Raw genomic sequence first — 72,089 nt, 5'->3', positions numbered from 1 at the left:
TGGATTTCATTACCAAATTACCCAAATCTTCGAGTAGGTACGATACCATTTGGGTAATTGTCGACCATTTGACAAAATCCGCTCACTTCCTTTCGATCAAAGAAACGTTCAAGATGGAAAGACTCATGCGAATCTACACTCAAGAGATAGTCCGACTGCATGGTGTACCTGGGTCCATTATCTCCGATCGAGATAATAGGTTTACCTCAAGATTTTGGCAGCCCCTTCAGAAAGCTCTTGGAACTAAGCTAGACATGAGCACAACTTATGATCCTCAGACAGCTGGGCAGAGTGAGAGAACAATTCAGACCTTGGAAGACATGTTGAGAGCATGTGTCATCGATTTCAGAAAGTCGTGGGACACCCATTTACCCTTGATCGAGTTCTCGTATAACAACAGTTACCACACCAGTATCAAGGCTACCCCGTTCGAAGCCCCCTACGTTCGAAAGTGCATATCCCCTATGTGCTGGGCCGAGGTAGGGGCCACGCAGCTAGCTAAGAGGTGAGTCCCCGACAGTGCTCTCACTGGTCCTGAAATCATCAGTGAAACCACCAAAAAGATCATCCAAATCCGAGAACGACTGAAAGCTTCACGAGACAAACAAAAGAGTTACGCCGATAAACGACAAAAACCCCTGGAATTCCAGGTTGGAGATTGTGTCCTGTTGAAGGTCTCGCCCTGGAAAGGCATGATACGCTTCGGAAAGCACGGAAAACTTAACCAGAGGTATATAGGACCTTTCGAGATTCTTGCTAAGATCGGTCCCGTAGCCTACAAACTCCGACTACCTCAAGAGCTTAGCAAAATCCATCCTGTCTTCCACGTCTCAAATCTTAAAAAGTGTCTATCCGATGAAACCCTCGTGATCCCTCTTGATGAGATCGAGATCAACGAAATCTTGAACTTCGTGGAAGAACCAATCGAAATCATGGATCGAGAGATCAAACGTACGAAACAGAGTCGCATTCCGATAGTGAAGGTTTGTTGGAATGCCAAGCGGGGACCCGAAATCACTTGGGAGCACGAGGACTCAATGAAATAGAAATATCCGCATCTCTTTCCAAATCCATGATTAGTGTTTTCATTCTAAATTTCAGGACGAAATTTCCTTTAACGGCGGGATGATGTGACAACCCGAAATTTATTCTGTCACTATAACTCAATTCTGTTAATGAAATTCATTTTTATTGACATTTTCCGTTAACTTTTGGGTTAGGCAAATCAGTTAAGATTTTTATTATGACTTCTTAAGTGTCGGAATGAAATAAAAACATGTGAAACACCTTCGATATCCCTTGAAACGTTTTTAGATACGATCAGGACGAAATACGAACATTTAATCGGGTACGACCATAAGCTCCATTTAACGTCGGTATTGGGTAGATCCCCACCTGGCCACAAACTCAAACCCAATATAAGAGATTGAGTATTCACCATTTGAAGCTTTTTTCACACCTGTCATAGCTCTCTCTCTCTCTCTCTACAAGTCGATTTTGATCCAAAAACGCCCATTTCAAGCTCCAAAATCGTAAGTAATCCATCCTAGCTTATTGTTTAGCTTGGTATTCATGCAAATTCGTGTTTAAATCATTCAAAAGCCTCAAAATCATGTGTTTATGGCCAAGGAATGCCCCTCAAACCGTAAACACCCATAAGTGGGTTTTGAAGCCCCAAAACCCCTCCAAAACCTTTCTAGTGCTTAGCTATGAATTAGGAACTTGCATGAATGAGCTTAGAACACCCAAAACATGTCATTTAGGGGGTACACATGAGTTTACGGCCCATGAACATTCATGGACCATAAACACCCTTTCATAGACCGTAAACAACTTTTTTAAGGTGTTAAAATGCCCTTAAACACCTCCTATGGCTTGGATTAATGTCTAGAACCTTCTATCCCTTCATGTGATTAACAAAATCATGCAAGAATGTGCCAAGCATGAGGTTACGGCCGTAAACCCATGTGTTTATGGCAGTAAACTCACCAAGGATCATTCATGAGCTGTAAACCCCATTTCCAAGACCATTTCAAGTCCCGATCACTTCCTAAGCCCTTGAATCAACCCTAGAAACTTATATGCTTAACCTAGAACTCCAAAGCATGAAATGAAGGGGCCAATATGAGTTTACGACCATAAACTCTATGTTTACAGCGATGAACTCCCCTAAAGGGTCCATTTGAAACCCTAGTCACTTCCTATGCCCTAGAATTGAACCTAGCTTAATTCCCTAAGTGATATAAGACCTTGAGCAACCAGAAACATCACACCCATGATTTTACGGCCGTAAACTCATGGGGATATGGTCTTTGGGCTGTAATCACCCCTAAGGGTTTACTCTTGAAGAGTAAACTCTTTATCGAGGCCCTACACCCCTTAGATGCAACCCGTATCACTTCTAACACATGAAATAAAGTGTTTCCGTGCATTAAAGTGTATTTACTTACTTAATTAGTGATTAAATAGCTAATTAGATACAATTATGTATCACTTCATGTTACATAGGACCCTCACGTGTGTTCACGTCCTAAATTGACACCTAGCGTCCTACTCGGCACATCCTCGTCTGGTGAGTTCATACCCCTACACCTTTTTCCATGTTTTTCATGTTTTCAAGGGGGATACAAGCAAAAGTACAAGGGTACTTGTACTCAAAACCTTTTATTTCGTATGAAATGTTTACATGTTCAGCATGCTTTTAACACAGGAAATCGTATTACCAACCGTTTAACTTATAGAGTTTGTTTTCAAAACTAAAATAGAGAAACTTTTGAAACTCGTTATAAAATGATATATTTTATATTTCACAAAGGATTTCATGCCATTCATAAAACATGATTTTCTGTATTATTACTTGTAAATTCGTTATTCTTAAGATTGGAGACACATCCTCAGTAACACTCCACAGAGATATGCGAGTGGAGGACCGACCCTGTAACCAGAATCTCTCGGTGGGAGAACGTGACTTGAGTGTATAGATCTATACGGGGCTGACTACCCCACACCTTGCTGCTAGCTACAGTGGGACCAGCAGGTCTACGGGTGACAAAAGTCATAAAGTGATACTGGCCTTCTTACTTGCCTTATCTAGTTTATAGTATGGTTATAGAACTCGCAACTTAAATAATGGAGGTTTACTCTTAAGTAATAATGAACTTAGTGAACTAACCTCAAAGTAATAATCGTTTTGATTGCTAGAAGGTATCAGTAGTACCCTTAGGTATTAGTTCACAACCTACTGATTAGTTTTATATACGTGTTAAAACTAAAGTACATTTCAAGGATAACCAAACTTTCAGAGAAACTTCACTTAACGATGCAAGTATGGTAGATACTTGTACACTTCATTACGGATCGATAACCAACCACCAACTTTTAAAGAAAATAAGGGTTTTTCATGGGATAACATGACTTTTCATAAACAGGCTGTTAAACATATGGGTAACCAAACTTCTTTTATAAGAAAATATGGGATTTTCATGGGAAACAACTTTTCGTAAACTTAAAGGAACATTTTCTTTCACTAGAAACAAACCGCTTAAGAACTCACCAGCTTTATGCTGATATTTCTAAAACTGCTTGTATTCTCAGGTTCACGTTAGACAGGTATCCCGCTTTCTTTTGGAGAAGATGGTGCGTATAGATGTCTCGTCTTTACTTTTTTTATACTGATGTATATATAAACATGTAGTACTTTACTTTCAAACAAATGTAAATCTTCCTATGTAATGTAATGGTTTTGTTTACTATGCTTGCCATGTACATTGGCTGTGATACTTTTCATGACGTCCTCCGCCCCGGAACATTTCCGCCATCGGTTTCGGGGTGTGACACTTACCCTGGGGTGATAGCTAATATCGTGCTCTCCCAACTGTATGGCCCATTTTGCATGTCGTCCCGATGTTTCTGGCTTCAGAAGCACTTGCTTGATCGGGTAGCTAGTTAACACCTCTATTTGATGGGCCTAAAAATACCGACGGAGCCTTCGTACTGCATAGATTAAAGCGAGCACCAACTTCTCGATGATTGGATAATTGATTTCGGTTCCTTGTGGGGCCCGACTCACAAAGTAAATCGGAAGCTGCCACTCAATTACTAGCACCGATTAAATGGCGTCTTTCGATGCGGATAGGTAGACCTACATCGTTTCTCTGGGTATTAGACTAGCCAGAGTAGGGAGTGTGTTTAGCGCCTTTTCTATTTTTTGTAGTGCGGACTCGACTTTCGGTGTCCACTGGAAGTTATTCTTTTCTATGCACCCTTTGAGTGTATGGAACATGGGCATGGCTTTCAAGGCTGACTTGGAGATGAATCGGTTTAGCGCCATTAGTTTTCCATTCAACCCCTGAGCGTCTCTTAGCGTATTTGGCGAAGGCGTCCCCTCGAACTCGCTTATCTTGGTTGATCTTGGTTGGATCCCCTCCTTTGTCACATAATACCCCTGGAATTGTCCTTCTTCGACCCCGAAGGTACATTTGGCAGGGTTTAACTTCATCTTAGCTCTTTCAAACATTTTCAACGTCTCCTCCACGTCACGTAGTAGCCTCTGCTCATCCTGGATTTTAATGACCATGTCGTCAACATAGACTTCAATGTTCCTGCCAATTTGGTTGCCAAACATGGAGTCGACCAATCGCTGGTAGGTTGCCCCGACGTTCTTTAATCTAAACGAAATTTTTATGTAGCAAAAGGCGCTATGATCTGTGTAGAAGGTTGTTTTCTCTTCGTCATTTTTGCTCATTAGGATTTGGTGATACCCCTTGTACACATCTAGGAAGCATTTCTACTGGAAACCTTGTAAGGACTCCACCTTTTGGTCTATCTCCGGTAACGGGTAGCAATCCTTGGTGCATAATTTGTTGGGATATGAGTAATCAATATACATGCGCCAACTGTCGTCGTGTTTCTTTACCATTACCGGGTTGTCGATCTATGTGGGGAAAATTGCTTCCCTAAGGATTCCAACACTGGTCAGTTTGGCCACTTCTGTGTTGATTGCCTTGTTTCGGTCTCCTCCTTGGACCCGCTTCTTCTGATTTATTTCCTTGGCTCCTGGTTTTATCATTATCTTGTGTTCTGTGATTCCTCGGTCGACCCCTACCATGTCTATGGGCGTCCAAGCGAACACATGTTTATACTTCTGCAATAGTTGAACCAACGCTTGTCTCGTTTTCATAGGGAGTGTCGTCCCCACGTTCACCCGCTGGTCTGGGTATTCCCTGTTAATTACCTCTCCCCCGTTCAATGAGTCCGACCTTGGTCTCTTGGCTTCGGTTGAGATGTCTCTTGGTTGCATGATCTCGTAGCATTGGAGCTCCTTTGGGGGAGTGGCTAGGATTGTTACCGATCCCTGGCTTGTGTTGAATTTGACTATCCCATGAATTGTTGTCGAGATTGCTCCGAACTTTAGTAGGGTCGTCTGTCCCAATATGATATTGTGTTCTGACGGGTGATGTATGACCACAAAATCCACCAGGGCGGTCTGTCACTTGGTTTTGTCTTGACTGGTTAACGTAAACGGTAAGTGAATCATACCTAAGGGTCACAATTTGTGTCCTATGAATCCTATGAGTTGGCATGCAGCTGGTCTCAGACCTTCCTTCCATTCGTTCAGTAGCAGCCGGAAACAATGTTCGTAGATGATGTTCGCCGAACTTCCCACGTCGACGTATACTCGATGAACGATGACATCTTGAATGGATCCTTGGAAGACGAGGGGTTGTCTCCGCTCCAGCCGTTCGGGCTTCGGTCGTTTATGGAGAACGTCAACCCCTGCATTGCTTCTGTGATGCTTCGTGTGTCCACTGTGCATTCCGCTCTTCCCCTTTTATGGTGAATCGCAAGGATTTCCAACCTACGATCTGCCCTTCTAGTGGCATCTTTGGGGTTTTCTGCATCAAACTTGGCTTGTAGGCACTTGGCAATTTCTACCACGTTTCCCTTTATTTTCTTTTCCTCGATTTCCCTTTTTAGGACTGAACAATTGATCGTATCGTGTGTCCTGCTCTTGTGGTATTCACAATACCGCATCTTAGTGCCTTTTGTTGTCGGTTTCTCATGGACCGTGTAGACTTTTGCTCATCTTCCCCGCCTCTCATCTTTAACGAAAGGTCTGAAACGATCTATCTCGCCCCCCCCCCCCAAGGATCGGGATGGGGAGTAGGGTGGTGGCTTCGCCTTCCAACGGAGGATGTCATGGCATTGAGGTATGCCTGCTTCAATGCTTCACCCTCTTCTTGGCGTAGGAATCGATCCACTCGCTCCTTTAGTTCTGCCCTTGTTTGGGGTTGTTTGCTTATGAGTTTCTGGGAAAGCGATCCAGGCAACAATCCCCAGATGAATGCTCCTGCGATCAAACCCTCATCGTGTCCTGGAACGTCTAGTGTTGCTTTAGTGAGCCTGGCAAAATAGTCCTTGACTGTCTCCCCCTCCCGTTGTTTGCACCCAATGATCGAGTGGCAATCGCCCTTGTACTTCCGGAGTTGCATGAAGTTGGTTAGGAAAATGTACTTCAGCTGGCTAAAGTTGCTGATTCTGCCTGGGCGCAGTGTCTTAAACTATGTCCCTGCGTTGCTGTCTAAGGTAGTGGGGAAGTATGTGCACCAGAACCGTTCGTCTAGCTTGAGGGACGATATGACACTTCATGATAGACAATCTTGGTTTGGGGTTCGCTGAGTGAAGGGATACCCTAGCTGTTGTATTGCCAAAAAGGGCTATACCAACATGTTGTTATATAGGCTGTAAGGTCTGGCGTTACTGAGCCATAGAAGCTTGACGGCTGAAATGGAGTAGGGAAGGTGTGAGTCATGGGTATTTGTTGTTGGGCTATAGATATTTGTTGTTGGGCCATGGGTATTTGCTATTGGACCATGGGTATCTGCTGTTGGGCCATGGGTATCTGCTGGTGGGCCATGCGTATCTGCTGTTGGGCCATGGGTATCTGCTGGTGGGCCATGGGTATCTGTTGGTGGGCCATGAGTATTTGCTGGTAAAGCGCGAGTGGTGATGTTGACGCGGTGCCCGCCATCAATGATGGGTGGTTCTGCGGTTGTTGTGTAACATGTGGGCTAGTTTTAGTGTTGTTCACATGTAAGCTGTTCATGAAAGGTGTTATGGGTGTTGTTTGAGGATTGTTAGGACCGGTGGTGTGAGGGAAAAATGGCGGCAAAGGGGTTACAATGTATTGGTTAGGCACATCGCTATTTGGGAGTGGTGGGGGTGTAACGTGTGTTAGGGTGGATGACGGCGTTTGAGTCTGGGTTAAGACCGATTAGATGATTGTTGCAACGGAGGGTGATGACTCATCTGGTGATGGTGCCGTCGTGGGGTATGGTGGCAGACCTCCGGATGACGGTGTTGGGACAAGAGGTGATGGCAGGCCACCAGATGATGGTGTCGGCTTAAAAGACAGTGGTAGGCCATCGGATGATAGCGATGCTTCAAGAGACGGTGGCGGGCCGCCGGAGGGTGGCGCTGCTTCAAGAGACGGTGGCTCTGTTGGAGTGTTGGTTGCTTCCAAAGACGCCATCGGGTGTATCGGGCTATGCGGTGGTTCTGATGGCTCATCCGTCGTCTTCTTCGTCATGCGTGGTTAGTTTCAAAGAGAAAAAGAAAAAGGGGTTTGCGTATCTATTGTCACACAAACAGATGACGCCAAATGATATGACCTGGCTCCGAACCACCTTGGTTGATGAGAGATGGTGGTCAAAATAGAACCTGAGAGGTCACAAAGAAAGAAGAAACGCCAGCTGCTCTCCGAGAGGAGGTCCCCAAAAGACGCTCTGACGGTCAAGTTAGTGGGATGAATCTGAAGTGTGAAGGTGAATGATCGGGGAAGAGAATAGCTTACCTCTCAAGGCAGAGTGACTGGCCTTTTATACTGAGGATCTTCCTCGATCCGTACGAGGGACAAGGACTACGACCCCAACAGGATCCGCCGTCCTTATTGGAGGGCCATGCTCAACGCTCGTGTCCGGTCCAACGATTGGTCTAGACGATAATGCTCTGGCCATGCTCTTTGTCGCCTGGAGCCGTTATCGTTGGACTGTAGCTGAGGAAAACCCTTGGCGAGGGCGGACTTCTCACGTGGTTGCCTCACAGGGGTCTAGGGTTGCCAGAGCGGCCGAGTCGCCAGCCCGGGCTTCGCTGGGAACTCCTCGCTGAGGGGTTCGCTTGTTTCTGGCCCGCTCTGAGGGGCGCATCATCAATTATTATATATAATATTTATTATTTATTTTATGATAATACATAATAGAGCAACTAAAAGGAAAATTTTAGTATCTTTAGTATCTTTATATCTTATTGATTTTTATGTTGTTATTAATTTTATATCATTACAAGTTATTTTCTTATCTCTAAATATTATTAAAAGAGAACCTTTAATTCATCAATGAAACAATCAGGGCCCTTGATTATATTTCAATCCTATGATTTCCACAATTAGATCAATTTGCTGACATCATCTTCCCAAAATATAATCCAAACATTTAATTATAGAATCTTTAAATTTAACAATTATATTTCAAACATAATTACATTTAATTATAGAATCTATAAATACTTTCTAAAATATATTTCACAATTCGAACACAATTACATTTAATTATAAAATTTTTAAAATCAACAATTATGTTATCGATTAAAGCATATTATTCTATTTATATATGAGATATCAGTTTCTCCATAAATCGGGCCAAAAAACATGAATAGTCACACCATCTTTGTCCTCTATTTTTCTCTCTTAAACCATAATTCCCTAATACTCTTTGTCCTCATGTCAATTGTCGTGCTTCAATTGATGTTTTGTTTGTTCATAATAGAATGTAACACCATAAGTTGGTTCCTTTTTGCTCATGTATTCTTAAAATTTGCGTATTGCCTCTTCCTAGCATCTCCAATTATCACACCTCTATTTTGCTTCACACAAATCTCTACAAATTGAAGCATGCATCTCCTTCAAGACATCTTTTGACGAATCTATGTCATCATTAACCCTAATTAGTATTGTTCATAATTTAACTCCATTATTTAGAACTTTTCGCTTCAAAATTCAAATCCGTTTAGTTTTTTCTTTTTTTAAAAAGTCATTAAATGAACATATTAATAATTTTGTTATCTTTAGTATATATTAAAACAAAAAAAATTATGACATCATCTTAAACAATTTGGGCCTTGATTGTATTTTAATCATATGTTTTCCACCCTTACATCAAATTGTTGATGCCATCCACCCCAAATGGAATGTATTTAATTCCAATAAGAGCTTTCCACAAAATTAACTTAAATCCATTGAAATGAAATGTATTTAATTCTAATAAAATATTCCTAAATTTTAAATTTTGAATTTTTGGTTATCAAGGTTTTAAAATGGTCAACTTTAAAAAGATATTACTAAAAACAATTTCAATTAAATATCAACCATTAATATAAATCCATTTATATTAGTAAACCATTAATATAAAAACCATTTTTATTAGGAAACCATTAATACCAAAAAATCATATTTAAATTAACACATACATATATGATTCATCTCTGAATCTGCGGCTCACACTTATTTTCAATCGTTGCTTTTCTTCAAGTTTTCTCCTACAACATCATTTTTATTGCTTATAACTTTCATCGTCATTCTCTGCTTCAAACATTCGTTGTTATACACTAGAAGGTTAGTACCTTCTTTCGTTTTTTTATATTTGTTTCGATTATTTTTTTGTTCATGTATCAAATATATGTATTCATATATTTCGATTTTCTTTGTCACAAATTACATGAAATCGGTTAACTACATTTCTGATACTTTTCAAATAAATAGAAAAATATATTACATAACTTTAATCTATAAAAAATAATAATGTACTTTGATGGAAAACAGTTAAAACATAATATAGCAAATTACTTTGATGGAATGACAAATGCACCTTACCCGTTTTCTTGTTCATTGTAATACAAAAATTTATGTATTTGTTTAGCATGATACTTTCGTTTTTTATCCGAAGGGTAAATTATTATTTTCGTATGTACAATGTTCATTAGAATGGTAAATCAGTAATTTAATTTAAACATTGATCAAATCATGAGTTGCTACTATTTCTGTTTGTTTGATTATCTCAACTTGATATGACCACTAGGGTCGGAATAACAACCATCTTACTAGTCACTACCGAAACAATAGATATTGAGATGACACGTGTACTAAAATGATTTTTTTTACATGATACTTCCATTTTTTATCCGAAGGCTAAATAAAAAATTTAGTATGGACAATGTTGATCAGAAGGGTAAATCAGTAATTTAATTTAAAAATGGATCAAATCGGTTGTTGCTACTATTTCTGTTTGTTTGATTATCTCTGCTTGGTTACTATTTATAACCTTATTGTTGAATATAATAATATCATATTATACCATTTTTAGGAATGTACTTTTAAAGTACATTGTTATACCATTTTTAACAGTAACCTGTTGTGATTTTTTCATGTTTTAGATGTCTCTTTTAATTTCTCTTTTATTCACTATGAAGGGGATGAATTTTATAAACAGTTTAATCTAGAAAAGGTTAAACTATAATTATTCAAATATTATATATTTTTGTACAGTAGATACAACCATTCAAAGATTGCTTTCTATGACTAACAAAATTATGTTTCTGTTTTTCAAATCTCATAAAACATTACATAAGGTTTTTTTTTGGCTTAACATATTACATCATTCAGTCTAGATTAAGTTAAACAAAACAACAATGTATAACTTTTCATATTAAATGTTTAACCTATTATCTTGGACTCGATCCTTAACAACCTCTACAAACTGCAATAGCTATGTGATTTTTTTTACAAATTATAGCAACATACTTACCATGAAAAAAAAATAACTTTAAAATAAAACTTAGTTTTTTACCAGTAACAACAAATATACAACACTTAATATCAACATTCTTGCCTACCGGTTTCTCTAAATATTAATACATGAACCACATCAAAAGTATGCTAAGAAGTTAGAATCTAAATTATGAATGATCTTATTTCCTTGAATATCATATTTACTGTATTATAAACAAAAATTTTTATTTGATTCTTAAATTTTCTATATGGTCATATTTATATGGTAGAATCAAATTTTATAATTACAATTAACATTTTTTTTTATTAAACTTTGTATGTAGGTATGAAACAATAATAAGTATATTTTTGAAGGGGCATTACTCAAAATAATTTGCATAATCTAAATACATGTTAGTTTAGTTCATTCTCTACACTTTCCTGTGACATTGGATTTTTTTTGTCATGTTACATTCAAAAGATAGGTTATTCGAACATGCATCTTAGATGTTTGACAAAATGTCTCAAAGAATCTGATACAAGTTCTCGACGCTCACCTCACAACCTGTTATAAAGTTTGGTTTTTTTTTCTAGATTTTTTGTAACGCCTGTGTTTCCGGGCTTGCCGTTTTTAGCAATGTGATAGTCTAGGTTAACCTTTGTAACCCGGTTTGAAATAATAAGAATGTATTATTTGAGTATTATGTGTTTTGTGCTTAATTGCTTAATTATGTGGTCTGATTAATTAAGAATAAAAATAAGCGTCAAAATTTAAGTGTAAAATAAACTTAATATCTTTGGTTAATGTTGTAGTAGTTGAAACGAGGTTTTCGAATATATATATATATAACGCCCAAATCTGACTTCGTATGAGGAAGTTATGATTTATCGAAGTTTCGACTTAGCGGTGTGCAGCCTGAAATACTCGAGTTGAGATCGAGCGGTTTTTAGCCGAAGCAATCTAAATGAGAATCGAAGATCTCATTGTTGGTATCGAAGCGATAAAAAGTTAGGCGAGAACGGACGTCAAACGAAGAAGTTATGAATTTATAACGAAGTTTTTCTGTCGCGGCCTATTAAAAATAAATAATAAAAATAAAGTCAAAATTAGCCGACGGAGTCTAAACGAAAGTTGTAGAGCGTAGTCTCACCTTTCCGTGGATATAAAGAACGTCGAAAACGGAGTTCGTATGAAGAAGATATGAATTTCCGAAGTTTGATAAATAAATTCTAATTATTTTTAAATCAAAAATCCGGCATTATCCGAAGGCCGAGTCACCAGTCCGATCCGACGTACGCCCCGCGTACTCCGAGAGTGTCGACACTTCGGATGACGCATGCAGTGACGATTTCGGAAGCAGTACGCGCTGCATACTGCAGTACGCCCCGCGTACTCCGAGGTTCCAGCCTCTATAAAAGGGATCCGAAGGCAGCCGGCAATTTTGCCAATTTCTTCTCTTTTCTCTCCCGTTTTGCATCGTTTTGCGTGCCAGAAATACCCCGAAGCCCCGGTATTATTCTCTAGCCCCGAGGCAAGTCCCGAGATCCCGAAGATCCCGAGAAGTGCGGCTCCCGAGCCGAAGCTCTGCCCGCGAGAAGTTCGATTTTTGTGGAGATCTTCCAGATCTGCTGTGGATTACTACTTCTACAAGTCGTAGTACTGTCCGATCATCTTCTGATCAAGTGAGTGTATACTACCTTTCATAAACACGATAATAATACAAGTGCGGTTTGAGTGTATTAAGTAAATTGTGGCTTATATGTGTGAGGGTATAGTTACTTTCTTCTAACGAGTAACTATGAAGTATTTTATATGATATACTTGTTATGTGTATATTTTGTGATTGTATGCGTGAATGGATATTCACTTTATTCTATCTCATAGATCTGAATTGTTTTCTATGGAATACATGTTATGTGGTATGCCTCATCTGTTATGTGGAATATATATTGAATGAAAATGATATACAGGTTTTAAACTATGTATGAAAATATATATTTTTATCTACTAATATGTTGGGTAGAACATGGGTAGATAGTTGGTGTGTAATAAACAGATGAGAGGCCTCGATGTTGTTGTTGTTGTTGATCTAGTTATTCAGCGGAGTATGGATAACGACCACGGACTCCTTCTAGACAGTCCAGTGGAATGCTAGCAGGTTCATAACCTGTAGGTGTTGTGAACGATGTGTTCACCGGTGTACTTTATCCCCCTCATGGTTGCCTTTAGGATATCTATTGTTGAGGAAACCCCTTCGCAGTGATGTCCGTCCCGATGAAAATCCTAGATTAGGTCCCTTGAGATAGTTGTCGTTTTAAGGACGTAAAGTGAGGATAACGGGAATGGGTAATCGGGATAGTGATTGGTTGGTGAAATTAAATATAACTTATTTATTGTGGGTTGAAAACTCAATATGCTCACCAGGCTCCCAAGCCTGACCCACTCAGTTTTATTTGTATTATAGGAAGTGGCACAAGGGTGTAAGATGGATAGATCATCTTGTTGTTTTGTTTACAAGTCTGTATATGTATATATTTGTTGAAGGACTTGTAATGTTTATCGTTTATGCTTTATGGTCTGTATCGGAACATGACATCCCGAATTTTGATTATATAATGAAAATGCATCTCTTGATGAAATGCTTTGATAAATGTTATTTTATCATGTTTTGTTTTGGGAACAAATTCCGCAACTCTTTCAAATCAAAAGGATTTACTCTGAAATTATTTAAAAGCATAAATGAAAATCGGTCTTTTCTGGCCGAGATTTTGGGGATGTCACAGTTGGTATCAGAGCATTAGTTTAAGCGAACTAGGAATTTGTAGGATTTCTAGACTTAAACTTAGAATGCTAAGTGGAATTTTAAGATGTGTGTCTGTTGGATTTTAGACACGAGCACTAGTTTATTTTAGGAAAGTTGCCTACAAATGCTTTATGTGCTAAATGTTATATGTTGCCATATATGATATTATTTGTTCGGATCTACGGTCTGTTGCCGACCGGATCTGGAAACCTTATGTGTGTAGGATTCTAAGCGTATGTCTACGTTATTAGAACTAGCATGTAAACGTTTCGGAGTAATAAGGATGATTTGAATATCTATCGTGAATGAGGATCAAATTTCACCTTATTCGGTGTGTAGATCAAAATGGTGAGAACAAGGAGTGGCGTTGGAAATGTGGATGAAAACAGGAATCAACCGCCAGTGATTGAGCAGATACCTGTTGTAGCAGCAGCACCAGAACCAATAACAATGGCTGCGGTGCAAGCCATGATTCGGGCTATGCTAGCCGAACAAAGGGAGGAGATGCGACAAATGTTGCACAATAATAGGGGTGAACCTATCATACCTATTGAGGAACCTGAATTGATTCCCGAGCAATCGGAGGAGGGAAACAATAGTCGCATGATGAGTCAAGTTGGGACTCAAGGGGAACGAAGGAACGATCCAGAAAGGAGAAACAACAAGGATGGGCGTATGTACAAGAACTTCTTGGGCGCCAAACCGCCAAGTCTTTCTGGGAGCCCAAAGCCTGTTGAGATAATGGATTGGATCTCTGAGATGGAGATGGTATTTGAAAGTTGCGACTGTAGCAACAAACAGAAGACCGTCTTTGCGGTTAGACAACTGAAGACTGGAGTCTTGAGTTGGTGGAAGTTGTTGGCAGATACTATGCCACGAGGAGAAGCCCTGAAAATGTCATGGGAGGAGTTCTTGGAACAGTTAAGGGTGCAGTATTGTTCAGAGATAGATCTGATTGATCTGAACAATGAGTTTCAAAACTTAAAGAAGGGGAAGATGAGCATAGATGACTATGCTACTGCATTTACTGAGAAGATGAAGTTGTTTCCGTACCTAGTGCCAACGGAACTCTCCAAGATTGAGAGGTTTGCTAATGGACTGCCTGCCGACTTTGGTCCGACAGTCAAGATGGCAACTACTCTAAAAACGGTTGTTCGTGCAGCTAAGAATGTGGAGGCCCAGCAGAACGAAAAGGGTCTGGAAAGAATAGATGTTGGTGAAAAGAGGAAGTTCGATGGAACTTCAGGGTCCAACAAGAAAAACAAGTTCTCGAAGTCTGGTTCGAGGGGAAGTGGAGGTGAAGCGAAATGGTGCGACAAATGTAAGAAGAAGCATCATGGAAAATGTGAGGTGGCGAACACATGCTACAAGTGTGGAAAGCCAGGGCACTATGCCAATGAGTGTACCCTCACAAAGAAAGTTTGCTATGGTTGTGGTGAGGAGGGTCATATGTCGAGGGACTGCCCGAAGAAGAAGGAGGCAGCTAGACCCAACATTCCGCCAAAGCCAAAGGCGAGAGCATTCCAGATGACACTGGAAGCTGCTAAAGATGAAGCTGATGTCGCTTCAGGTACCTTTCTCGTTAATGAATTTCCTGCCCAAGTTTTATTTGATTCTGGAGCCAATTACTCCTTTATATCACATGAATTTGGTAGAAAGCTAGCTTTGCCTGTTATTAGACTAGATAACGCCTTATTAGTCGAAGTTGCTAGTGGCAAGTTTGTACCTGTTAGCTATCGCATGAAAAATATCTTAATTGATCTAAATGGGAATAAGTTCCACGAGGAATTATTGCCTATCGAACTAAATGGTTTCAACATCGTATTGGGAATGGATTGGCTTAGCGCCAACGACGCCGAAATTTTATGCAAGAAGAAAATAGTCAAAGTAAACCCGCCTGGGAAAGATTCGTTTATGGTGTATGGAGACAAACGCAGAGTGAATTCTTGAATCATTTCATTGATGAAAGCCAGAAAATGTTTGACCAAGGGGTGTACATCATATTTAGCATTCGTGATCGATGCTAAGAAGGAAAAGAAAGTGATGCAGAATATTCCAGTGGTGTGTGATTATCCGGAAGTATTTCCCGAAGATCTTCCTGGATTACCGCCTGATCGACAAGTGGAATTCTGTATTGACTTGTTGCCAGGAACGACGCCAATTGCAAAAGCACCTTATCGATTAGCACCGACGGAGAAGAAGGAGCTAATGATGCAACTTCAGGAGTTATTGGACAAAGGTTTCATTAGACCTAGTTCATCACCCTGGGGAGCTCCGGTGCTATTGGTAAAGAAGAAAGATGGAAGTATGAGAATGTGCATTGATTACCGAGAGCTGAACAAGGCAACAATAAAGAATAAATATCCATTGCCAAGGATTGATGACATGTTTGATCAATTGCAAGGTTCGAGCTATTTCTCGAAGATCGATCTAAGGTCAGGATATCATCAGCTGAAAGTAAGAGAGCAGGATATAGAGAAGACTGCATTCAGAACTAGATATGGACACTACGAGTTCTTGGTTATGTCGTTTGGACTAACCAATGCTCCTGCAGCATTCATGGATTTAATGAATAGGGTTTGTAATCCTTTCCTTGATAAATCAGTGATAGTGTTCATAGACGACATTCTGATTTACTCGAAAAGCCAGGAGGAGCATGGCAGACACTTGCGAGAAGTGTTAGAAGTCTTGAAGAAGGAGAAGCTGTATGCTAACTTCTCCAAATGTGATTTTTGGATTCGTGAAGTCCAATTCTTGGGTCACGTGGTCAACCAAGAAAGGATAATGGTTGATCCAGCAAAGATTGAAGCTGTGATGAAGTGGGAACAACCGAAAAGTCCCACGGAGATTCGAAGCTTTTTAGGATTAGCCGGATATTACCGAAGGTTTATCCAAGGCTTTTCTTCGATTGCTACTCCGTTGACGGCTTTGACCCACAAAGGAGCTACTTATGCTTGGAGTGAGAAGCATAATGAAGCATTCGAGAAGCTAAAGAAGAAGCTATGCGAGGCACCGATACTTTCTCTACCCGATGGAGTTGAAGACTTCGCTGTCTATAGCGATGTGTCTGGGGTTGGATTGGGTTGTGTTTTGACCCAAAGAGAAAAGGTGATAGCATATGCGTCTCGACAACTGAAAGAGCATGAAAAGAACTACCCAACTCATGATTTGGAGTTGGCAACGGTAGTTTTCGCTCTGAAAATATGGAGGCATTACCTCTATGGCACGAAGTGCAAACTTTTCACTGATCATAAGAGTCTCCAATATCTCTTTAATCAGAAAGAATTGAATATGAGGCAACGACGCTGGCTAGAATTACTTAAAGACTACGACTGCGAGATACTTTACCACCCCGGTAAAGCTAATGTTGTTGCTGATGCTCTCAGTCGGAAAGTCAATCTTGAAAGGAAAAGGCCAAGAGCGTTGAAAAAATTGAAGTTGTCTCGACTATTTTGGAAAGTATAAAGAAAGCTCAGAGCGAAGCTTCTGAGAAGAATGACAGAAAGGAGGAACGTTTGGGCAAAACGTTGGTGTTCGGTGTAAACAGTCATGGACTGAAGGTGTTCCAAGATCGGATTTGGATACCTAAGACAGGAGGAGTCAGAGATCTTCTGATGGAAGAAGCTCACAAGACCATGTACTCGATTCACCCGGGTAGCACTAAAATGTATAGGGACCTGAAACCCTACTACTGGTGGCCGACGATGAAGCTTGATGTTGCAAAGTATGTGGCCGAGTGTGTGACTTGTGCGAGAGTCAAGACACAACATCAGAAACCGTACGGGAGTTTAGAACCTTTGCCTGTGCCTATGGGTAAGTGGGAAGACATTGCTATGGATTTTGTCACTAAACTGCCCAGAACAAAGAATGGTCACGACATGATTTGGGTGGTCGTTGATCGATTCACTAAGAGTGCGCATTTCATAGCGGCCAAGGAGAAATGGTCTATGGAGAAGCTTGCGAATTCTTACGTGAAGGAAATTATGAGGCTTCACGGTGTTCCGTTAACGATTGTGTCAGATCGTGATAGCCGTTTCATATCGAGATTTTGGAAAAGTCTACAAGAGGAATTGGGTACCAAGTTGTGTTTAAGTACAGCTTACCATCCGCAGACTGATGGTCAGAGTGAAAGAACGATACGAACACTTGAAGATATGCTGAGAGCATGTACTCTGGAATTCCTAGGTAATTGGGATGAACATTTACCGTTGGTAGAATTTTCCTATAATAATAGTTTCCACTCGAGCATTAAGATGGCACCGTACCAAGCTTTGTATGGACAGAAGTGTCGTACGCCGTCTTGTTGGCTTGAGGCTGGGGAAAAGCAGTTTATGGGACCGGAGATGGTTCATCAAACTGTTGAAAAGTTGAAAATAATTAGGGAAAGAATGTTAGCGGCTCAGGATCGTCAAAAGAGCTATGCTGACAAGAAGCGAAGACCGATAACTTTTGAGGTTGGGAATTCGGTTTTGCTTAAAGTCTCGCCGTGGAAGGGACTTATAAGATTTGGTAAAAGGGGAAAGTTGAGTCCAAGGTTTATTGGACCGTTTAAAGTTCTTCAGAGGATTGGGAACCAAGCTTACAAGCTCGAATTACCAAAAGAACTAATGGAATTCATAACACTTTTCATGTGTGTTATTTGAGGAAGTTCACGGGAGAAGTTCCCGACATAATTCCAATCTCTGAATTGAGAATTGATGAGAACAAAAGGTTGGTTGAAGAACCAGAGGCAATTGTTGACCGAAAGACTAAGAAATTGCGACACAAGATGGTTGGGTTAGTGCTTGTCCGATGGAAACACACAAATGGGCCGAATCTTACCTGGGAGACGGAGAGTGACATGATGGGTCGCTATCCGCATTTGTTTGTTGATGTGTGATTCCGGGGACAGAATCATTCTAAGGTGGAGAGAATTGTAACGCCTGTGTTTCCGGGCTTGCCGTTTTTAGCAATGTGATACTCTAGGTTAACCTTTGTAACCCGTTTTGAAATAATAAGAATGTATTATTTGAGTATTATGTGTTTTGTGCTTAATTGCTTAACTATGTGGTCTGATTAATTAAGAATAAAAATAAGCGTCAAAATTTAAGTGTAAAATAAACTTAATATCTTTGGTTAATGTTGTAGTAGTTGAAACGAGGTTTTCGAATATATATATAACACCCAAATCTGACTTCGTATGAGGAAGTTATGATTTATCGAAGTTTCGACTTAGCGGTGTGCAGCCTGAAATACTCGAGTTGAGATCGAGCGGTTTTTAGCCGAAGCAATCTAAATGAGAATCGAAGATCTCATTGTTGGTATCGAAGCGATAAAAAGTTAGGCGAGAACGGACGTCAAACGAAGAAGTTATGAATTTATAACGAAGTTTTTCTGTCGCGACCTATTAAAAATAAATAATAAAAATAATGTCAAAATTAGCCGACGGAGTCTAAACGAAAGTTGTAGAGCGTAGTCTCACCTTTCCGTGGATATAAAGAACGTCGAAAACGGATTTTGTATGAAGAATATATGAATTTCTGAAGTTTGATAAATAAATTGTAATTATGTTTAAATCAAAAATCCGGCATCCGAAGGCCGAGTCACCAGTCTGATCCGACGTACACCCCGCGTACTCCGAGAGTGTCGACACTTCGGATGATGCATGCAGTGACGATTTCGGAAGCAGTACGCGCTGCGTACTGCAGTACGCCTCGCGTACTCCGAGGTTCCAGCCTCTATAAAAGGGATCCGAAGGCAGCCGGCTATTTTGCCAATTTCTTCTCTTTTGTCTCCCGTTTTGCATCGTTTTGCGTGCTAGAAATACCCCGAAGCCCCGGTATTATTCTCTAGCCCCGAGGCAAGTCCCGAGATCCCGAAGATCCCGAGAAGTGCGGTTCCCGAGTCGAAGCTCTGCCCGCGAGAAGTTCGATTTTTGTGGAGATCTTCCAGATCTGCTGTGGATTACTACTTCTACAAGTCGTAGTACTGTCCGATCATCTTCTGATCAAGTGAGTGTATACTACCTTTCATAAACACGATAATAATACAAGTGCGGTTTGAGTGTATTAAGTAAATTGTGGCTTATATGTGTGAGGGTATAGTTACTTTCTTCTAACGAGTAACTATGAAGTATTTTATATGATATACTTGTTATGTGTATATTTTGTGATTGTATGCGTGAATGGATATTCACTTTATTCTATCTCATAGATCTGAATTGTTTTCTATGGAATACATGTTATGTGGTATGCCTCATCTGTTATGTGGAATATATATTGAATGAAAATGATATACAGGTTTTAAACTATGTATGAAAATATATATTTTTATCTACTAATATGTTGGGTAGAACATGGGTAGATAGTTGGTGTGTAATAAACAGATGAGAGGCCTCGATGTTGTTGTTGTTGTTGATCTAGTTATTCAGCGGAGTATGGATAACGACCACGGACTCCTTCTAGACAGTCCAGTGGAATGCTAGCAGGTTCATAACCTGTAGGTGTTGTGAACGATGTGTTCACCGGTGTACTTTATCCCCCTCATGGTTGCCTTTAGGATATCTATTGTTGAGGAAACCCCTTCGCAGTGATGTCCGTCCCGATGAAAATCCTAGATTAGGTCCCTTGAGATAGTTGTCGTTTTAAGGACGTAAAGTGAGGATAACGGGAATGGGTAATCGGGATAGTGATTGGTTGGTGAAATTAAATATAACTTATTTATTGTGGGTTGAAAACTCAATATGCTCACCAGGCTCCCAAGCCTGACCCACTCAGTTTTATTTGTATTATAGGAAGTGGCACAAGGGTGTAAGATGGATAGATCATCTTGTTGTTTTGTTTACAAGTCTGTATATGTATATATTTGTTGAATGACTTGTAATGTTTATCGTTTATGCTTTATGGTCTGTATCGGAACATGACATCCCGAATTTTGATTATATAATGAAAATGCATCTCTTGATGAAATGCTTTGATAAATGTTATTTTATCATGTTTTGTTTTGGGAACAAATTCCGCAACTCTTTCAAATCAAAAGGATTTACTCTGAAATTATTTAAAAGCATAAATGAAAATCGGTTTTTTCTGGCCGAGATTTTGGGGATGTCACATTTTTAGCATCATTTGTTTTTTTTTTTTTTTTGCAACTTTTTAGTGTTACATGTTTTTCTTTTGTCTTGTCCTCAGGTTTTTCTATCTCTGATAGGGCTTCATTTTTTATATTTATTGTAAACTATCAATTTAATCTATTGCACTTTGTTATGACTTTTATCAATGTGATAGGATTCTAATAAACTATCTATTTCTTGATCTTTTAGAAAAAGATGTTCTAACTGTATTACCATCTACGACTGTGGTATTCTATTTTATTGATTAAGCGATCTATTATTTGGCTAAGATGGTTTTTACGGATTATGTTTGACCTGATAATTGTTCCTATCATCAAAAAATACATCCAACAAAAAGTGAAATACGATTTTTTAAATTAATACCCTCATCTAACTATAAAGGATATTTTTTTCAACTTTGATGGCATGTAACCGAGTTTTGACAGAAATTTTTAATTTTTTGGCATATAACAGATTATGAATTAAATAATGATATTATATATTTTGGCAATATGGTTTTCTTCGGTACTTAAATTATTTTGCAGAAAGTGGTCAAATTTGGTATTATTGATCTCACAAAAGGCAAGTCTCATGTTTTTTTAGCGTATCCATTGCGTTTAAAAGGTTTTTTTTGTCTATACTTGTTTTTAAAAAATGTTAAATCTTGATGATCATGGAATGATCATGGTTATGTCAAGACAAAATAAAATTCTAAAGTAACAAATACTAAATTCAAAAGGTAAACACTTGTAATGCAGAATACATGTTATGATTCCCAAATAAATAACCAAAAACTAACATCTTCCACAAATAAATTACATTTGAACTAACATCAATAAATTATGATTACATTATCTTAATTTTTAATTATACATTATAGAGAGTCGGTTAATATATAGTCACTATTTTTGTATTTGTATCGGTTATGAACTACAAAAACTATATTCAAATAATAAAAATGAAATGGAACAATGATGGTAATAATGCGAAAATAACCTTCAAATTTGGTTTGATAAAAAAATTTGTCTAAAACTTATTTCTAAAAGCAACAAATAACAACGAACTTTCAAGAAGAAATGAGAAATTGCAACAAACTTTTCAAAACTACCAAGAATGTATAATACAGGATGATAATAATGCTAAAAAACACCGACTTTGGTCTAGTGCGAAAAAAATAATTTTATATGATAGTAGGATTGTAGTAATACTAAAAAAACATATATATGTTTTTTATCTTATGCAAAGTCGAAACATACTTCTAAACCGGCAAGAAATAACAGCGAACTTCTAATTCATCTTGAATAACCATTTAATAGCTATATGTAAAACATATGAATACTCAGCAGTTAAGACCATAGACCTTACTCAAATGTCTGCAAGTGTCTTGAAGTAAGCATTCTTTTTTCCATTATTTTATCATTATCATAAAAAAAGACATTCTATGTGTTTGAGTTGTTTAATTCGTATCATAACAACAAGTAAGTTGTGTGCCAATTATGTATTTTGACATTTTCAATGAATCACGGACAATATCTAAATCAAACAAACATAATTGTTTTTATATTTTTTGGTTAGAGTTTCTTTATATTTAATATAACAAATTACTGAAATCGTCCCTGCGGTTTGGGTAAAATTGCGCGTTAGGTCCCTAACATTTTTTTTGCACTTGGATCGTCCCTAACATATCATATTCTTTCGTTTTTCATCCCTAATATATCATATTGTAGCGTTTTTAGTCTCTTGTAAAGATAAAAAGACTATTTTACCCTTTCTATTTTCTTTTTCAGGTTTTTACTAATTAAGTAAAATAAATAAATTACAATTAATTTATAAATAAGTGGGCCCACCTACTCTACACCCCCTTCTCCTATTCCATCCACCGCACACCTCCACCGTCCACCTCCGACAACCCTTATTCAATCATTCCGGTAACACCTCCGTTCAACCATGGTTCATCTCCGGCAACCACCACAGTTCACACCAAATCAAAAGAAATTAAACCAAAATCAAATACCACCATCAATTACTAAACCCTTCACTCTTTACAAAATCGAAACCAAAATAAATCAGGAATCAATGTATACACTAAACCAAACCACAAATCAAAACTAAATTCAACAAAAGAATAGATGATCAATCGTATACACATCTGGAACGTCACCGGAAGGGGAGACGGTGCAAGCTCAAGCTGATCTGGAACGACACCACAAAAAGCAGATCTGGCCAACAAGGGAGGAAGACAAAGTAGAGCGAAATTGACAAATCTATTTCAGAAAATCGATTTTGTGTAAACTCAAACAAATATCGCATATCTGTACTTGAGAAAAGAATGAGGAAAGTAGCGAACATGAAGAATTCGATCTCTGATGACGAGCTTTCTGGTGTGTATTAGAACGTCAAGTTAATTCAAGTTTGGGAAGTTTGATCTTCCAGAGATTAAAGCAAATTGCATCTCGGGTTAGGGACGACGAGGTGGAGCGGCGATGGAGGATCTGGAGGCTCAATAGGAGTAGAGGCGGAGGGAAGTGATGGCTTTAAAGGCACGATGAAGGGCATCTAGGGCTGAAGGGTTATGAGACAGATGGGTGAGGGTGGATTCGGATGGATGAGGCAGTTGGTCGGTGGTGGTGGTGGAAGGCTCCGGCGTTGAAGCGATGGCAGGTGTAGGGTTTTCACTTCTAGACAGAGGTGAAGGGATACGCTAGGGGTGGGGGATATACATATTACTATTTTTTTATAATTAATTTTATTCAATAAAAAGTAAATAAACAAAAAAAATCAAAAAATAAGCAATAAGGGCAATTTAGTCTTTTTGGGTATAAGTGGGACCAAAGTAGCAATAAAAACAAAACATAGGGATGATCCGAGTGCAAAAAAAACGTTAGGACCTAACACGCAATTTTACCCAAACCACAGGGACGATTTCAGTAATTTTTTCTATTTAATATTGTGTATGTGTGTGTGTGCCCGGGGGGGGGGGGGGGGGGGGGGGGGTATGTGGTTTGTTTCGAATGAACATAAATAAGCTGCTATTTTTTTAAATAAACAATTATATTTCAAATGTTGGATTATACTTGCGTACACCCGTTTTCGCGCATGGAAAGTTATGTAGTTGTTTCCCGTAAAAAAAGTTTGAAGTTACTTTGTGGGGAGGAAGGTCGTTCACTTAATAAAAAAATATTGTCTACAAAGAGGTCCTTCAACGACTATATATATGTATGATATCAGTGTATTTTCTATACATTTCAATAATACTAATAACACTGATTTTTTTTAATTATTATGCAATATCTATATACATTTATATTTTATTTATACGTTCCCCGCGTTTAACGCGGGTCATAATCTAGTATCTTATTGTTTCAAATTATTGTTTTATCTACTTTAAATGAAAGTTTTTTTTGCCACATGCCACATTCTCATTCAATTTGTCAAATGTTATTTTGTGATTATTTTGAATTAATTTTTTACACAAGTCATTTTATGAGTTTTTTTATTTTATAAAATTCCACATAATATACTAATGTAATAATTATAATAAATGAATATCAATTTCATTAATGAATTTACTTTTTAATTTAAAAAATTCCAAATTAAAACTCATTAGTTTCTTTTCCTTTTTTATTTAAATTTATAAGATAAAAAATATTTCAATTATAATAATTCATTATATTTCTTATTTTCTTATAAATTCAAAGTTCTTAAATATTTTGACACTTATATTTAACTTTTTTTAAAATTAATCAATATAATACATAAGTCTCACAACTAATATCTTATTAATTTTTATATTGTTAGAACAGATAATATTTTATATTCTAAAAACATAAGAAAGTATCAAATACATGCGCTTAAAAACACACAAAATCCATGTGAATTTAAATTAAACGATTTCAAAAAAAAATATAACAGTTAATATGTTTAAAAATAAATATAACGATTTTAGCATATGAAAAGTTAATATGTAATAGTTTTTCAACGCTTTATTAGGGGTGAACAAAAACCGCACCGCAAATAAAATTAAGCGCAAAAACCGCAACCGCAATAAAAACTGATGGTGAGGTTTTTCTAGTTTTCAAAAGTCACTAATTTGCGGTGCGGTGCGATTATTAGTTTTCAAAAACCGCAAAAAAAAAAAAAAAAAAAAAAAAAAAAAAATCGCACCGCACTGCATTTATTATATACAATTTGTTTTTATTAATTATTAGTATATTAAAACAAGTTTCATGGATAGAAGTTGGATAAAATATTAGAAGACAAATGTGTTAGTTTTTTGTTATATTTAACTTTGAAAAATGGTAAAATTAGACAATTTTAAGATATTTATTGATAATTACTATTGATTTGATGTTTTTTAAAATATTAGTTGTTTGTGATTTAAGTTAATTGTCTTATACCTTATGGTTTTTATTATTACAAGTAATATGTTTGAACTCTTAAAATCGTTTAAGCTCTAAACTATGGTAAAAAAAATCACACAAAATAACCGCACCAAATTCATATGATTAATAATCGCAATAAAAAAAAAAAAAAAAAAAAAAAAAAAAAAAAAAAAACTACACCACACGGTTTTGAAATTGGATTAACCGTCTTTGCGGTTAGTGGTGAGGTTTTGACTAATAACCGCACCGCGCTTACTCTAATTTATACAATGGTTATTTAAAGGTTTAATAAAAACAAGTGTTTTTTTCTACTTTTTTTTTTGGTAGATGATAATTAAAATGAGGGATTTAAAAGAAAAAAATTGAAGCGGATAGAAATCATTAGTTTCCTCCAGACCCTAACACGGCTTCTGTGCTCACACACCCTTCTCTTGCCGCTCCTTGCTCCGACTGATCTCTCGCTTCTTCTACAATAATGGAGACTTGGGGTAATGAATCAACTGTCTTCATTTATTTTTTAATATCTACACGCTCCATTTTTGTCTTCCTTTTTCATTTGTCGTTAGCGTTGTTTTTTCTATGAAAAGTTGAATTTCTTTTGGCTTTGATAATTATGCCCGTAACGCAGATTTTCACTTATCTTGATGATATTCATTGTTTTCTTTTCTTTCGTTCACATGCATGCTTTGTATGTTTATATTTTCATTCATATATATGTTATTTTCAATTTTACAATCTGGTTTATTGTTGTCGAAATTAGTTGGAATGTAGCTTTACGTATGGTTGTTTGGGTATGTGTTTCAACTTGGTTGTTTGATCCCGTGTTTGTTCGAGGAAATTTATGTCTCTTGTTAGGAAAGAGGACGTGCAAGTTGTGTTATATTTTTTCCATGTTGGTAAGGACGACCAACTAAAATTCAGCTTTGAACTTTGTTTTTAGGTAGTCTATGTGCTACATGTATATGAATCTGATGTTTTTCTGTTTGTGTATTTGTGTATGTGCATGTCACTAAAGCCCTCCTTCTATGAAATTGGGCAACAAATTGGAGCTATAAGATTACATTCAGGAGTATCTTTGCAGCAATGCTTTTGCTATGTTTGAAATATATATGGTGATTGTCTAGGTTTTCATTTATGAACGCCTTGCTAGCTGCATTATAAAAATACAATCTGAAAAATGGTTGGTTGTGTTCAAATAGATTGTTCTTAAAACTAATATCCTGTTTTGTTTCACATTATGTGTGTTACCTTTTTTAACTTGTATACTTTTATTTATTTTTTACGAACTCATGTTGTTTTGGTTAGCTGTTGAGGTTAAAAGTGGTGAATCATTTAAGGTAAACGTTGAAGGCAAGTTTTATTGTCGAATTTCACAGGTATTACTTTTGGAACAGTTTGATATGCTTTTTTTTTTTTTTTTGCTGCGTTAACAATAAAACTAACTGCAATTATTTGTACTCAGGCATCTATTGGAGAGATTGAGAAGGAAAAAAATAAGTCTCTTTATCTGTACATCACTATTAATGGAAAAAAGCATGTCCTGGGAACCCTTCACCCCAAGAGGCTGCCACAACAACGATTTGACTTGCTTTTTGCTGATAACTTCGAGATCTCACACAACTGGAAACATGGAAGTGTCAACTTCTATGGATCCGCAACGGATATATCTGTATATCCTTTCCTCATACTGTTTTATTAACTTAAGCTCTTTAAGTTTATATTGTTTTAATGCTGAAGTTTTGTTTGTGATGTTGACTCCTTGACCAATTTGCCTGTGTGTCTGTTATATCATCACTTTCCCTGATGATACAATTCCTTATGATGACACAAGTTCTGATAATGATACAAGTTCTGATGATGATGAGGTACATGCATACATTATACATACATGCTTTCGTTGTAGTTTCATGTAGGATAAACATGTGAGTGCATTGTTTTTCAGGATAACAACGATTCCTCTCATGAAGAGGAAGCTACAATAAAGAAGGTTAGTTTTGTTATTTTTAATTGAGATAGAACTATATCTTAATTTTTGTGTGTTTTGATATTTTAACAGCAGTATGTAAAGAATAGATTGGATGTGTCTGCAAGTAAGAGTCTTCATAAATGTACGAGTTCTGTGTTGTAAATGTTTGTTGTGTGTTTGCAAGAACTTTAAGATAGAGAATACTCATCTAATTAATTAGTAATTGAAAGCGAGGGATGCAGATTTTGTTGATGAGTGACGAGGGTAGTTTCTAATATCATGGTCTTTAGTAGGTTTGTTGTTGGTATGAAAAAAATTCATATCCTCTCGTTATGTTTTGAAGATTGATGATGGCATTTATGGCTATATGCTTTATCTACCCACCAGATTTTGGATTTCTAATATTTATTTATTTTCCATGCAATTTGTTTTGTTTTAAGTTTTAGTCAGAACAATTGCTCGTGGATAAACTGCTTTTTGCATAGAAAATTGTTGCTTTAGAAATACAACCCCCCTGACAAAAAGTGTTTCATGTTTTAGCTGGTCAACCAAACAAACAATCGTGATTTTTTTTTCTGGACAATTAAAAAAACTATTTTTTTTGAGATATTTATTAAAAATTATTTTTTATTTTCTAATGTATTCTGTAAGTGTCGAGATATTTTGAGTTATTGAAATAACTTTTTGGTCTGAAATGGCCGTAACGTGTATTTGAACAAATCAAATTCCTTGAAATTTGTCGATATCAAATGTATACTAATCACGGGCTATTATGTGCCCACAAAAAAATGGTATATTTAAAAAATAGAAATCCAATACCACTTGATTCCATTCATATCTTTTGGAAAAACAAATAATTTAGATCTATGCATTTTTCTAGAAGATGATGTTCTTGATGTTGACGTTGATGTTGAAGGACAAATGTCTAACACACAATTGAAAAACAATCAAGATTTAGTAAGTTCTGTTGGGTGCAGAAGTAAAAAGATATATTTTCACCATCAATAAATTTTCTTCGGGAACATATACTTCTCACAAAAACAAAGCACACAGTGGATGTCCGTAGTTCAACACACAAATAAGATCTCATGTTCCGCCGCCTCAAGATCCACCAACTCAGTATCCTCGTAGACATAATTTTGCAGCATATATATCAAATTATAGAGGGTCTAATTAGTTTGATTCAAACAAGGAAAACCAGAGAGGAACAATACATTTTCTTTTCAACAACCTTTATTATTTAACTAAAATCCACTTATAAGTGAAATTCCAAATGAATTTCATCCATACGTTAGAAATATTAAAAATGTGATGGGAGATGGAAAATGTGGATTTAGAGCACTAGTTATCTCCCTCGGGTATAGTCAAAATTATTAGCGTCAAATCCGCTTAGAATTATACAAAGAGTTATTAGAAAATTGGGGAAGGTATGCAATGAGTTTTTAGCATTATATAAATAACTTACATCACTCGTTGAGTTTCACTAGATTGGGTTCTGCACAAAATGAATATTGAATAATTATGTCAGATATTGGATACCCCATTTCTGCTAATAAGTATGGTGTAATCGTATATATTTTAGACAAACCAGATTCGTCGACCTATTTTCCGCTTTGGTATGGTCCGCAAGACATTTAACATCATAGATCTGTTGTTATCGCCTACGTTCATAATGACTATTACGTGAAAGTTGATTTACAAGAATCGCATTTACTGACTACATTTTTGCCACTTTGGCGTCACAACAGATCAGAACGTTCTGTTGTATGAGAAATATTGTATAGTGCTCGACTTAATGCATATATTCCACCAAATGCACCACATAATAATTGCAATATTCATGTAGTTTATGTCTCTGATAATTAATAAAATTAAAATATGACAGTTTTATAATTGTTATTTTTATTTATTGTAATATTCATATAGTTTATGTCCCTGATAATTAATAAAATTAAAATATGACAGTTTCATTTAATTGTTCTTGTTCGTCGGTTTATCATTTAAAGTTATGAACAAATCTCTATTTATATTTGTTAGGTTTGTCTTGTAGCCCGATTGATATCGTTGATATTAAAACTTAAAGAAAATGTTAAAATTGAAATATTATATGAAAATCCCATAAAATCAAGATATTATACAAAATAAAATTAAATGTGTAATCATACAAAGTAGATTATGTAGGTTTACAAAATAAAATTGAGATATTATATGATAATTCCTAGAATAAAATATTTATTAGTGGAAGATATAAATTATAAATTTAGTATATTTTAGAGGGTTATATATGAAAGTTCTAATAAATTCCTATAACAACACCAATAATTTAGTGAGTATGTAAATTGAATATGTCAATTTCATAAGCAATCATCATCTAAAGATTAAAATCCATCAAATTTGGGGTACTTAAAGTCAAAATGACTTTCTACCCTTAAAATGGTTTTTGATTTTTAAAAGGGATGTATTTAGAATCCCCCGAATTTTAAAGAGGAAGATAAGGAGATATGAGTAAAGAGAAAATGACTTAAAAGGTAACGAAGTTTTAAAAATATACAAAAACGACCATTGTTTCCTTTTTAGTACATAAAATATTATTAAAATATATATTTTGTACACAAAATACCAATGAAGCACATATGTTTTCAAATAAAACCTTGTGGTAACCGGTTACCTTAGGTAAACAGAAAAATGATTTAAAAAGATAACAAAGTTTCCAAAATGTTAAAAAAATACCATTATTTTTTTAGTATAAAAAATATCCTTGAAGTATATCATTTGTACACAAAATACCAACGAAGTACATATTTTAGTACAAAATACCATTGAAATTTCCAAAAAGTAAAAAAAAACATTGTTGTTTTTTCAGAGCATCTTTTGTTAACTTCGTTGTTTCCGAATTATATAGAACACGGTCATCGGAGATTAGTTACCTTCATACCAGTTCACACTAGTTGTGTACTCACTTTCATTCCATCACTTGATCAGTTTGTATCGTAATCCATATTTAGGAATTCTCATGACATAATGTCACACTCGTTTCCCCTTTGTGTCTCATTTGTGCCGCAACACTAATGAACGACTAACCTTGATGTATAATATGTGCATTTGTATAATGTATATATGTTTTAGGTTTGAGGCATATAATGTGATCGGGAAGCAAGAACATTTAACTAAGGTTATTAGTTATTACCCACTTACTTTTCTTGTTACCACAAGAACGATCGAGTGAAGGAATGAAAGAGATTTGCACAACTGTTGTGAACTAATATGAAGGTTCATGATCTCCGGTGATTGTGTTATTCATAATTCGACAACAATGCAGTTAACAAAAAGTGTGGTATTTTTTGAACATTTTGGAAACTTCGTTAAACTTTTAAGTAATTTTTCCATTTACCTGAAGTACCTGGTTACCACAATGTTTTATTTGAACACATGTATACTTCATTGGTATTATGTGTATAAATAACATTAATAGTAATTTTTGTATTAAAAAAAAACAACAATAATATTTTTTGAACATTTGATAACCTGGTAACCTACAATAGGCGATGAAATAGTATTTTGTGTATTAAAAAAATACAATGGTCTTTTTTGTATATTTTTGAAACATCGTTACCTTTTTAAGTCATTTTCCCAAGAGGAAACAGACGATGTCAGTTTAGATAAAGAGATTATGCATTTGACGGATTAAAAATTATAATATTATTATATTAATGGGTTGCATTTTAAGCTTAAATTTTTATACGTATTAAATTATATTAATATATTATTAAATATATTTTTAACAAGGTACGATTTCTTTAAAAATATAGTATATTAAGTATAGATATACATAGTTCATGGTCTTGACCATCTTCCAAAGATAAACGTTTTCGTTATGTCCTAAGATGGATAAAGTCAATATATTCATTGGGCCAAATTTGATAAGAGGAGGTTTGGATATCATTTTGATTCTTAAAATGATTTTTAGAAAAAAAAATATTTATTGACTTATCATAGGAAAATAAATTTTTGAAAAAGTATTTTGATTAGTTTTTATGGTGGAAAAAAAATCAAAAAATTGTTTATTTAAAAATATGTTTCAGCTTAAGAATATTTTAAGTTAAAATTGATTTTTACAACTTAAAAGTCATAAAAAATTTAGAAAAATTACAAATTATAACTTTTTAAAATCTCTTTTTTATGGGTTAAAGGAAAATTGTTTTAAAATTACTTGTTGCCAAAAAAAGATTTTACTTATCTATTTTTTAAAAAGTCAAAAAAAATTTACTTATTTATTTTTTAAAAAGTCAATAAATTAATAAGTTGTTTTGAGATGAACTCCCAAATGGTCTCTAGATCATTGCGGAAGCTTTTTTGTTAAACAATTGGATTTTGTATTATTTAACTATTGGGATTTTGTTTTGATTCTGAAAAAACACAATCACATAAAATTATGCACTCAATAAAAATAAACATATAATACTTATTTGGTTTAACCATTTAAACATCCTAAAATTGTCACGTTTGTAAAAATACAAATTTAACGGAAAATATTTTCACTTAAATACACATCCAATCTAGAAAGGTCCTTTCTATACTGAAAAGTTATTTCATTAACCCAAAAATAAATTTATAAATATCCCAAAGAAAGGAATTAAAATCAGTTTTTATCTGGATTTAGGTTAAAAACATCAAACCAATTTGTTTGGCAACCAAAATCAAAACAAGTTGGTCTTATTTCTGTCAACAAGCTATGGGTTATTTTTCTGGAGTCGAAACAACAAATTTCAATAGTAACACATTCTTTCTTTTTTATTTTTATAAAGACTTGATACTCTTATATTTATCATGTCTTTTTCATACTAACACCCTTGGTCAAGGAATCAAAACAGCAAATCTACTAAATTTGTCAAGGAGTCAACACACAGGCAAATTGGTCAAGGAGTCAAACAGCAAATTACTATACTTGCCATCGTTAATCTTCACGACATAAAGACGGGATATGATGTCTTTTTCATACTAATTACAAAAAATCTACTAAACACCATGATATTATAAACAACCCTATCTCTTAATTACTAATCAAATTAGCATTCTCTTTCTTAAAAGTTATTGCAAACACACAAAGTACATTTACGACACGGAACTCATACGTTTATGAAGACTCATACTCGCAGACACATTCAGTCTATTCTTTTGGTATTGCTGCTAAAATATCAAAACATACAAAAATTATGATATAATTCTATCTCAATTAAAAATATCAAAACTAACCTTTGTTGTATCTGTGTTTTCATCATGAGGAATCATCGTTATCCTAAAAAACAATGCATCAGCGTTTTTATCCTACATGAAAACTTGAACGAAAACATTTATGAATTTATGTACCTCATCATCATGTCAGAACTTGTATCATCTTTAGAGAAAGTGATCACAAACTGGTCAAGGGAACCAAAACAGCTAACTTCAATAGTAAACCAATATAAACTTAGAGATTCTAATTTCTAAGTTAGTAAAACAATATGTTTGAGAAAAGGATATCCAAGCTTAGAATTAGGTAGGTAACTAGGTAGTTTAAATTTATATCCAAAGATGTAGACACTGCCTTTTTTCCTGTTGTGTGAGATCTGAAAACTTTGGCCATACACCACATCCAATGGTAGTTGTGGCCGCCTCTTAGGGTGAAGGCGTGCAAATACACGCTTTTTGCCATTCTCAGTGATGTGCAAGGAAACAAACTCCGGTGTTTCGTTCTCGGTTTCTATAAGAGAAACCTGAGCACAAATAAATTTAGTTAGTTGTATTGATATTTGATAACATAGCAAATTAAGCATATACCACTGTTGCAAAAGTTATAGTGTTATCTATACCAGTGTAAGACGCAAAAATTTGTCTTCAAGGTTGACATCAAACGATTCACAACTTTTAAGCTCAATACCTAAATCAAAACGATATGAGTGTGAAAAAAATTGAAAAAACTATAACACGTGAAACAAAACAAAAAGGTAGTGTTAAATACATTTGATATGAACACAACCAACCATTTTTTTTTCACTATATATATTTAGGGCTGTGTTCATAAATACGAACCTTAAACACCAGTGCCTATATAAACACCCACAATCACCATATTTGTAACATAGCAAGCGCAATGATGCAAATAACACTCATAAATGCAATCTTATAAATCCAATTTATTGCCCGTTTCAAAGATACATAAATACACAAACAGAAACCATCCAATTTATATACACAAGCAGGCTTTGTAGATGCATAATACACACACACACACACCCAAAAAAAACTTATTTATATACATGTAGCAAATAAGCTACCTAAAAACAAAGTTCTAGGCTGGATTTTGATTTTGGTTGCCAACAGTAAATTTACCAACATGGAAAAAGTATAACACGATCTTAAAATCTAGACCAACACTTGCACATCCTCTTTGCTAATAAGAAAGAGAAATTTCTTCAAACAATCACCAGATCAAACAACCTGGTTTAAACACGTTACCGGCATCATTATCAAAATATAAAAAAAAAAAAAAATCCAAATTTTCATCAAAAAAAAAAAACCCTGACGACATAATTGAAAAGGAAGACATAAACAGAGTGTAGCTATAAAAATGTAGATAGTTGGTTAGTTAACCCAAAACGTCTTTGATGGTCTTATTATTGGGTTCATTATTAGAGAGGAAAAGAGATATTTGTGCGAAAGCTATTTGTGCGAGAGAGGGAGCGGCAGAGGCAGAGAGAATGTGCGAAAGCTATTTGTGCAAAAGCTATTGGAGAAAAAGTATCAACGTTTTTGTTTTGGGCTTCTTAGTTCTGACAAAAAAAAATCTAATATTCTTAATAAAACAAATCCATCATGTTATATATATATATATATATATATATATATATATATATATATATATATATATATATATTCTTATTTTACTGTAACTTTGTTTATAATTATTAGGATTGTTTACTATTCGGATAAACCCGAATTGTCTAACTAGACAATTTGGTTCGAATTTTTGGATTTTTGGATCAGTTTCTAGAAAAAATGAATTATTATTTTGGACAATCCATTGTTTACGGTTTATAAACTTAAAACCAAATAGTCCAAAAAAAATTAATAAGAGTATATATATATATATATATATATATATATATATATATATATATATATATATATAGAGAGAGAGAGAGAGAGAGAGGAGTGATCATTTGAGAACCTATAGTTTCTCGAGAACCCGAGATCCGAACGGGGATCATTAAATCAAAATAAACAATGGTTAAGATCTTTTGTGGCATTTTTGTAAATACATGGGAAAGAAAAAACATGGGGGCATGTTTTTTAAATTAATCAGGGACATTTTAGGATAACAAAATTCATACCCTCTTATCAAATGAATCATGCCAACTTCTACCGTTCTACGCTCCCTCGCTCTTTGGGAACCCACGATCCATCGTCTTCGGGCCTCATCCGTCGAATCGTATTCAATCCTTCATCCTTTTGATGCTTCTGAAATCTTAGTGTTATGAAGCCTCAGATTATCAACAGGATAAAGTTACGTGATTCCAAAGGATCAAAGGCATATCCAAGGGTTGATTTAGGGTTCGTAAAGCGGACATACGCCATTGTTATAAATCTGGTGAGTTTTCTTTCTCTGGTTACAAATTAATTCTCCATCATTCGATTTTGGTATCAATCAGTCTCATATATGTTTAATGTATCTCTTTGTTTTGAGCTAGGTACGTTTTATAAAGTTTGTTTGAAATCATTTACGCCTTCCATGTGTTCGACAAAATGCCCCAATCAATTATGCCTTTCACATATGTCAATCGATGTCAATTGTCAGGGATCAAAGAGCAATATTTATGCATTATTATGGAGGAGAATAAGAAATTTAAGGTATGTTTTTTAGAAATTAGTAGTCTTTCACTATATCTTGTCACTCTTAGCTACCACTGTTTATCAATATTGGTCCTATTGTGTTAATATTGAAGTTGGGTGTGCTTGTATACTACAGAAATCTGTTATGGTTGATGTTATATTCGTATGTTTGGCAAAAATCTTGGTTCTTATTCAACAACGTGATGTCATGACTTTAAAGGGACTTAAAGTCATGTGATTTTCCTAAAATCCAAACACCTGAACCAACTTTTTTGTACCTAATTTTGTTTACATTTCAAGCAACTACTTATGTTTAGCCAATTTCACAAAAAAAATGGCATTATCATTTTGAAAAATGAATAAATTATGTTATGTTCAAAAGGGAGTACATGAGGAACCTTCAGGCTTACTTAGAAGAACATATGAACTTTAGGTCCATTGTTTACAAGAAAAAAAATTTAGTTTAACAATTATGATGATAATTATAGACTTATAATAATACCTGTAATTAAGCTATATCTCTCTCTTGAAATGTTAATTGTGCATTGAACATAAATAAACTAGGATTGTTGTGATTTTTTTTCTGCTCATTTGCTTTCCTCTCATGGAAGGTACCAATTACCAGATGAGCATGTTTAAAGGTGGATCAATATTATCTATATGTGTCATGATGATGATGATGATGACGACGGAGGGGTAAGGTAACTAAACTATATACTAGTGATATTAACTCTCTTGTTTCTGACAAAGTCGTTGAAATCAATGAACAACTCAACATCTATTAAATTATTAGGTTGGCTGACATTTTACATCCAAACAATGGATTGGAGCGAAAAAGGCATGTTCATGGATTCGGGTATCATTCTAGAACCAAGCAGGAAGTATTGAGGAGGCAATAATTGTACACTATGATAGAGTAATGAAACCATGGTTAGTATTGGCTTTAAAAAATATAAAATCTATTAGATAAAACATTTCAAATACGATCACCCATATTTGCAACCGTGCAACATAGAATAGCTTCATATATTTCATATTGTAATTCACTTGTGATTCACATATGAATTACATGTGATTCGCATGGAATTCACATATGAATTACATGCGATTCACATGTAAATCACATATGAATCACATGTGATACACATGTAAATCACATGTAATTCACATATGAATTACATGTGATTCGCATGTAATTCACATATGAATCACATATAAATCACATGTTATTAACATATGAATCACATGTAATTCATATATGAATTACATGTGATTCACATATGAATTACATGTAATTCACATATGAATTACATGTGATTCACATGTAAATCACATATGTATTTTTGTGAGTGTTTTTGCATCAATAAATTTCTTTTTAATTTTCTTACAGATTTGGAAGAAATTGTGGTGAATCTTGAAGAGATGAAAAATGATAAATTGAAGAAAATATGAAAATATTGACACAAAGACATGAAACGCTTTGAAATTTGTAACAGTTTTTGTTTTTTTATATTTTATTTTGTATCGAATAAAATATTTATTCTATTGTGTTTATAGATTAGTATATAAAAATGTGTGTTTTGTATGATATACTTACGAATATTGTAGTATAAGAAATATGTATATATTCACTTGAAAAAATATGTTTATATGCTCCTAAAAGGTTGCTTTTTTTTTCTAATATTCCAGTTTTTTTAATTTACTAAGTTTATAAAATTTACTGTTTTTAAAATAAATTCAGTTTTTGAAAAAAAATGTTTTTTTTCAACTTTTTTAAAAAATGTATGTTTTCTTAAAAAACCAAAAAAGAAGATTTTCATATATGCCCTTCTTAAACATTAAAATATCATATTTACCAAAATTTCTAAATATCATATTTACCCTTCATAAAATTTTTAACTATCATATTTACCCTTCATAAAATTTCAAAATATCATATATGTCCTTTTTAAACATCAAAATATCATATATGCCCTTCTTAAATATGAAAATATCGTATATACACTTTTTAAACATCAAAATATCAATGGTAATATTTTAAAATATCCTCCATCTACAACATGATAACAATCAACAACAACAAAAACTAAACAATCAAAATATACATTCCAAATAAATGGTTGAAGATGAATCTTTTTGTCTCTCAAGGGGCCGACATTCCAACAATTTAGAAGTTAACATTCCATTATCATAGACGTAATGATAATATGGTTAAATTTCTTAATTATTATAATACTTCTAAGGTATAAAATGATTATAAAATATTAAAAACATTATAAAAAAAGATTTGGGCAAATATGATATTTTGAAGATTCATGAAGAGTAAATATGATATTGAGAAATTAACCTGGACAAATATGATATTTTGAAGTTTATGAGGGGCATATATGAAATTCTCCCAATTAAAGAAATCTGAAAAAAAAAAAAATGAAAATTGTTATTTTTATAAAAAAATTCCAAAATTTTGATTTATAATGTTAATTTGAGAGTTGTTTTATTAATACTTCTAATAATACAAAAGGTTACATGAGATTGGCAAGAAGACGACCATGCCCTATATATATATATATATATATATATATATATATATATATATATATATATATATATAGAGAGAGAGAGAGAGAGAGAGAAAGCTAGGTTCAAGTATTATAACTAATTGTTGTGCGTATATCGTATGCTATGAGAATGATAAAGAAAATATGTTGTTTGATAATATGAATACGTTCAATCTTACATAACTATTTTTATTAACACACATTCTCACTAATTAAATCGTCTATAAGGTTATTATACACTTATTATTATTATTCTCATTTCTGTCAGAATGTTTATTTGGGTTGTATTGTGTCAGAATGAAAATGAATGAAACTCGATGTGTGAGAACAAAAACAATTAATAATTAGCGAGAATGCATGAAAATGACGATATTTTTATGAGGTTGAACGTATTCGCATTGTTGAACAACTTCTTCTCTTAGTAATTCTCATAGCATATGATATCCGCACAATAATTAGTTTGAATAGAATAACCTAAGCCTATATGTGTGTGTGTGTATATATATATATATATATATATATATATATATATATATATATATATATGTTTCAAATATATATCTTTTAGTTATTTATTAATTTGCTAAATTGTATTTTTAATTAGCTTAAAAATTATTATCCATTAAAATCCTTCAATGTATACTTTTCAATAGCTTTTTATCTATAAAATATTGAGTTTTAATGAATTTTTTAATAGTTGTTCATAATTTTAATCCTTGCCAAACAATTCTTATATAGTTTGTGAGTCTTGTTTCAAATCACGTATATAGGAACCGGTTCTGGTTCCGAGTAAAGTGGATTTAGAACCAGAACACCCAAAAAACCTAATTTTTTTGGTAATTACTTTCTACTTAGTGGGTTGAACTTTTAAAATTTTCATATTGATATCTCGACTTCAGGGGACGTTAGGTTGATGAATATGAACCCAAAATTGATAAAATTTTAGTCTAAAATTCTGTACAAACTCTAAACTACATTCTTCAAATAATTATAGTCAATCCGATTTTAAAAGAATGAGCTCCACATGTTTTAACATTTTCACATGATACAAAGTACAAAAACAAATAATTGAAAAGTTGAAAATTTTTAACTTTGATATCCTGAATTCGGGGGATTGTAATTCATTGAATACTAAACCAATAATGATAAACTTATAGTCTAAACTCATCTATAAACTCTAAAACACAAGTTGAAAAAAAATCTCATGTCAATCTGACTGCAAACGAATTATATATGCATGTTTTAAAGTTTTCACAGAACATAGAAAAACTGAAAAACTAAAAACTTCTAGCTTTGATATATCGACTTAGGGGGACTGTAAGTAATTAAATATGAATCCAAAATTGACAAAATTATAATCTAAAGTCGTGTATAAACTATAAACTACACTCTAGAAAAACCGTATGTCAATCCGAATTTAAACAAATGAGATATGTATATTTTAACATTTTCACAAAATACAAAATACAAAAACATTTAAGTTGAAAAGTTGAAAATTTTCAACTTTGGTATCCCGACTTTGGGGGACTATAATTTATTGAATATTAAACCAAAAATGACAAAATTTTAGTCTAAACTTATGTACAAAGTCTAAACTACAAGTTGGAAAAAACCACATGTCAATTCGACTTCAAACGCATTAAATATGCATATTTTAAAATTTTCATAGAATACTAAAAACTTCTAGCTTTGATATCTTGATTTGGGGAACTACAAGTCAATGAATACAAAGCTAAAATTGACAAATTTATAGTCTAAAATCATGTACAAGCTCTAGGCTACACGTTGGAAAAAACGACATGTTAATCGGATTTGGAACAAATGAGATATACATGTTTTAAACTTTTTACAAAAACCGTTTCCAGCCCCTAAAAGTGGTTCCGGTTCCTAACACCGGTTCCGGTTTTTAAACCCGGCTTACTTGGACTCGATGTACCTAAACACAGGTTAAACGAATTATATATGCATGTTTTAAAGTTTTCACAGAACATAGAAAAACTGAAAAACTAAAAACTTCTAGCTTTGATATATCGACTTAGGGGGACTGTAAGTAATTAAATATGAATCCAAAATTGACAAAATTATAATCTAAAGTCGTGTATAAACTATAAACTACACTCTAGAAAAACCGTATGTCAATCCGAATTTAAACAAATGAGATATGTATATTTTAACATTTTCACAAAATACAAAATACAAAAACATTTAAGTTGAAAAGTTGAAAATTTTCAACTTTGGTATCCCGACTTTGGGGGACTATAATTTATTGAATATTAAACCAAAAATGACAAAATTTTAGTCTAAACTTATGTACAAAGTCTAAACTACAAGTTGGAAAAAACCACATGTCAATTCGACTTCAAACGCATTAAATATGCATATTTTAAAATTTTCATAGAATACTAAAAACTTCTAGCTTTGATATCTTGATTTGGGGAACTACAAGTCAATGAATACAAAGCTAAAATTGACAAATTTATAGTCTAAAATCATGTACAAGCTCTAGGCTACACGTTGGAAAAAACGACATGTTAATCGGATTTGGAACAAATGAGATATACATGTTTTAAACTTTTTACAAAAACCGTTTCCAGCCCCTAAAAGTGGTTCCGGTTCCTAACACCGGTTCCGGTTTTTAAACCCGGCTTACTTGGACTCGATGTACCTAAACACAGGTTAAACGAATTATATATGCATGTTTTAAAGTTTTCACAGAACATAGAAAAACTGAAAAACTAAAAACTTCTAGCTTTGATATATCGACTTAGGGGGACTGTAAGTAATTAAATATGAATCCAAAATTGACAAAATTATAATCTAAAGTCGTGTATAAACTATAAACTACACTCTAGAAAAACCGTATGTCAATCCGAATTTAAACAAATGAGATATGTATATTTTAACATTTTCACAAAATACAAAATACAAAAACATTTAAGTTGAAAAGTTGAAAATTTTCAACTTTGGTATCCCGACTTTGGGGGACTATAATTTATTGAATATTAAACCAAAAATGACAAAATTTTAGTCTAAACTTATGTACAAAGTCTAAACTACAAGTTGGAAAAAACCACATGTCAATTCGACTTCAAACGCATTAAATATGCATATTTTAAAATTTTCATAGAATACTAAAAACTTCTAGCTTTGATATCTTGATTTGGGGAACTACAAGTCAATGAATACAAAGCTAAAATTGACAAATTTATAGTCTAAAATCATGTACAAGCTCTAGGCTACACGTTGGAAAAAACGACATGTTAATCGGATTTGGAACAAATGAGATATACATGTTTTAAACTTTTTACAAAAACCGTTTCCAGCCCCTAAAAGTGGTTCCGGTTCCTAACACCGGTTCCGGTTTTTAAACCCGGCTTACTTGGACCCGATGTACCTAAACCCAGGTTAGACGAAACCCAGATAAAGTCATTCTTTAAACTTGGAACCAGAACTGATTCTATATATTTTGGTTCTAACGGTTCCGACTCCGATCGATTCCGGTTTAGGTCCGATTTTCCGGTCTTAAATTTCATCCCTTTATATTTGTTGATGGTTTTGACCATCTTGGAAAGACAAATGTTTTCGTTATGGATAAAACCGTTATTCAATAAGCCAGATTTTATAAAATTATTGTAATTTGGAATTCTTTTGGTTCCACTATTGGATTTATTATTATTTAACTATTGGGATTTCAATTTTGTTCCTAACAAAATCATTACATAAAACTTTGCACTCCATAAAATAAAATTTAAATTTGAAATTTATTTGGCTTAACCATTTAACAATCTTAAACTATTTTTGTTTCTAAAAGAACAACTATAAGAAAAAAAAATTAAATTAATAAAATAAAAAATCACTTCATATACACATCAATCCAGAATCGTCTATTTCAGACTACATAATTATTTCATTAACCCAAATATTTTGATCACTAACAATAATTTTAGAAAATAACAAGAAAATATTTATAATCATCTCAAAAAAAAAAGTTCAAATCAGTTTTTATCCATATTTAGGTTTAAAAACATCAAACCAATTTGTTTTGTTGTTATGTTTCTAAAGCAACAATTTGCTATGCACGAAGTAATAAATCTACACGAGCAATGGTTCTATCAAAATTTTAAAGCATAACAAATTGCATAGAAAATAAATGAATATTGAAGAAAGTACCATAAAGAAAGCGAAAATCTGACAGGTAGATTGATCACAATCATAATTGTCATCATGGAATCCGATCCTATATTTTTAGCTATGAGATTAAACTTAATTTACATCATTGTATTTTAGACTTTTTTTTCTTGGTAAGGCATTGTAGTATTGTACCCTTCAAATTCTACCTGATCAGCACATCAAACCAATTGTATGTCAATTGGCTGACTTCTTCACCTACAAGTTTATATACTCTGGTCCCATCATTCAGTTGTCATTTTACTTACATTTAGGACATTAAACTCATAAAAGAAAAGAAAACAGAACAATAGATGACTCTCAAAAGCGCTGCTTTTTCTGATTTGACTTTTTTCCTCCCCCTGGAGTGCTAGTAGCCGCCCGTTTTTGCGCCTTTCCAACTTTCTTTTCTTCTGACAGAAAATTCACGATATATAATCAAATAATGTTGTTTTAACATATAAAATAAAAACCAAGTAATTAGGAGTCTTACTTGCGGTAACATTCAGGCTATTCTTTTTATATTGCTGCTAAAATATCAAAACAAAACACAAAAATAAGATATAATTCTATTCATGATTTTATCTCAATTAAAAATGTCAAAAGGAACCTTGTTTGTTGCATCTTGCTCTTCAACATTGTCTTTGTCATCATCAAAGGAATCATGTTTATCCTGAAAAATAATGCATCAACATGTTTATTCTACATGAAACTTCAAAAGGAGCATGTAGAAACTTCAAGAGGAGCATGTATGTACCTGATCATCAGCAGAATTTGTATGAACTTTAGGATCAGTGATCACATAACACACACACACACACACGCAAATCGGTCAAGGAGTAGACAACACCGAACTCCAATATTAATACAATATAAACATAGACATTCTAAGTTAGTTGTGAAAAGGATATCCACGCTTTAAACGATAACGTGGAGTTTTAAATCCAAAGAGATGCACACTTCCATTTTTCCAATTGTGTGAGATCTGAATGTCTTTCTCAAACGCCAAGTTATATACTACTTGTGGAAGCCTCTTCGGGTGAAGGGTTCCTACTAGATGCTTTTCGGCATCTACAGTGATGTGCAGATTAATAAACTCATCTTTTTTCTTCTTAACTTCTCCAAGAGACGCCTGAGTACAAATTATTTTAGTTAGTTGTATTGTTAACGTAGCAAAATAAGCATATATCCCACTCTTCCAAAAGTTATACCTGAAAAATATACAAAACCTCGGCTTCAAGTCCTACTTTAAACGATGTACCACTTTCAACCTCAACAGCTAAATCAAAACAATATGAGTTTTCAAAAAATAATAAAATTATACAACTTAGAAAAAAGTAACACATATAGTGTAAAAAACAGAAAACTAGTGTTAAAAACAATTGAGATGAGCACAACCAACCATTTTTCCCAAGATATTTTTAGAATGCAGATAGCAAGGTGTTCACAAATATGAACCTCAAACACCAATGCACATATAAACACCCATAATCCCCATATTTGAAACATAGCAAGAACATTGCTACAAAGACCACTTCTGAATGCAATCTTATAAATCCAATTTATTGGAAAATGTCAAAGAAGGCGGGCTTTAGTAAAAATGCTGATATATAAATACACAAACATAAAAACATCCAATTCATATACATGTAGCACATAGGCTACCTAACAAAGTTCTGGGCTGGATTTTAGTTGCCTACAGTCTTCCTTACCAACATGGAATAAATATAACACAACTTTAGATCTAGACCAACACTTGCACATCTTTTTTCTTAACAAGAGACAGAAATTTCTTCAAACAAACACGGGATCAAACAACCTCCCCAAGCCCAAAGGACCACAGCGTCTTCACAAAGAGATACATAAAGGTACATTCCAACTAACTTCCACGACAATAAACCAGCATTTGAACATAAAAAGGAAGAGAGAAAAAGCATTTAAACAAAACCACGAAACAGGGACATAAAAAAACGATGAATATCATCAAGGTAAATGATAGTGAAGATTTGCGTTACGGGCATCATTATTAACGCCAAAAAGAAAGTCTAAATTTTCATCGGGAAAAAAAAAACTAACGACATAAATAAAAAGGAAGAGAAAAAGAGCGTTACACCAAAACTCCATTATCGGAGAAGAAGAGAGAGTCGGGAAAGAGAGCGGCGGAGAGAAGGTGAATGTGTAAACGTAGACCGTAAAAAACCAATTTATTTAGTATTATTTTTTAATGTGTTAAAATATTTATATTTATTTCTAATTCGATCGTTTTTTTAGATAACAAAGATGATACAAATGAACACTAAATTAGGGGTAAGGAAAAACTAAACCTTAACCCAAAAAAAATATAATTAACCGTATAACTCGAAATCAATTAATTGAAACCGAAACAAAAACCAACGATGTGGTTTCACTTGTTTCAAAAACCGAAACAAATTGTTAGGGTTGCTTGTGAAAAATAGTTGCATGTTCTGTAACGTTTTATTAAAATCAAATTTTAATAGTTGGCATATGTTAATTCAAAAAATGTTGATTTAAGCTACCGGTTTATAGACATGTTATCTATTATTAATTGTTAAAAACCATGCTTATATTATGATAATTAAAGATGAGACGCCATCAAAATTTGGACATGGATATGCCAATTCTTACACAATCAATTATAATTTGTTGTATGATTATTGTATTTTGTTGAGTTTTAGTGTTTTGCTTATATTAATTTGTGTTGATTTAGTATTTGTTTAATAATGTTGAAATGTTGTTAAAGTATATAAAAGCAGTCAAAATGTTTCTATAATATAACCTATGTAAAATAAGAATTATATAATTTCCTAAAAAAACATGTAATATAAATACAAAATAGATGATTGTTTACGTAAAATGTTTTTTTATATATAATAAAAATTAGAAAAGTAAATATGCTTATGGTTATGTACGCTTTGTTGTAGGCCTAACCTCTAACATATTGTGTGTTGCAATATGTGCTTAGGCCGTCGGGTCTTGGTGTCTTGGATCTGGACAAGAAATTTGAAGGTGGTGCCATTAGCGAGTTCTCGACGAGATACCTAATTGTCATCACAACAAAATCGTTAGAATTGACCCAGGTGTTGTACGCCGGAAGCAAGCTTCGACGATCAAGTTAAATCGGTTGTCGCGTCAAAGTCGTCTGGGTCATGCTAATAGACATGGTGTCAACAAGTCCCCCTAATATGGTGTTATTGGTAAGAAACCAATGACATCGGATTGGACACAGTCATACAAGTCGTGGATTATCAAGTCCCCCTAGTATGATGCGATTGGATTGCGACCAATCGGGTTGGACTAGGCCAAGCAAAAATGCATCAAATAAATAAAAAGAATGACTGAACCTCACCTACGAGAGCTGTGGTGTTAAGCGGTGCATCGTAGCTACTGCTACAATCATGCATAGCAGGGATGCTGATAATGTTATGTAGAGTGGGGCTGCTATGCGATAATGGTGTCGATAAGATGTCGTGTCAGGGTAGCTATGAAGCGTAACCTCTACATACAATCTTTGAGACTATTATTCGATGTGGTTGTTGTGCCAAGCTTCAAAGTCCGTAAATAAATGCAACGTACTCGATTCGTGGTTGCCGCGTTCCAGTCACAGCTGAAAGTTGTCCATAAAAACACCATTTGAGGAAACAGCATGCGCCCCGACGAGGGGGATGAGATCTGTATCTAGCACCGGGTAGAGGATTATATTTGTATGCCCGCTGGGGGAAACTTTGAGTGAGTAGTTAGCATTGCACACTTCCCGAGTCCCCTGCATTTGATTTACAGGTCAAGCTTTGCTCTGCGAGTTTCTGGGTGGCACGTTTGAGTACCATGGCACTTGAACATTTATCTAAAAAGAGAACACAATCCAATTTTATAATTAGTATGTTTTCTTGAAATCATAAGTTGATTCAATTTTTTTTTCGCGATTGCTTCAAAAATTTCGTGAGTAGTACTAAAACCGCTCTTCTCCTTTTTTTAAAAAAATCGAGTGAGTCCGGATAGCAATACACATTCTAAGACGTATTTTGTTTAGCCGAGCTTGCGGCACGTGAGCATAAATGGCTTATTTTTGTTTTGCGAGGATGTTCCATTTTGACATTAAAAATCCAATTTAATGGAAACCCAAAATTTGTTGGAACTCGAAAGCTTTGAACCCAAAATGGAGTTGCTTAGCCCACTTGTCATGAGAGGAATCCAAAATAAAACCTTGTTGGAGCCCATTTTCGAATTTAGGCCGAAGGTAAGAGAAGGCAACCCATTTGCTAATTTGTTGAAACGATATTAGGGTTACTAATGTACACATAGGGCCCACCATTCCTATCTACCAGCTTTGACTTTTGAATGAAGCAATGCCTTCTAACCTTTCACACTTTGTTTTAGAAAAACGCATGAAAGGAACATTGGTGACTAAGATCTGGTGGCTCTCGGTAGTTACTCGTCGGAGTTCACAGATGCAGAGGAAGATCGGAGCTTCAATTTTCCGGTGACAGGTGGTGATGGCTTTGTTGTTCATCATTGGAGATTGTAGCAATGAACTCGTCGGAATCGTTGTGCTTATGGGTCGTCGGTGCTAAAAATGGTTAGCTATTGGAGGTCTTTCGGTGGGGCGTTAACACTTGACAATAAATCAGTTGTTGTTAGCGGATTGACAGGCTACAGGTGTACTTTGTGGCGGCGAATCAAGGACCAGTAGTCGGACGGCGTTGCCCCGTCAGAGATGACATTAATATCGAAGCTAGGAGTGGATCAAAGCAACAGGAAACTACCAGCGATACCTTGGTCCTAGTTGGCAGTGTCGATCGAGAAACGGAGGTTGGTAGTCGTTACAATGCTACCTGTAGCAATGCTTCGTCGGAGCTGTGTCGGCTGGCTAAAAATGATTGGTGATGGCGCCGGAAGATTGCTGTCGGTGGGAAGAGATGGCAGTTCATCAGGATAGATGAATTAGTGAACTTCCATATTCTAGGGGAGAGATAGATCAAGGGGCTGTCACACCTCCGAACCAGACGGCGGAAACGTTTGGGCTTGCGTAACTTCATCTTGTAATATCATTACAATGTATATAATTGAAACAAGACAGCACCATCATCATATATATCAAAATACAACCAACATTGTTTACATCAAGTATAATATCATAAGTTACATGCCAAAATATTCAATGTATGATGATAACAAAAATTCAACAAATTCCACATGTTCTTGAAGACCTTTCCGCTTAACGATTCCCTGAGAACACAAGTTATTTTGAAAACGTCAACATATATAATGTCGGTGAGTTCATAAGCATGTTCGAATGAAAAGTTTTGTATTGTTAGTAAACACCAGAAAATCCGATATTTTCTAGAAAAATAGTTTGAGCGTGATGTTTCAAAATCAAGTATTAATGCATGTGTGTTTTCTGTTTTTGGAAGATATATAAAAATGTAATTTGGTTAAAAATCATGTATTTTCTGTTGTAAGTAAAAGATATTGTTTAACTGCGTATTTCCCCATAAAATCCTATATTTTCTCTTTATAAGAGTGTTGTGGTCTCAACCCTAAGACCGAATATCAGTGTATGTATGATTTCGTATCAATAAGATTATATAGGTGTTCCATAAAATTATGTTGAAGAGGATCTCTAAGTGAGTCGTTTTAACAATACTTGATTATGACTAATTCGCATGTCGTGGCGCTTTCAGGCGCCGACTTGATTAAGGTAAGGTTTGTCACCCTAGACTCGCCTAGTCTAACTGTAGCGAGCAGCTCAGGTGTGGGGTGTCACCCCGTATAGATCTATACACAAACTCCCGCTCTCGCTCCAGGAGACTCTGGTTATAACAACAGGCTACGATCATACACTCTAAAGGTGTCAACCGACATGTCCCACTAGATCCTTAACTGTGTTCACGCGAATATGGTATCATGTTACGTATAATGTTTTTTCGAGTACGTTTTATGTTTGAAAAGTCTAACGAGTATGTGTGTGAATGTACGAGGCCCAACGGACATGTAGGAGGACCACTAAGGCCCAATAAACATGTAATACATAGTATAGGCCCAATAAGCATGTATATGGGCCACAAAGGCCTAATAAGCATGTGTTGTACATTCCGGACCTAATAAGCATGTAAATAGACCCTTAAGGCCCAATAAACATGTAAGGTAAGTATTAGGCCCAATAAGCATGTAAATGGACCCTTAAGGTCCAATAAGCATGTAAATGGACCCTTAAGGCCCAATAAGCATGTAATCAATGTATTTAGTCCGTTTGTTATTATGTTGTTGGTTTTTGTTCGATTGTTTACCAAAATAACATAAAAGCCTAATTTTTGTAATAGTGATATTTTTGACCCGATATCATGAAAATTGACATCTTCGGCCCAATTGTATATAAGTTGACATTTTTGGCCTAAGTAAATATAAATTAAAGTTTTCGGCCCATTATTACAAAATTTTACAATTTTGCCCTATTATATATAATTTACATTTTTAGCCCTTTTTAGATAAAAATGACATTTCCAGCCCAAGTTTTTATAAAAATAATATTTTAGGCCCAAATCCAAATAAAGTGACGTTTTCAATCCATAAAACCGTAAATTTACATTTTTGGCTCAAACTTATGTTAAATGACAATTTAATCCATAAAAATCATAAATTTGCAATTTAAGCCCAAAGAAACCGTGAAGGCCCACATTAAGGCCCATTATACGAAATTTTAACACTTTTGGCCCTTTTAAAACTATGATTATCATAAAGAACCATTTTTATGTATATATGACTCTTTTAGTTCGTGTAAAACCGTAAGTTTCATAAAAATCCATTCCTTTTTGTTTATTTGTCAAAAATGGTCCATTTACAAGATTTTGTTTAATTTTTCAACATGTTTAACACTTTCATCTTCATGGTAAGTTACATAAAGTGTCTTAGTTTACATATATTGTCGAGATCTATGAAGTTATTCTAATAATCACAACATATAACTTAGAAAACACACATAAACGTGCACAAATACATAGATCTACCACATAAGCAACTTGTACCCTCCCCTAAAACATAGTAAAACCGAAAAACAAGGGGTATGAACTCACTTTTCTTTGATGTTTTCGGTTTTTGGTGATGAGATGAGGAGATCTTGGCCCTAGGTGTGATCTTGAGATGATTTTCAAGCTCTAAGGTGTTCTAAGAGCATAGATCATAAAATAAGGTGGGTTAAGAAGAGATATAAGGTGTAACTTGAAGTTAAACTTCTTGATTATTAGTAGCTTACCAACATGGATGAGTTTTTGATGAAGTCTTCTTGAAACACCCACACAACTCACGAATTTTGGGAGGAAATTATGAGAGGATTTCTTTGAGTTTTGGGAGGAAAAGATGAGAGAAAATGTTGAGTTTGAAAATGAGGAGTGATGGTAAGGAGGCCTTATGGTCGTGAGTTTGAAGAGGGGAGAAGGAGAGAGAAAACTTGCCTAGATACATGGGAAACTTACATTGTTGTATGGTGGTTATGGTGTATGGGTGACCACCATGCAACATTAAGGTGGCACTTGCAAATAATATTTTCCGGCCCATTGGGCCCTTATGAGGGTTCACGGCCAAATGAATCCCAAGAGTATCGTTTACGACCCATTAGCATCATTTATTTGGGTTTTGGCCCACTACGGCCCATGAAAATGATATGAAACATTCTAGGCCCATTATGTAACAACGTAAATTTTCAAAACAAATTTTTCATTTTCAAAACCATCATTTTTCACAAAATAACATCAACATATTGTTTCAAATGTATTTATCACAAGACATCTCCCCAGAATCCAAAACATAAACTCCACAAGTGTGTACGGATCATGTCGGCGCCTTCCCGCACTCGTCACTGGTACCTGAAACACATCACACAACAACTGTAAGCACAAATGCTTAGTGAGTTCCCCAAAATACCACATACAACACATACACCACTCAAGGCTATAATGCGACCCTCCGGTCGATGTGTCTTAGCGGGACCTTCCAGTCCCGTAGCTCGTTCGACCCTCTGGTCCGGTCATAGCTCGTTAAGCCCTTCGGCCCGGTCTGTATCATTGGACCCTTCTGTCCGGTCTATATCAACATACAACACACACATAGCACATAGCACATAATCTCATACATAACACATAAGACCCTCTGGTCTACACAATATACCACTCTAGGTAAGTATAGTGAGAAGAATCACCTTGATGTCTCGGTAAATATCTATCTCGGAATAAATGTGATCTAGCCTCCGCCTAATCACACAAAGTAATACACTCATAAATACAACTGCACTCAACCCTAAAGGTCAACAAGGTCAACGGTCAACTTTCACCGGACTCGGCGAGTGCACTAGGGCGACTCAGTGAGTCTATACGTGTCCACTGACTCTCTTGGATCCTCTCTTAACATGCCGAGTACTTCTCTGACTCAACGAGTTCCACCTGGCATGAATCGCGGGGCCACCACGACTCAACTCGCCGAGTCTCAAGAACAACTCGGCGAGTTTCGGCTTGACTCAGTCCCCCTGACTCTCCCTGACTCACTGAGTCGACCCCTCAACTCGACAAGACCACTCGCTGAGTGGTTACGGGCAAACTTCATGCTACTCGCTGAGTCTGTTCTTCAGACTCGGCGAGTTCATGCCATGCATAAACTCAAACTCACTTCTGAGGTCAGATATGTTCCATACAATCATAGATCTGGCCTCCTCAAGCATGATAATCACGTAAAGTCCAAACCTTGGTGCTCAAACAACAACTATTTGCTCCTATATGATGTTTTAGCCCCATATCTCATAACCCTTGGTCAAAACTCCCATGAATCCTCATAAAGCTTAAGGAATAAAGCTTCTCTGGACCTCTATGGATCCCATTTCAAGCCTCATCACAAATAGGGACAAAATGGACATCAAATCTAAGCAACAAAGGGTCAAGAAACCCTAAACCCCCATGTTCATCATAAAAACAGAAAAAGAGCCAAAATATACCTCCAAAATGATGCTCTGAGCTCCAAATTCGAAGGATGTCCACCTCCCTTGCCTCCTCTTGGCTAGAAACTCCTTTGCCTTGCCAAACAAAGCTTCAAAGGTTAACAATGGCCTCCTCTCTCTCCCAAAACGCTCAAAATCTCTTTAGGGTTTCTCTCTGGGGTTGGTGGCCGCAAATGACGGCCATAAGCCCCTTTAAATAGGTCTCAAACCCTAGAAATTAGGGTTTCATTAAATAGCGTGGACTCGCCGAGTCCAGACGCGAACCCGCGTGCAAAACCGCGATCCTACTCGGCGAGTTTAGACTCCAACTCGCCGAGTCTCCTCACATCATTCAAAAATTAAAAGAATAAAAAATAATACCTGGGAATCCGGGTGTTACACATTGTGGCCCAAATGCTATAGTTTAATGAATATGGGTCCAATTAGGGCCCAAATAAGGATTCTAAGAATCAAGTTAAATGTTTATTGGCCCATTAGGTCCAATAAGAGGGTTCTGGTCCAATAAGAGTTTGAACCAGACGAATTAGGGTTACAAACCTGTCACACCCCCAAACCAGAACGGCGGAAACGTTCGGGGGCGGAGGACGTCATATTCAGTATCATAACAGTTCATAGAAAGGAAAGTACACACCACCATATATATTAAGGTTTCCAAAATGTTTACATAATTGTATTCGTTACATGTTCAAAAGATAAATACATAAACATCTATCAAAAGAAGTAATTAACGTCAGCACGTTTAATCCCCAAAAGTTGAATTCCAAACCTGCTTAGCGGTTCCCTGAGAATACAAGTTATTTCAAAGAGAAAGTGTCAACAATTAAGTTGGTGAGTTCATAAGTAATGTTTTGAGAAATGTACGCCATTCGAAAGTTCGTGTATGTTTTCCAGAAAACGCGGCATTTTCAAATGAAAAGAGTTATGATTCGTTGTGTTGAAAATGAATGTATTAGATCCAGAAAATCCCATATTTTTCCCTAATAGTTGAGATATGATTTGTTGTGTTTTCCAAGAAAAACCCTTATTTTCTTATAAAAGTATGAAATGCATATGAATGTTCGTGTTATAAGTTGTAAACAATTGTACCAGGAAAATCCCTTATTTTCCTATTAGTTGTTTGTTCTAGATACGGGAAAAACCCTTATTTTCCTAAAGTAACTGGCAGTCTCTAAGACCGAAAATTGCAAGCAACCGACATGCTTAAAAGGTGTGGCATAGTTTTATATAATAAAGCTATACGAAGATCGCACTTGTTAGATGAAGAATAGTTTTAGTAACTACTTGTTCATAAAAGCATAATACCATAATAATTGTATATCCGATGAGTTTTATAACCATACTGAACATAATATGCCTGTAGCGACGTTCTTCAGGCGTCGTAGCGTTATGACAAACTGTCACCCCAAAGGATGGATTGTAGCTAACAGTCAGCGCGCGGGATCATGACTTCCCGTATAGATCTATACACATTTGACACGTTCTCCGAACGGGAGACTCTGGTTATAGACAGGACTTGAAGCGGTACCTTTTAGCAAAAAGGTATGATTTGAAGATGTACACGTCTCACGGATTCTCAACTAAGTCTGTATTAAAGTAGTAGTTTTGTATGCAAAGTTTATCCTTTTTGACAATGTTTGACAAAGCATAAATCATAAGTTCTTTGAATGCATAAAATGATTTAGTAAAGAATGTTACCCTTGATATGATGTATTTGTATGTAAACGTATAATTAAACATTATTTCTATTTATCAAAACATATTGTATCCCAAGAGGGTAAAGTTGTGTTGTAAGGTGTTTTGCATGATGATGACTTCATAAGATAGTTAAAACAACAGTATGAAAAGTATAGCAAAAGATCGATGTTTCACACGATTTTAGTCGTGTGTTTACTTGTATTCCCCCCCTTAAAAGTGTTTAAAAAGCATTTAAAAAGCATTTAAAGTGTGGTTGTAGGGGTATGAACTCACTTGATTGACTGAAGAAAGCATGACGAAAACCGAGCAGAATTTCTACTCGAGAAAGAGGATATCTCGAGATTCTCGGAAAATCTCGAGAGTCTCGGGAGTGTAAAACTTTCTTCCCACCTTGGATATGAAAACCGGGCCTTTGGGATGACTCTGAGGGTTGAAACGCAGAGCTTCGGCGCGAGAAAGGAAGGAAATTAGCAAATTTGGCCGGCACCCTCGCACCCTTTATATTGGGGCTGGAGGACCTCGGTACGCGGGGAGTACAAGACGTCACGGATGACCGCATCCTCAGTCGAAGCATCGGAGCGACGTGGATGAACCGGAGCCTAGCATCCGAGTATGCTGGGCGTACGAAGGATCCGACCGCTGACTCACTCTTTGGATAGTACCGAGTTTTAATTTAATTTATATTTTTATTATTTAGCAAACTTCGAAAATTCATATCTTTGTCATACGAACTCCATTTTCGATGTTCTTTATATCCGCGCGAAGGTGAGACTACGATCTACAACTTTCGTTCAGATTCCGTAGGCAAATTCCGAAATTATTTTTTATTACTTATTTTTGAAAGGTCGGGGTAAGAAAATTCGTTAAAAATTCATAACTTTTTCATATGATGTCCATTTTGGGCGTTCATTTTATGTGCGTTTGCAGTTTAATGATATCTATGACTGTCATTTAGACACCTAAGGTCAAAAAGTATTTTATTGAAACTTTACGTTTTTACGTAACTTCGTATTGTCGGTTTTTGTCGGAAAACTTAGAATGGTCATAACTTCTTCGTTATAACTCGGATTTTAGTGTTCTTTATATGCTTGGAAACCTTAAGACGATATCTACTACATAGCGTACTCCAAACAGAACCTTTGAATACTTCATTTTTCGATGATATTCTAATTACTTTTTCAAAGAGGTTACAAGACTCGATTTTCAATGACCTGAAATGACGAGTTGTTACAAAACCTAAATTCGAGTGTAGGAAATGTATTGAATTAGGTCATGGGCTTATTGAGTGAGTTTTGATTCAGTGCTTTGTTTTTGGAATGAACATTGGTACATATAGAACTTTATATGTACAAGAGTTGATCACAAGAATACAAAACTTCCTAGCCAAAAATGCTAGTTGTGACATCATCTCCCCGTTAAAGGGAATTTCATCCCGAAATTCTTTTGAAAGGTAGGAACATGAATGAGAGAATATGTGAGGGTACTTCTGCTTCATCTGGTCTTCACATTCCCATGTGAATTCCGGTCCACCCTTAGCGTTCCATGGAACCTTCACAATCGGAATGTGGCTCTGTTTCGTACGCTTCGCCTCCTTATCCATTATCTTGAACAAGAGATTCTCATTTATTTCAATCTCTTCTAGAGGAATGACAAGAGTTTCATCTGATAAGCACTTATTTAAATTCGAGACGTGGAACACGGGGTGTACATTGCTGAGCTCCGCAGGTAGGTGCAGCTTATAAGCCACTGGACCAATTCGGGCAAGAATTTCGAACGACCCAATATATTGTGGGTTTAGTTTTCCCCGATCCCTAAAATGGATCATCCCTTTCCAGGGATAGACTTTCAATAGCACCCGATCTCCAACTTGAAATTCCAGAGGCTTTCGCTGTTTGGCAGCATAGCTCTTATGTCGATCTCACGATGCTTGAAGTCGGGCTTTGATTTGGATTATCTTTTCGGTAGTCTCTCAAATGATTTTTGACCCTGTGAGAGTGATGTCTGGTGATTGTCCTTTTTCTAGTTAGGTGTCACCCACCTCATCCCAACATAAAGGCAATCTGCATTTACGTCCATATAAAGCCTCAAAAGGAGCAACCTTGATGCCCGTGTGATAACTCTTGTTGTATGAGAATTCAACCAAGGGCAAGGGGGTATCCCATGTCTTGCCGGAATCAATCACACAGGCTCGAAGCATGTCTTCGAGTGTTTGGATGGTTCGTTCACTTTGGCCATCGATTTGAGGGTGGTAAGCAGTGCTCATATCTAGGTGTGTTCCCATTGCATTCTGAAGCGATTGCCAAAATTGTGAAGTAAATCTACTATCTCGATCTGAGATAATAGACACTGCACCCCATGAAGTCTTACGATTTCTTTTATGTAGATTCGCGTCAACCTTTCCATCTTGTAAGATTCCTTTATTGGTAGGAAATGGGCGGATTTAGTTAATCTATCGACGATTACCCAGATAGCATCCAATCCATCTGCCGTCTTAGGTAATTTGGTTATGAAGTCCATAGTAATCCTTTCCTATTTCCACTCGGGTATTACTGGTTGTTGTAATAGTCCCGAGGGCTTTTGGTATTCCACTTTCACCTTGGCACAAGTGAGACACTTTCCCACGTAAGTGGTGATCTCTGCCTTCATATTTGGCCACCAATAGTGTTGTTTAATGTCCAGCTACATCTTATCTGAACTCGGATGGACGGAATATCGCGTCTTGTGGGCTTTGTTCATGATCATTCTTCTGAATCCCCCAAATTTAGGGATCCAGACTCTGTTCATGAAATAATAAGCTCCATCCTCCTTGGTTTCAAGGCTCTTATCCATCCCACACAGTGTTTCATTTGCGACGTTCTCCGCTTTCAAAGTATCTGTTAGGGATTCCTTGATCTGCGAGGTTAGGTGGGATTGGATGGTTATAGATAGGGTTTTCACTCGGTGACTTGAGTATTCCTTTCTGCTCAGGGCATCGGCTACTACGTTAGCCTTGCCTGGGTGGTACTTGATCTCGCACTCGTAATCATTTAGCAGCTCAACCCACCTTCGTTGTCTCATGTTTAACTCTTTTTGGTTTAGAATGTGCGGGAGGCTTTTGTGATCGGTGAAGATGGTGCACTTTGCACCGTAGAGGTAGTGCCTCCAAATTTTTAGGGCGAAGATCACTGCCCCCAGCTCGATATCATGTGTGGTGTAATTTACTTCATGTGTCTTAATTTCGTGATAGGGTTTTGAGCAATACATCATTCCTATGGTGTACATGCAAGCCCTAATAGCTTTGGATCTAGTTTGTCTAATGAACATGCAATTGATAATCCAAAGCCATAAACCCTAGATCTAATAAACTATAACTGAAATTAGGGTTTAGATCTTACCTTTGATTGTTGTATAGCAATAACAATCAATCCTTGGCTTCAAAAAGCCTAGTTCCTCAAGTGATGCACCTCTAATGGAGTCACAAACACCACTAAGTAACTTGGATGAAGACGGAGGAGACAAGAAGCACCAAAAAACGGCTGGAAACCCTAAAGGATCACTTAGCCTCGTTTTTGGGTCTCCGGGGTTCTTTAAATAGGTAGGCAATTAGGGTTATCTAACAAGGAAACCCTAATTTGACTGCTTAAGCGCTAAGCAGCCCATGGACCCCTTCTGGAACATGCCTTGGACGATTTCTAATGGGCTTCCCCATAGAATTCGTCCAACCTATTATTCCAAGGTGAGCCATAACCCAATTGCAATTATCTTATAATTACAATTCCAGTCCCATAAGTTTAATTAATCTCTTTTAGCCACAAAAATAATTCTTTATTAATTCTTGACTAATATTAATTAAACAATATGATTTCTCCTTTAATATATTTTTCTCATAATATATTAATAAATCATAATTAAACCTTTTTCTCCTTAATTCATCCTACATATTGCTATGGTGAAGGCAACCCATGCTCATAATCGGGTCAAGTACATACCAAAATAGTTATGGACTTATACATTAATCCAACAGTCTCCTACTTGGATAAGTCTAATAACTATTTTGCATAACTTCAGAACCTGATCAGCAATCATAGCTTTCAAAAGCCGTTGTCAACTCTGATCTTATCAGATACGCGTGTCCTTTAGATAAGGGATTATATATTCCTCCATTCTCAAGATATCGTATAAACACGAGACATGGATTTAAATCATTCTCTCTGTCTATGTATCGTTTCCCAACATCTGATTTATGACGACTGACAACAGACTACAATTGAACACATCAACTTAGTCTCGGCTTGGCCAAGCGCTTAGGGTGTCGTCACTAAATCATTGAGGGGCCCACAGATATCGCTTTTATCCCACCTTGGGTAAAAGGAATGGATAAACTTTTACATTGTTTTGTTTCAACAATTGTGCTATTAATTCAATTCTCCAATTTTGACAGATTCCACTCGTTTGGAGTTGACCTCGACACCGATTTCATCCATAAACAAGAAATCGAAAATCAATCATTGATTTCCAGAGTAAGATTTGAACCAATTAAAAAAACAAATCAATACTATCAAATATTTACTACCATCGATCAATTATTATGAACCGAATCTAATCCCAACAAACAAGTTTTGAACACGAATCAGATTATTCAATTAAAGAAAAGGTGATGAGAATGAACGATTGCTTGCTTTCTTCTAATCATCCATTGGAGCACTTGGCTGCTGATTGCATCGATTTTAAGAGTGCACTGCCTCCGATGCCATGTAATCCTCATGTATATGGTCTCTATAATTTAAAATATGTTTCTCATCCTCACGTATATGGTCTCTGTAATTCCAGCTTGATCCCTCATCTGCTTCTTATGTGGCTTTCCGGTATGATTTTGTGACATAGAGTTGGGATTCTCTTATTCCCATGCTTTCACTTCGTGGGAGCTTTGCCTATGCAGCAATCCCTAATACTGACCGAATTGAAGAACTAACCTTCTTAGATTGAAGGTGAATCGGAGACTTAGGAGACGTAGGTGTATTGAAGATGGAAACAGAACCATGTGCAAAGACGTCTAAAAATGTTACAAGTTTGGCATCCCACATGGCTAGTGTGAAAATAAATGAAGGCACCTATGTCTTATAAAAGGAGACTTACGTTCCTTTAAAAAAATCAAACCCAACTACTTGGTGGGCTAACCGGTTCTTTCGAGCCTGTGGTTAGTTGGACCGATTTCGCCCAAATTTTAGTCCAAGTTGGACCAATTTAGTCCGATTTGGACCGGTTTTGACCGATATTGACCATGACCGATTATTTTACCCTCTAACCCTTATTCTTAGACGGCTGGAGGCCGCCAAGCGCCGATTAATCGGCCGCCTAGACCGATTTTTACAACCATGAACAGGATATGTGTATGTGATTGTGTGTGGTATGCTCTGGGAAACTCACTAAGCATTTCGATTATAGGTTGTTGATTTGTTTCAGGTACTTCCGAGCCCAAGGGCAAGGGCCCGGCGTGATGACGTGGCGCGCACTCTATCTCTCTTTTAATGTATTTGGGACCCTCTGATGTTTTGAAAAGGAAAACAAAGATGTAATGAATGTTAATTTGAAAACATATGTTTTGGGAATCTATGGTTTATGAGATTGGTTTTGATTAACTCAAAAGTGAAAAAACATTTCTTTGTAAAATTGGGTCGTTACAGATCATTTTCAATGAATTTATCAGAGATGCACAATTAATCGAATACAATAGGGGAGGCAGACCTTTTACTAGAATTAGTGAAGATGGAATAACTTTTAGAAAATTGATAGATTCTTAGCTTGTGTAAATTTTTTTAATTTGTGGCCCACAACATCAGTCACGACGTTACCTAGGGAATACTCAAACCATTGTCCATTGGTTTTCCTAAGCTCCTCTGCTTATTACGGACCTTCACCTTTTCGATTTTACAACTCTTGGCTTTTAGATGACTCAATCACTCCATTGGTGCGTAATGCATGGTAATCTGCTCGTGTGTGGGGGAGGACTAATTCAAAACTTGCAGCGAGGTTAAGGGAAGTAAAATCGTCCCTAAAAGTTTGGAAATCAACGACTCACAAGTGCGAAGAAAGAGAGATTCGGGCCGTAAAGGAAAATTTGATCAAATTGAACTGGAAGCTGAAACCATATTGTTATCATCTCCTAAAAGGGCTCACAGAACAACTTATTTGCAAAAGCTTAATGAACTTGGATCAAAAGGGGTCTTGACTTGAAGCAACAATCAATAATTCGTTGGACAATTGATGGAGATGAAAACTCTTCATTTTTTCATGGGATAATCAAAGGAAACAAGAAAAGATCTAGAATCAACTAAATTTCGATAGAAGGTTCCTGGGTAACTGAACCTATTGTAGTCAAAGAAGAAATAAAGTCTTTTTTTGAAAATAAATTCTCAGAACTAGTTTCTTCACGTCCCACCTTCACCTCCTGTCTTTTCAAATCATTGAATGATAAAGGCAGACATATGCTTGAAGTTCCTTTTTCTTACAAAGAGATTAAAAAAAGCGTTTGGAATTGTGGTAGCGAAAAAGCACCTGGCCCAGATGGATTTACTTTTAAATTCATTAAAGAATTTAGGCATGTGGTGTATCTTGACTTTGTGTCATTCATCAAAGAATTTGAAGACATAGGAACCATTAGTTGAGGTTGCAACTCTTCGTTCATCTTATTGATCCTCAAAATTCGAGACCCACTATCTATCAAAGATTACAGACCCATTAGTTTAACCGAATGAATTTACAAGTTGTTGGCAAAGCTTCTTGCAAACAGGTTGAAGAAAGTCATTGGTAAGGTGGTAATCAACGAGCAGTCGGCATATGTGGAAGGAAGGTGTATTCTAGATGGTCCTTTGATAATTAACGAGATATGTACTTGGGCGAAAAAAAAACAAAGAAAAATGTCATGTTGTTTAAAGTCGATTTCGAAAAAGCTTTTGATTCACTAAATTGGAATTTTTCTAGATTTGATGATGGCATAAATGGGGTTTGGAAATAAATGGCGAGCTTGGATCATGGGTTGTTTAAAATCAACCCTGTAACGCCTCGTTTATTTAAATAAATTAATAAATATAAGTTCCAGACTAATTTGTGAAGAATTTTAGAAGTTGGGGGTTAAAAGTGTAAGTCCGAGATTTGTTATGTAAATATTTATGAAGGCAAGGGCTAAATGATAATTTTGGGGGCTTAATTTGAAGAGATTTTATGGAGTAAGGGGGTTGTTGGTAAATTTCGGATTTAACTTGTAAAGAGTTTTATGGGCAGGGACGTAAATGGTAACTTTTGGATTCCATTTGAAAGAAAAGTAAGGCGGAGGGACTATTCATGGCATTATGGCAATTGTTTTATATGTGTCGGGTATATATGCTTTACAAACCCTAACCCTAGCATCCTAAAGGAGCCGTCACCCTCTCCCTTTCGTTTAGCTTCCAGCCGCCATCACTCCGGTCACCCATGGCTGCCAACGGCAACTGCTCCCAGCCAATGTCGTCGTCGCCTAGGGAAGCCACTTGCGATCCAATTCCGTCATCGATTTGGGTCACGGTTAGTCGTTGTGGACAAAGACAAGGAGTCGCCTCCTTCCTCCGTTCCATCCGCCACCCCGTTGAGGTTGTCACCGCCGCCTGCTACCTCATTATAAAAATGCTACCACAACCTTGCTGTCGATGAAGGCTACTGTTACATTGCCACGATGCTGAAGTTGGGAGACCGCCGAGACCAGTCACCGTGTCTACAACCGGTGGGGAAGATGCTGCCAAGGGGGTCGCTGTTGTCGTCGATAGCGCTCCTACTGCCGTCGCTGTGCGCCACCGGGAATGGATGTTGATGCAAACCACCGCTGCCGCTGTTATTTCTTTTCCCTTTTCCCCCCCAACCGTCGTCGCTTGATATTGCGTGAAGCTGAAGACCACCATGTGGAACCACCATGGCAGCCGGCCATGGTGGCTGCTGCCGCCGTCAACTCCTTTTTCAAGATCGGTGAAGGGTTGCCGATGGGTGTTTATTTTAGTGTGTATGTGATGTAGTGTGTGAGTGAGGAATCTTTGGTCGGAATTTGAAGAGAAGTCATCGCCACCACCGTGAGGTGGTGGCTGCCGCCAAGCATCGCCGCCGGCCACCATGGTGTGGTTGGGTGTGTGTGTATTAGTTAGTGTGTGTGTGTGTTAGTGAGTGTGTGTATTTGGATTAAAGCCCTGTAATTGTAATTAGCAAATTGAATAATAAAAAGAAATGGAAAACCATCACCTTAGGGTGGTGGCCGCCGCCGTGAGCCGCCATGGACCACCACTACCCGAGGTTGTAGTGGGTGGTGTCCCACAAGCAAAACCTTAATGGGCTTAGAGAGTTATTTTGGGCCTGTTAGGCCACGTTTGGATGAGGAACCCTAATTAGGGTTTAGAAAACCCTAATTATGAGTATTGGGCCTTAGACCTATTGGACCCACTTTTGGGCCATTGGGATTGGATTGTGAATTAAGCCCAAACTATTCCATGCCATTTATCTAGTAGAGTATAGAACTTAATGGACTAAGTCCTTAATGAGCTAATTGAGAAAATATTAATATTTGGGAATTTATCAGGACACACAAGAATTATTTAATAAGTGAAATATTAAATAATAATCATTGGTAGAAATTAATCTAAGCAATAATGGACTTAGTGGATTAAGTCCTTAATGGATTAAGTCCCTAGTGTGTTAAGTCCTTAGTGGGTTAAGTAAGAAACACTTAACCCTAGTTATCATTTGATGTGAAACCCTAATTTCACTTGGGCTTTGTGTTGGGCCATCCGAGAATAATCAAATGGACTAGAGTAATTAGTTGGGCTCTAGGGTAAGGCCCATATCAAGGATTGGGCCCAATTTGGAAAATTGGGCCATAGATGGGCCATAGTTGGGCCTAATTGGTTGTATGATATTGGGCCCTTAGAATGAGACGTGTTGGACTGGACTGAGCAATTGGGCCTTAAGGGAAGTCCATGTAGAGGCTTGGGCCTAATTTGGAAAATTGGGCCATATGTTGGGCTTTGATCCCTAGTTGACTTTGGGCCTATGGATGGGGCCTTGGGCTTGGGTAAGCCAAGCTAGGGGTAATGTAGTAATTATCCAAAGCATGTATATTTAGTAATGTGTTAGAACCCAATTATTAATTGGGTGTTATTTGGTGTTGATAGTTCGGGAATCTGTCAGCCAGCAGCTGGGGTGGAGTCTGCGGGACTTCAGCAGTGTGGGATTGTGTCTACGGGACTTCAGCAGAGTGAGGTGAGTTTCCTTCCAGTAGGAACGGGTCTACGGCCACAATGCCGGCCCGTTTAATTAGCAGTAGTTCCGGACTTCAGTCCGATGCAGTAGTTCAGTATGCTTGGTGTCTTTGTGATACAGACATGGTATGAGTTATGTGTTCCGGACTATGGTCCGATGCAGTATGCAATATATGTGTTTATATTATATGCTATGATTATGTTATGCTATGTTCAGTTAGTTTCGGACCTCGGTCCGATGCAGTAGTTAGAGTGCTTGATGTCTTTGTGATTCAAGCATGTTTTGTGTTATGTGTTCCGGACTCTGTTCCGATGCAGTATGCAGTAAATGTATTCATGCTAGTTGATATGTTTATGCTATGTTATGTTCAGTCAGTTCCGGACGTCGGTCCGATACAGGGGACAAGGTCTCAATCAGTTCCGGACTTCGGTCCGATGCAGTTAGTTCCGGACTTCGGTTCGATGCAGTTAGTTCCGGACTTCGGTCCGATGCAGAGGGCAAGGCCCTTGTTAGTTCCGGACTCCGGTCCGATGCAGTTTCCGGACATCGGTCCGATGCAAAGAGCAAGGCCCTGGTTAGTTTCCGGACTTCGGTCTGATGCAGTGGGCAAGGCCCAGTAGATGCTTTATATGTTATTGTATGGTATGTGGTGGTTTGGGGGAGCTCACTAAGCTTCATGCTTATGGTTTTCAGTTTTGGTTTCAGGTACTCAGTTTCAAAAGAGGAGCTCGGGAAGATTGCAGTGCACACACCATTTGTTCAGCCTGGGATGTTTATACTCTGATATATTTGACAGTTGTTAAGATATTTTGAGATACATTCTTTATGATTCTTATATGACGATTGATGAATATGGTTTTATTACTATTTTAAAATGAAATTTTCAGACTGTATTTTTGGGATGTTTCAAACCCGATCATCTGTTCTTGTAAATGGTTCTGTAACTCCGGAATTTGAGATCCATAGGGGTGTGAGACAAGGGGATCCCCTCTCTCCTTTTTCATTCATCCGTGCCATGGAAGGCTTACATATTGCAATTCAAGAAGCTAAACAATCACACATCTTTGCCGATATTAAACTCCCGGAACAAGTTACTACTAGAAAAACAGCCTTTTACAACGCTCATTGCGCGTCGTAAAAGGCTCAGACGATGCGTAGGTGCGCGTCAAGAAAGGCCCTGTCATAAAGAGAGACGGCGTGCTTTTGCGCGTCGTCTATAGATGACGCGCATTTACGACGCTCATTTACGACGCGCAATTACGACGCGCGTTTACGACATGCAATGCGTATCAAGGAAGGCCCTGTCATAAAGGAAGACGACACGCATTCACGTGTCGTAACCTTACGACGCGCGTGTTAATGACACACAATGCGTATCAAGAAAGCCCCTATTAAGAAAGGTCATGTCATAAATGAAGATGACACACATTTTTGCGTATCATAATTTTAAATGTTTAAAAAAAATATTATTTGTAGATTTACTAATTTTCAAATTAAATTTGTATTTAATGTCTCATAATAGAAAATAAAATATCATATACAAAAAGTACAATCCATTACATAAAATTTAATGTCATACAAATAATCGTTCCATATACAGAAAAATAAAACAAATCAATAGAAGTTGTAACATAAATTTACAAGCTAATAGTTCTAATAACCTAATGTGTGCCTCACTGTGAACAAGATTTGTGCTGATTTTTTTAAATGTGTGCCTCACTTGTCTCCACTCTTCCTTAATAACACCACTTAAGGACTCTAAACCTATGAACTTGCTCACAGTTTCTATATTGCCTGCAAAAAAAACATAACTACAAAATAAGTGTGATTATTACAGTGTAAGAGAAGTAAAGAACCTTGAGCTTCCTCCAATGGGTCACATGGGTAGTCAGACAAAAGAACACGAGGTTCTTGGCGACACATCTGATCTGAGTCTTTGGAGTAACTGATCTTTGTTCTTTGGCTTGCTGAAGGAATTGGTTACTATATCAAGCAATACACACAGTCAAATTTATATACATTTTTGTTTAAAGTGTTTTGATGTTGGAATTTTCTTTGTAATTGGGGCAGTGTTTGTTGGTTTTCATGTGACCAAACTGATGAATCAAACCATAAAATCATCACATCACAACATATCTAGACCATACTTGACCTTTGTATTTTATGTTAAAAAGGAAAAAGCTAGGCATAACATTTGTAGAGCATACCTGACCACAAGCTCCATATGCAAAACTCTCTCTTGCATTTTTCTTTGTATTTCCAACCTACATTAGAATAGATCAAGCAACAACTTATTGAACAAAATTATGTTAAAACTTCATCTTCTTTTTGTGTCAATAAACAGAAAAAAGCAACTAACTTACTAACCTTCATAATATTCATTCCACCATTCAAAATTCTAAGCTTCTTATTTAGCAAACCACCAACTTGTTCAAGATCTTTTGGGCTTCATCTTTCCAGAAAAGTTTTTCCTGTAAGGAAACATTTCATCCTGCCACCCCACCACATGAACATCAGTCACTAAAACTATATAATATAAATATAAATATTACATAACACGGGTCCCACATGATGAATACATAGTTACAGGTTAACAACAGATATCAAAGCATACTTGTGTTTTAGGTACAAATGATTTCTTCAAATTTTTGGATATAATGAAATGAATAACTTTTGGAATAGAAAACCATCGTTCCCTCTTTACAGCTTTCTTTAAAGGCTCATGAATAGCGAATATTTCTGAAAATCGTAAGATTACATTTCCATCTTCTACACAGAAAACAAGAAGTGGTGTTGAACTTTTAGCTTCAAGTGGCTCTTCTAGCATATCTGTGTCCACCTGAAAATAGAAGTTATATGTATATCAAATGTATCTTTAATTCTTTATATAAACGAAGCTTAAATGATGTCTTTAAATAATGAACACAATAAATGTTATAAACCTTTTGAGGCCCCATAACATCAGGATCCGAGTTTTCTATTTCAACTGCAGGACTACCATTAGTTTCAGGATCACTTTTTGGACGCTTTTTCTTCTGCATACATTAACAAACAAGTTAACTTTCAAGAAATATATTTAGTTTTTAGGCTCATAGTGGTATGCATATAGCTGAGGTGAGAGAAAGGTATACATACAGCTAGTAAGGCATCCAGACTATCCATAACAGGTGGTTTCAAATTTTCATAATCAACTGCATTGTAAGATAACATGAACACAAGAAAGGTAAACAAAGGTTAAAATATTACATATTTACATGTTAAAAGTGTAAAGAAAAGAAGATTTGGTTACACAGCTTACCATCAGAATTTAAGAGGTCGCTATTTAATGTGTGTCCTACTTATGCCATAGAAATCAACTACAATCACCACACACACCGAAAAGGGTCATGTATACAGAAATGGTGGATAGAAAAGAAAGAAGATAAAGCTAAAAAACTACCTGCATTGTAGTAATAAACTCTTTGAAGCCAAGAAAGCCTTGTTGTCTAGAATCTGCAATTGCCCATACCTTAAGAAGTAGTATGAACAGGCGTAGAGAAATAGTTAGGACAGATTGGGATTAAAAGAGTAGAAAAGCAGAAAGAGAACCATAAGCTAACTTCTGTGCCCTTATGAGCACACTTAGCAATCAAATTAATGATCAAAACTTGAGGACGTAAAACACTATCTAAAAAATAAATAATCATTTATTTAGAGAGTTGAATGCAAAAAATAGTAACATACTCTTATTGATTTGTTCTAAAATCAAGAAATTCCTATGGTTTTGGTCCTAAGAAAGTTGAAATGACTATTTTTCCCTTTTACTTTTAATTAATAAAATATTAAAACAAATATGAAAAAACATAAAAAAAAAAAAAGAAATTAAAAGGGCAAAATAGTCATTTCAAATCTTTCAGGGACCAAAACCAATTTTGTAGTTTTGTCAACAAAAAAATAGTAATTTTTATCATTTAAAACTTCAATTCATAAACACTTAACCTCTATTCAGCATCACTTCTAGGTAGAAGGGTAAAATGGTCATTTACTCAATAAATAACCAGTCTATATGTTCATTCATTACTTTCAAGAGACAGATATCATTTATCCATCCAGAAATTTAACATAAAAAAATTAAAAAAAGAAAAAAAAAAAGGAAGAAAGCTCTTACCTGTTATGCAAAGGACCATACCATTAAGCAACAACCATCCCTCATGGCCATTCCTTGAGAAGAATTGATAGATGTAATGTGGTGATATTGCCTTGAAAATAGAAGGGTAATGATATATGATGTTGTAAATTCCAATAAGATGAGTAGTCAATGTCCATGCACCCATGATAGGTGAGAACAAAAAGCTCACTCTTGCAGTTCCAAATTTTTGAACCAAAAATAGAACAACAAGAACTAATGCAGACAGAGCTTCCACCAGAGCTGAAAAGTAAAAGAAAAAACATAAAAAAAGATGACAAGATCTTTATAAATGTAGTTGAATAAACAAAAATCAGAGGAATGATGCACAATATCACACTATAATTCCATTATTTATATAAAGCAAAGTCAGTCTAAGGCTTTTCAAAGCAAAATTAATGTTGCACTTATAAACATGAAGCAATCAATACTTGGTTTAGTGATGACATTATTGGAAAAAGAAGTACCTGAGCCTCCACTTGTTTGACCTGCATCCCATCTGTATGCAAAAATCTAAACTTTATATTCAACACAAACTATAATTCCATGTAAAAAGAATTCATTTAATTATGTGACAATCTGGCTTCAAGATGTTTTTGAGCAACAAAAGTTTGCCCTAATTTACCTGGTGATTGGTTCCTCACGAAGTAGGTAGGAAAGAGATTGATGCAATTTCTTGAGTATGACCAAAGACACACACTAAAAACATACACTTAAGGGATAATGCATGCCCTGAATCTACATAACAAATGAGTGTAAATGTTGTATGTGAAAAGGGGTTTGCTTAACCATTTCATAAGAGATTATTCAGTTATCATCTTAAGATTATGCGTTTTATTAAAATTTAAAAATAGTTATAGATTAGATGGTCTAACCTTTTCAGACACAAATGATTGTGCTTCCACCAAATGAGAAATACCCAAACTGTATATACATAAATAAATAGGAAGACGTGTGAATCTGAATCAGAAATTGAACGAGGGTAGAAATGGAAATTTACATATATAGTTAAATAAATTTGAACCTTGTTTCCTTTCTGGACATAATCTTCCTTCTTTTTGGTTAATGTTATATTACCCACTATTGTTGCTCCATTTGCCACAAATGCTACCTGAATTTTTTTAACAAAAAAAAATATTAAGTCAAAAGAAATAATCATAAAAGAGTGAGATGACAAACTTTTCCAAAATCGGCAGTTGATATACTAGAAACAACACGTTTGTTTTCTGTAACTTGCTATTTACAGCAATGGGGTTGACCTACAAATATAAAACATCAAATATATATAAACAAGAATTAAATTTTTAAAAATAAATAAATGGATCTATATATACCGTATATAAGCATCGAGGTATATCAACAATCTGCTCAATCTTTCCAAAAACTAGGAAATGGAAACGATAATCCTTCCAGAATTTGTATAACTTCAATTTTTTTCTTATTACATCCTACTGGGAAGAACATAAACATATATCTATTAAGGAGTGTCGCATCGCATGGAAATCTACCCAAGAATAGTAAAGTGACTGCATCAGAAGTTCTAGTTGGAACCCTAGAAGTACAGTGAGATTTTTCAATGAGTGCCGTTTTTTTTATTATGTATATCTTATCTTAATTGAAAATATAATTGTATGAAATAGGAAAATAAAAAGAAGAAAGATGGGATTTTAGACAAATATAAAAAGTCACAAACCAGCATCTTTGATGCCAAGAAATATATGATCCACCATAAAGGAGACTATTATACGCCCTGCAGCTTCTATTGATTGCTGCCAGAAAAAAAAAGTTGGTTTTTACAAAACTTACGTAGTTTCAAGAGTGATTCATGAACACGTAACTTTTTACTAACCTTTTGAGCATTTGGAGTCACATCTCCTCTGTTAAGACAAACATATAATCCTGCGAAGAAACGAAGAACAACAAATAAATAAAAATTTGGTTTCATCCGTTAAGGCTTCTAAGAGAAAAAGAAACAACAATGTATACTAGCAACAGGAAAATTCAACAACAAATAAATGAAAATTTGGTGGATTTTAAGATGTGATCTTCTAAATACAGTCAAGTAAAGTAATAATCTCGAGAACCCCTAATAAAACAACTAAATAACAAAAATTGAACAGAAAATAAGCAAACTAACTAACGGAAGCAGCATAGAATCGAAATTAAAGAGCGATTAGAGACCCTTACCAAAGAATTTTTGCATGAGTACAGTTAAAGAAGGCCTAAAAGAAATCCGAGACCTAAAAGCCCAAAATACCCTCCATCAAGAGCAAAAAAGAGCAGATCCACCAATAGAAAGAGAATTGAGAGATGTGTAAGAGATGATTGCATCAAAATCTTGGAGAAATCATATGAGTAAACAAAAGCCCATATATGATTTTAGGGGAAAAAAAAGAGGGTAATGGAGAAAAGAAACGTATGATGGCATCATTGATTGACTGAATTGATTTATGCAAACGAGGAAAGAGAGAGAAAGGTTAGGGTTTCTTGATTGAGAGAAAGGTTAGGATTGATAGAATTTAAGAGAAAGATCTTGCGGAAGGAGTTGATAAAGCCCGAGGCTGTGACAATGACCATATGGGATAACGAACGGCTGACTCCGGTGCAGGTGCAATATGCGTGCATTGATGTTTTTTCTGAGTTATAGAATGGGGAGGTTCTTGATTGAGAGAACCTGAACTAATTCGAAGTTGACTTCATAGTTTTTGATCTAAGGCACTGTTTCTCAAGAACAAATTAGGGTTCTTAATATTTAGGGATTTATGATTTAGGGTGATTTGGGGAGTCGTAGTAGGCGGGATGTTTAATTCTTTTGGGAATGGAAAATGGTTATGAATGATTTAGGGTTCTTAGCAAAGGATTTTAGAAGGAGAAGAAGGAGTATCAGGCGGGGTGTTTAATTTTTTTTGGATTTCATTTCCCAAAAAAATATGGACAACGCGCCTTCTTAAAAAAATATAAAGCAACGTCTTTACACGACACACTTTTTATGATAGGTGCCCTCCGTATTTCTATTTTTTTCTTTTTCAACACTAATTTCAAGGCACGCGTAAATGCGTGTCCTCTATCCTTTAAATTTTCGAAGAGATGACATTACTTTTAGGGCGCACGCTTTTGCGTATCGTAAAGCACTGCGTGTCATTGTTTGCACGTCATTAAAGGGCTGTTTTCTAGTAGTATCTCTCACTTACTATACGTTGATGATGTTATGTTCATTGGTGATCGGTTGATTTCTAATGCTCTAAATCTATCCCGTATTCTTCGTTGCTTTTACTTGGCATCAAGCTTGAAAGTCAATTATAGCAAAAGTAAAGTTTTTGTTCTCGGTGTCCCAAATAATGAGGTCTCCGCTGTGGCCTTCCTCTTGAAATGTGAGGTTTCTTCAACTCCTTTCTCTTATCTTGGCCTTCCGGTTGGGGCTAACATGAATCTAATTAAATCTTGGAAACCGGATGTGGGAAAAAATAAAAACAAACTCAATGCTTGGAAGGCTAGAAACCTCTCTTTTGGTGGGAGGCTCACTTTGCTTAACTCTATCCTAAGTAGCCTACCTCTTTACTATTTTTCCCTATATAAAGCCCCTTTGACAGTCATTGAAAATCTCGAAAAAATTCGAAGATAGTTTCTTTGGAGCGGAAAAGGAGATAGTAGGAAAATATGTTGGGTTTCATGGAACAAAGTCTTAGCTCCAAAAAGTAGAGGAGGTCTCGGTGTATCTTGCCTAAGAATCATGAATTTATCATTACTTTCCAATTGGTGGTGGCGTCTCAAAACAGATCCGGATGCCTTATGGTGAAATGTCATTAGCTCCATTCACAAATGGGAGAGGCACGACTCTTCAGAAATAGCAAGGTCGAGCTACTCTGGAAATTGGAAAAAAAACACGAAAATTGAGGTCGATTTTAAATCATTTAATAACAACTTGTATGCTCTATTTAGTAGAAGAATCATAAAAGGAAGCAAGTGTCATTTTTGGCTCGATAAGTGGAGATGCTACCAACCATTCAAGGAGTTATTTCCTAACATTTTTGCACTTGAAAATGCAAAACATTGTGTTGTTAGTGACAGGTACCTATTGGCGAACAATGAAGTGACTTGGAGATGGGATTGGATCCGAGAACCAAGAACGCCGGTAGAAATGCAACAACTTTCTGCAATGCTTTGTTTATTGGAGCATACTAGTTTAAGTGAAGCTTATTACTCGTGGGAGTGGAAAGGAGAAAATCGAACAATTTCAATGTGGAGTCCTTACGAATCTAGCATCTAGCATGTTCTCAAATCCGAAAGCTATGCATTTTCCATGGTTGAATTTGGTCCCACTTAAAATCAACACTTTTTGTTGGAAGCTTTGGCAAGATAAAATACCCAGAACAGTAAACCTTATAAAAAATGGTATCACATGAATACAATCCACATGTTGTTTCTGTATACAGAGGAAGATTCTTCTTTGTACTTATTCTTTAAATGCAACTTCGCAAGTAAAGTTTGGAAAAGAATTCACAGCTGGTGTCAGTTGTTTAAACCCAAGGGATATCAGATCTTTATTTAGTGCATATAATTTTACTGACAAAACCAAAAAGGCGACAAAACTCAACCATACGATTCTAATGGCGACTTATGGAATATTTGAAGATCAAGGAATGAAGCAATTTTTAAAAAAATGAAACCATGTCCGATAAAAGTTTTCGACTGGTGATGGCTTTTACATGGATAAAAACATAGGGGAAAGAAATATTATCTTTGCTGTGAAACATGGTGTATCAAGCCTACCGGATGCTTTTGTCGTCTTTTTCTTTTTCTTCCTTTTTCCTGTTTTGTTCGATTGTATTATTTTGTTTTGGCTAAGCTTCTTACTAGTTTTGCCATAATATATGTCACCTTTTTGCCGTTCCATAAATAAATAAATAAATAAAATATATATTTGGATGCTAATTTCATGGTAAGGACTTTTGTAAATTACGCTTGGTTTGTGTTAGTATGCTTAAAAGCTGGAAGTGATTAATGCCTATATATATATATATATATATATATATATATATATATATATATATATATATATATATATATATATATATATATTACGGAGTATATAACAGAATCCTAAGGGTCAAATTGCTTTTCCCATTTTAATTGAAAGTCGATACGTCGCCAAATAAGAAATTTCCAGATACCAAGAACTAGTTGCGACTTTTGATGTGTACATTCACGGGAAGATTTAAGTATAAATTCTGAAGATTAAAGTTGTAAAATAAACCTTGCATTATATTGTGTACTATTAGTATATTTTTTTAAAAGATGTCTACAAGTGGTAATAATCCATCCATTGGTATCGATCTTGGAACAACATACTCATGTGTAGCTGTTTGGCAGCACAACCACGTTGAGATAATTGTCAACGATCAAGGAAATCGGACAACTCCCTCATTTGTTGTCTTCAACGACACTGAACGCTTGGTTGGGGACGCTGCTAAGAACCAGGCCGCCTATAACCCCATTAACACCATCTTCGGTCAGATATTTTTTTAGTTTTTTCTTACAGATTAATTCGTTTTATTTTATTTTTTTTCATTTACTTAGATAAAAACAAGTCATGTTTTTGCTGGATTAAATAGCAGATGTTAAGCGATTGATTGGAAGAAGAGTAAGTGATGAACTAGTCCAGAAAGACATGAAGTTGTGGCTGGAAGTGGCGACAAGCCAAAAGTTATAGTTACATACAAGGGTGAAGAGGAGTTTTCGGCTGAAGAAATTTCTTCCATGATTTTAGCGAAGATGAAAGGGGTTGCTGAGACATTTCTTGGGTCAGCTGTTGAGAAGGCAGTGATCACTGTTCCAGCTCATTTCAATGGTTCTCAACGCCAATCAACAAAGGATGCTGCAAAAGTAGCTGGACTTGAGGTTATGTGCATGGTTAATGAACCCACTGCGGCTGCAATTGCTTATAGTCTAGAAAAGAGATGTCGTCTTGGTGAAAAGAAAAATGTACTGGTTTTTGACTTGGGTGGTGGCACTTTTGATGTTTCCCTTCTCACGATTGATGGACATGGACACGTCCAAGTTAAAGCAACAGGTGGTGACACACACTTAGGTGGTGGGGACTTTGATAACCGGATGGTGGATCACTTTGTCCGAGAATTTAAGAAAAAGCATAAAGAAGACATTAGCAACAATGTAAGAGCTTTGGGTAGGTTGAGGGTTCAATGCGAGAGGGCAAAGAGGATTGTGTCGACAGCTTATCAGACTACGATTGACATTGATAGCTTGGTTAATGGTATTGATTTTTCTTCAAAGTTTACTCGTGCAAAGTTTGAGATGGTTAACATG

At 35.7% G+C, this 72,089-nt stretch overlaps 2 protein-coding genes, 1 long non-coding RNA gene and 1 pseudogene across 6 annotated transcripts; 2 read left to right on the top strand and 2 right to left on the bottom strand.

Moving 5' to 3' along the window:
- Window positions 1–25,447: 25,447 nt before the first annotated feature.
- LOC145100620 (histone deacetylase HDT1-like) lies at window positions 25,448–27,437 on the top strand. Of its 4 annotated transcripts, none has more exons than XM_079037825.1 (6): window positions 25,448–25,580; window positions 26,398–26,468; window positions 26,555–26,763; window positions 26,888–26,957; window positions 27,035–27,079; window positions 27,149–27,437. In XM_079037825.1, exons 1-6 carry the CDS (start codon window positions 25,568–25,570, stop codon window positions 27,218–27,220), a joined length of 480 nt encoding a protein of 159 aa, XP_078893951.1. In that variant the 5' UTR covers window positions 25,448–25,567; the 3' UTR covers window positions 27,221–27,437. The 4 variants fall into 4 exon arrangements, with proteins under 4 accessions (XP_078893951.1, XP_078893949.1, XP_078893948.1 ...); XM_079037823.1 differs by lacking the exon at window positions 25,448–25,580 and adding an exon at window positions 25,640–25,988 and having other exon boundaries at window positions 27,152–27,437; XM_079037822.1 differs by lacking the exon at window positions 25,448–25,580 and adding an exon at window positions 25,647–25,988.
- Window positions 27,438–32,240: 4,803 nt separating this feature from the next.
- Window positions 32,241–32,987, bottom strand: LOC145100619 (uncharacterized). The gene is made up of 3 exons (XR_013705163.1): window positions 32,908–32,987; window positions 32,426–32,811; window positions 32,241–32,354 (listed from the first exon to the last, which is right to left on the bottom strand). It is a non-coding gene; the product is annotated as an uncharacterized LOC145100619 (long non-coding RNA).
- A 30,983-nt stretch (window positions 32,988–63,970) lies between these two features.
- LOC145100618 (uncharacterized) lies at window positions 63,971–65,994 on the bottom strand. Its single transcript, XM_079037821.1, has 6 exons — window positions 65,748–65,994; window positions 65,040–65,108; window positions 64,899–64,956; window positions 64,736–64,791; window positions 64,543–64,635; window positions 63,971–64,439 (listed from the first exon to the last, which is right to left on the bottom strand). Exons 4-6 carry the CDS (start codon window positions 64,760–64,762, stop codon window positions 64,191–64,193), a joined length of 369 nt encoding a protein of 122 aa, XP_078893947.1. The 5' UTR covers window positions 64,763–64,791; window positions 64,899–64,956; window positions 65,040–65,108; window positions 65,748–65,994; the 3' UTR covers window positions 63,971–64,190.
- Window positions 65,995–71,060: 5,066 nt separating this feature from the next.
- Window positions 71,061–72,089, top strand: part of LOC145099385 (heat shock cognate 70 kDa protein-like) — a 2,918-nt pseudogene continuing 1,889 nt past the window's right edge.

Source organism: Lactuca serriola, chromosome 4 (genome assembly GCF_051521515.1).
Source record: "Lactuca serriola cultivar US96UC23 chromosome 4, Lser_US96UC23_V15, whole genome shotgun sequence".
Lineage (NCBI taxonomy): Eukaryota > Viridiplantae > Streptophyta > Magnoliopsida > Asterales > Asteraceae > Lactuca > Lactuca serriola.
This window is presented reverse-complemented; position numbering and strand designations above follow the sequence as displayed.

Excerpts from the sequence above, each read along its gene's own strand:
- LOC145100620 (XM_079037822.1), top strand. The coding sequence starts at position 25,934 with ATGTCTCTTGTTAGGAAAGAGGACGTGCAAGTTGTGTTATATTTTTTC. Across the intron at positions 26,469-26,554 it reads TTTATTGTCGAATTTCACAG|GCATCTATTGGAGAGATTGA; the intron begins GTATTACTTTTG and ends ATTTGTACTCAG. Across the intron at positions 26,764-26,887 it reads TCCGCAACGGATATATCTGT|TTTCCCTGATGATACAATTC; the intron begins ATATCCTTTCCT and ends TTATATCATCAC.
- LOC145100618 (XM_079037821.1), bottom strand. The coding sequence starts at position 64,762 with ATGGATAGTCTGGATGCCTTACTAGCT. Across the intron at positions 64,636-64,735 it reads GTCTGGATGCCTTACTAGCT|AAGAAAAAGCGTCCAAAAAG; the intron begins GTATGTATACCT and ends TAATGTATGCAG. Across the intron at positions 64,440-64,542 it reads ATGTTATGGGGCCTCAAAAG|GTGGACACAGATATGCTAGA; the intron begins GTTTATAACATT and ends TTCTATTTTCAG.